This window comes from Sus scrofa, chromosome 7 (genome assembly GCF_000003025.6).
Source record: "Sus scrofa isolate TJ Tabasco breed Duroc chromosome 7, Sscrofa11.1, whole genome shotgun sequence".
Lineage (NCBI taxonomy): Eukaryota > Metazoa > Chordata > Mammalia > Artiodactyla > Suidae > Sus > Sus scrofa.
In genome coordinates, this window is record NC_010449.5 from 117,434,070 (window position 1) to 117,495,017 (window position 60,948).

The 60,948-nt window shown below is 51.8% G+C and overlaps 2 protein-coding genes across 3 annotated transcripts; both read left to right on the forward strand.

Moving 5' to 3' along the window:
- Positions 4,553-37,936, forward strand: BDKRB2 (bradykinin receptor B2). 2 transcript variants are annotated; one of them, XM_021099674.1, is made up of 3 exons: positions 4,553-4,790; positions 31,338-31,447; positions 34,520-37,936. In XM_021099674.1, exons 1-3 carry the CDS (start codon positions 4,668-4,670, stop codon positions 35,607-35,609), a joined length of 1,323 nt encoding a protein of 440 aa, XP_020955333.1. In that variant the 5' UTR covers positions 4,553-4,667; the 3' UTR covers positions 35,610-37,936. The 2 variants fall into 2 exon arrangements, with proteins under 2 accessions (XP_020955333.1, XP_005666484.1); XM_005666427.3 differs by lacking the exon at positions 4,553-4,790 and adding an exon at positions 4,803-4,922.
- Positions 57,281-58,341, forward strand: BDKRB1 (bradykinin receptor B2). The gene is given in 2 exon segments (NM_001113064.1): positions 57,281-57,975; positions 57,978-58,341. Coding segments are annotated over 2 exon segments (1,059 nt in total).

Below are 60,948 nucleotides of genomic sequence, written 5' to 3' on the forward strand. Positions count from 1 at the left end.
GTTTTGGAAAGAACAAAATACATAGGCACGGACAACCTATAAAACATAAATGGTGTTATTTCGGTGATTTTGCTTGGAGCTAAATGGGCTGATGTTTGCACTTAAAGCAGCCTGGGTTATATAAAGGTGAGCAGCAAAACACCTGCTAATAATTTAAATTTTTAATTTTCCTTTACTCTGAAGGACATCAAATAGCCAGTAATTTACCCCTGGGCAGCAGGTCACCTGGGGGCCAGAGCTGAGGAATGAGGAGAAGCTGTGCCCCAGGATGGTCTCCTGTAGGCCCGTGGAGGCCCCTGGGGGAGGGGACAGAGGCAGAACGGAGGGGGTCACACGTCAGCTGGGGAGTGTTCCGCAGGGCCCCTGGGTGCGGGCATCAGTGCCAACCAGTCAGCAGTACAGGCTTAGTGTGTGTTTTGCTCTGAAGCAACAAATCAGTGCTGGCCCAGATTTTCAGGACTGGCCTGTCTGGGGTGTGCACAGCACAGCAGCCATTCGCCAGGCACCTGCTGAGTGACAGAGAACAGGGGTTGTTTTCTGATCCAGACTGTAGAGTTCTGGACAAAAGCACAACCCCCCAGGAGCCCCCTGGAAAGTGACCTTCCCGGGGGGGAAATTCTGGGGCCTCAGCCTCACACACAGACCTTTGGAGAGAATGTTCTAGAACGTGAGGATGGAGGGGCAGACCTACGTAAAAATAAGTAAATAAATAAACAAACAAACAAAAAACCCACATGTGCCCACAGGCCTAGCCTGTTTTTTTGCTGTTTAGTTTTGTGGGGGCTTTTCCCCACCACCACGGGGCTGGACTTGGGACTTTTCTTCCCATAGACTGAGTTGTGTCTTCATTCCATCGGCAGGAGCTCTCAGGGGGCCTGCTGTGTGCTGGAGGCTAAGCAGACAGTGATGAATAAGACAAGAGTCCCTGCCCGTGGGGTTCACATCCAGGGGCACAGAGGAAAAGCCCAGAGCTGTGGAGAGAGATGGCCTGGGTGCTGAGTGCAGAGGGGGTGCAGCCCCCGCCAGGCACAGCAAAAAAAGGCCCCTCAGAGAAGGGCGGGAATTACTAACTGAGGGCCCAGGAAGGGCGCTCCCGGCAGAGGTCACTGCACATGCAAAGGTCCGGGGGCAGGTTCGAGCCGCTGCATTCGGTGGTGCCTTAAGTGGCTCGTGATGATAAAGCGTGGGGTTGGATGGGAGATGGAGAGGCCCAGCCACAGAGGGGCCCTGGCTTAGTGGGGAGGTCATCGGTATTATGCAAGAGTGACTTGGTCCCTCCTCTGGTTCTCCCTGAAAAGAGCCGGGCTGGCCAGAGCCGGAGGCCTGGCAGGACCGAGTCTGCTTGTGCCCCAGCCAAGCCGATGAATGGAAAGGCGTGTGAAAGATCAGTAGTGTCAGATTTTGCAGGAAGGGTTTAGCCAGATTTTCTCACAGCCGCAATGAAGTACAAAAGACCTGCTGATCCAGGTATCAACGAATGCGGGTTGTTACTGAATCCAAGAGAAGCTCCTTTTGAAATGGTTCCCCACCCAGGCTCTGCCCCCGGGCAGGGGACTGGCCTCCGGTAGGCTTCTCCCAGGCACGGGTGCATCTGATTCATTCACTTCCACCTAACAATGCACAGCCCAGCTACGGGGACCTTATAAACAAGTGGGTGGGTGGGTGGAAGGATGGATGGATGGATGGATGGATGGATGAACAGGAAGGTGGTAGATGGTGGATGGGTAGAGGGAGGGATGGCTGGATGGGAGGATGGATGAGTGGGTTGGAGGATGGATGGATGGATGGATGGATCGATGGATGGATGGATGGATGGATAGATGAGTGAGTGGGTAGATACAAGTGTAGGTGAGTGGGAGAGTAGGTGAGATGGATGGATAGATGAGTGAGTGGGTAGATACAAGTGTAGGTTATTTTATAAGATTTATAAAGTTTCTTTGATGGAGAGTCACAACCCAGTGACACTCAGAGGAAAGCCGGCTCCAAAGGGGAAAAGCCTTCTAGGCAGGGCTGCACAGCAGCTGCCCCAGAGGAAAGGTGACAGCAAGCTGGCGCTGTAGGAGAGCTTAGGTCCAGCGAGCAGGGTGGGCTAGGCAGCTTTCTCAGGCCCCCTGTGGGTTGCCGAATTTGAATAATTTTGCAAGTTCCAGTGTAAGGGCGCTGTCCCTTGTTGTTGGTACCTGGCCCTAGGCAGCTACCTAGTGGCCCAGAGTGTGAGAGCCTGATAGGGAAGAGATGGGAGTGTGAACTTAGCTGGTGAAGAAGAACTGACCGGCCCCGAGGACCTCAAAACTGCCTCAAGACAGCATCTCCCCTTCCCCCCCAAGACCATATTACAGGAGGTCCTGTTGCAGTCAGTGGAACAAATCCACCTACTACCCATGTGATGCGGGTTCGATCCCTGGCCTCGCTCAGTGGGTTAAGGATCCAGCATTGCCATGAGCTATGGTTTAGGGTCACAGACACAGCTCAGATCTGGCGTGGCTATGGCTGTGGTGTAGGCCTGCAGCTGCAGCTCTGAATCCACCCCTAGCCTGGGAATTTCCAGATGCTGCAGGTGCCGCCCTAAAAAGCAAAAAACAAAACAAAACCAAAAACCAACCATATTAGAACCACATTAGAGTAATGCATGGGGAAGTCACAGATGGCGCCTTTTGGAACCCTCTCAGTCCATCGTGTTTACAGAGCAGCAGCACTGCATTCAGATCTTTGAGGATTTTCATCTCATACATCCCTAGAGTATGTGAGCTGGAGGGGACGTCACAAGGTCCCTGCCCATCTGACTTCTGAGGGTCTCAAGATGCTTGGGATCGTGAAGAGCCTTTCAATAATTTAATGAAGGCTCTAGATCCTCTCTCCTGGAAAAAGCATGTAGCTCAGTACTATATACCCTTTTGAGGGTGATGGACCCCAGGCAGCCTATCCACAGGACACCGCCCCCATGTGGGAAGTCAGAAGCCTCTGATTATGGGGTCCCAGGGGGGTAGAACTGGCCACTGTATGAGGAGTCACTGGTGATGATGATGGAGTTGGACTTGATCTCTGGTTTGTGGGCTTAGTTCAGAGAAGTTACAGAAGTGGAGACAGCAGGTGGGCTCAATCCTCCTGTCCATTTCCCAGGCCCCCCAGCCCACATTATCTGCTCTCTTTTGAAAGAAAAGCCCTAAGCCTCTTACCAAAAGATGTTTGAAGGCCCCTGAACTTTCCAGCTTCTAAGTGTCTGAGACTGTTAAGCGCTGGGGATTGTCGGTAAGTTTCCAGAATGAAGCCAGGAAAGCCAATCAGTGTTGAAATGGGAGGAAACAGATCCAAAAGTCCCCAAAGGAACGGCTGAGTCGCAGGGGCACAAACCCTGTGTCACCAGAAAAAAAGGACAGGGAGCGATGTTCTATCTCTGAAGATGTTTCTGAGTTTCTGCCACTGTCATCCCTTGAGAGATGGAACCCGCGCCACAGCAGCGACCCAAGCCCCTGCAGTGACATCGCCAGATCCTTAACTTGCTGTGCCACCAGGGAACTCCAATATCCTCTATTTACTGAAGTAAGTCAGACAGAAAAAGACAAATATTATATGATATCGCTTATACCTGTGATCTAAAAAAGAATACAAATGAATGTGTCTACAAAAGAAAACAGACTCACGCACAGAGAAAAAAAACCTATAGTGACCGAAGGGGAGGAGGGGAGAGAGACAAACTAGGATTTTGGGATTAGCAGATATAAACTCCTGTATATAAAATACAAAGCTGCCTGTGCATGGAATTGTAGTCAATACCATTAATAACCTATAAAGGAAAATAATCCCCTCAAATATGTAACTGACAATAACACAATTATTGCCCATCAACTGTAATTTTTAAAAAATCAGACTTTCCCTACCACCTGGCCACGCTTTGTGTACACCGTCTATGCCAAAACCCCACTGTTTACACCTCAACTCCAACAGAAAACGAGCACCCAGGGAAAACAAATCATGACAGGCATCAAATGTGCTATGAGACAAAGGTATGCACTGGGCGAGTGTGTCCGTGCCAGAGAGGAGCAAACGAGGGTTTAGGGGTCGCCTGCTCCGCATCCCCCATTCACACCCTTCCCTGCCGTTTAATTGAGAAAAGAGGAGAGCGACGTGGTTAAGGACAGACTTTGGAGCCAGGATGCCTGGGTTCCCGCGAGGATTCGCTGAGGTACCGCACAGCTGTGGTTTACAAAGTGCCAGCCACAGTAAGACGGGGACGTTGGCCAGGGCTGGTCCTCACCACGCCCGCTCTGAGATTTGTCCCTATAGCTCCATCTCAGGGTTCAGAGAGGTTAAGTCACTGGCCTGAGGCTTTTTGCCGGGGAAACGGCAACCCCGGGACTGAAATCCAGGCTGACTTGGAGCCCAGACCGCGTGTGCCACTCCAGGGCTCTAAGGGGCAGCCTGTCTACAGCGCAGAACCCTCTGCGGGCTAACCTGGAAAGCTTCCACGGGGCTCAGGGTAGGCGGTGGGGCTGTGGAGCCCTGGACGGCCGCGGCCACCCCACCTGGGCTCCGCGGGTCTGGGTTCCAGAAACTCCAGCCCGCCTGCCCGGGGCAGACAGGCGCGGGGCAGGAGCGCGGAGCAAGGCTGGAGGTGGAGGGAGGAAGTGCCCGCGAGGGTGATGACATCACCGCCCAGCCCTTGAAAGATGAGCTGTTCCCGCCGCCACTCCAGCTCGGCGCTGGAGGCTCCGAAGACGACAGGGGACTTCAGGCGCCCCGCTGGACCGGGGGGCCACGGAGGTGCCCGCCGCGCCCGTGCGCCAGACAGGGTAGGTGCCCGGGCAGAGGCTGGTCCGGCCGCCTCCACCTTCGCCGAGAGCACAGGCGGACCCAGCGCAGAGGGAGGCGGGCAGATGGAAGAGGCGGTTGGGAAAGTTTCCTTCCTTCCCTAGTCCTGCCAGGTAACAAGAAGGGCTCCCAGCAGGAGGAAATGGGCTGGTTTTTTCTAGGTTTGTCTTCTCCCTGAGTCGAGGGGACAGACCGGCAGGCTTGTATTTATATGAACAATTTAGCGATCTGACTTTTATAGACTTTGGGTGGATTCCTGGACGAAAGCAGCCAGCGTAGTGCAGCAGGGGAGGTGTGGGGTTAAGGCTCCAGAATCTGGCTTTTCGCTCATAACCGTGCCGTTCATCAGTCCTCGGTGACCCTGGACACGTTACTGAACCTCTCTGAGCCTCAGTTTCTCCTCTGCAAAGTAGCCTGCTTGCCGGCTTCCTGGGGTGGCTGGAGTTAATCAGACCACAGACTGCAGAAGGGTCGTAAACGCTGGCTGATGTGCGTGGAGGTGGTTGTGATGAGAACTCAGACAAGCTTCTTGCCCCTCTGTCCGGTTCTGGCTGTTGAGGATGGAGGCATAAAACAATGCATTGGTCCAGAGCAGAGACTTTGCATCCACTTGCGCACCCCTCTCCCATCGCCTGGGTAACTTCTGAGTCCGTTTTTTCCCACTTTCCTGCGCCCTAAAGCTGACCTGGTAGGGTGGTGGCAAAGATGGAGAGATGGGCTGAGACAGAGATGGGCTGATGAAGTGAGTATACAGTAGGTTCTCAATAAATGATAGCCATTATTAGAGCCGCTGAGGGCAGGTAGTTTCCCCTGCCAGGGGTCAGGATGGGAGATGGGCGTTGCTCTCTGGGCAGGTTAGAATGTGCCTCCCTGACTCAGAGGCTGCCTTGGGCTACTGCCAGCTGCGGGAAGTGGGAGGTTTGGCCAGGAGTGGGCAGGGGATCCCATGGCAGACCCCGCTCCTTATTCCTTCTCTCAGCAAGAGGAGGGCTCAGGTGGCTTGGGGCAGGGAGCAGGACCCCAGAGGACACTGCCCACCCTCCTTCTCTGGAGGAGAAGGCTTTGGCAGCAGCGGGGGGAAGGGGACATTCATCATAGGAACCCCACAAGCTTGAAGGAAGAATTGACTCTTCTCCTGCTGGGACAGGAGTCAAATGGGGGGGGGGGGGGTAGGTGCAGGGAACAGCCTGGAGAAGGGGTTTTGGAAAATACTGCAACTGAAGGCCCCCTTGCTGGCCCCCCTAGGCAGGACCCCAGGGTCTCCTCCCAGCTCTGCCCGGAACTCACCAGACCCTGCAGTCACGTGTGCCAAGGCCCTCACAGAGCAGATGGGGAAACCAGGTCTCAGCCGGGACCTGACCCAGCAAAACCCTCTGCTCAGTGTCCTGGAAAGGCCTCAAGCTCTCTGGGTTTCAGGTGTGTCTCTTGTAAACAGGGAAAGGTTCTAATGATTGGCTGATGGTGAGACCAAGGACTTGGGATTAGACTGAACTTGAGAGATGCTGGCCGATGACCCCCAAGCAGAGAAAATGGCCAGGCCACGTGGTCTCTGTTGACACAGTGACTGTGTCTGGATAGAACGTTCAGAGGGGGTCTGGGCATAACACTAAGGGCTGCCCTTGTGACTACTGCAGCCTTGGGGTCAGAGAGGGCGCACCCTGGGCACACAGATGCCCTGCAGACCCACCAGGGGATTCTGGTTTGCAGAGTGAAAGCAGGATCGTGTCTGTCCATTCACAGTAGCTTTCCCCGCCCTGAGAACTGTGTGGAGCATCAAGGGGGCACTGATCAGGATTTGCTGAATGATGGAATGATGGCTGGCTGGCTGGCTGGATGGATAGATGGGTAGGTGGGTCTTTGGATGGATGGGTGAGTGGGTGGGTGGGTGGGTGGATGGATGGATGGATGGATGGATGGATAAATGAATACTGGTCACCTGGCAGGCAGTACAATCATACAGAGCATATTACTAAGTGAAAGAAGCCAATCTGAAAAGTCTACATCCTGTAGGATTCCTGTTATAGGACGTTCTGGAAAAAGCAACGCTATAGAGACAATACAAACATCAGTAGTTGCCAGAGTCTGGAGAGGGAAGGATGAACACACCGGAGCTCAGAGGATTTTCAGGACAGTGAGCCTCTTCTGTATGAAACTATATTGGTGGACACATGTCATCCTCCAATTGCCCAAACCCACACAGTGCACAACAAGCGTGAGACCTAATGTAAACCGCGCGCTGCGGGCGATGGGACGTGTCTCTAGGTTGTAAGCACGCGACACTCTGGCGCAGGATGTTATAAGGGGGAAGACTGCGCTGTGCGGGGCAGGAGCTCGGTGGGAATGCACTGTGCTTTCCGCTCCGTTTCTCTGTGAACCTGAAACTGCTCTAAAAATAAAGTCTACTTAAATTTTTTTTCAACACACACAGAGCAGGACTGTGCTTTGAGGCTTCGGAAGACTCAGGCTATCCCAGGGCCCTGAGTCAAATGATCAGAACTTCCTAAGACCTAAGACTGAGCTCACCTCTTCCAATAACTACCCAGGCCGGGGGTCCTGAGCCCTGAGTAACCTTCTTAGTGAGCATGCTTCCAGGAACGGGGAGCTCACTACTTTACAAGGCAGCCTCCTCCATCTCGGGAGAGTTTGCATGGTTAAAAAGTCGTTCCTGTTATGGCTCAGCGGTAATGAAACCGACTAGTATCCATGCGGATGTAGGTTCGATCCCTGGCCTCGCTCAGTGGGTTAAAGATCCGGCATTTCCCTGAGCTGTGGTGTAGGTCACAGGCACGGCTTGGATCTGGCGTTGCTGTGGCGTAGGCCGGCGGCTACAGCTCTGATTCGATCCCTAAGTCCTTCTTTAGACTGGAGCTAAATCCCTCTCCCACTGAGCGCTGGTCCACTCTCTATCTCTTGGGGTTGGACTGTATAATTCTCATTCTCATGGGTCCTCCCTGAGCTAAATATCTGCTGCACCTTAATCAAAGCACACTTTCCAGAAGAAACCCAAGGAGTGAGTTATTTCCTTGACTCGGGGCTCTGTAGGGTTCTGGAGGCTAGAAAAATGTCAACCCCCTCTAAAAAAAACACATACAACACAGAGCAGGGTGGAACCAGCACGGGCTCTGGTTCGGATTCTATTTTCTGCTGGAGAAGCTCTCTGAGCCTGGGTTTACCCACTGCCCATGTCCTTCCCCATTTAGACACACCCTCTACTTTACAGGTCCAGGACCCCGGTGGGAGAGATCCTGAACCCTGCCCACAGTGACAGTTCCAAAGTATAGACACAGTGCAGACCTGCAAGATGACCGTGGGGACATGCATGTAGCCCAGAGGCAATTGGGGCCCAGCATCCCAGGGTTTTTGCAGGCAGGCTGTGGAGGGAGCTCCTGCCTGGTCTGGGGTTTCGATCAGCCCCAGGGAAGTGCCTCTCCAGCTGGCCCCCTATTCCCTGGGAGGGTCCCCTGTGCTGAAGGCCCTGCCCCACGCTGTGGCCCGTGCCTGGGGTCCCATGGCCTCTGCCTCATCCTTTCATACATGAGTCTCCATTGGAGCCCACAAACCAACAGGCTCACAGATGCACTAAGCATTTAGCCACCAGTATTTTTTAAAAGAGTCGATATTTTGCAGTTCCCATTGTGGTTCAGCGTATTAAGGACTCACACTGTCTTTGTATCCCAAGAAGTAGGTTTGATCTCTGGCCTTGTTCAGTGGGTTGCCACAAGCTGCGGTGTAGGTCGCAGATGTGGCTTGATCTTATGTGGCTGTGGCATAGGACGGGAGCTGCAGCTCACATTCAACCCCTAGCCCTGGAACTTGCATATGCCACAGGTGCAGCTGTGAAAAAAAAAAAAAAAGAAAAGAAAGAGTTGCCATTATGGCTCAGCAGAAATGAATCTGACTAGTATACATGAGGATGCAGGTTTGATCCCCAGCCTCGTTCAGTGGGTTAAGGATTCGGGGTTGCCTTGAGCTCTGGTGAAGGTCACAGACATGGCTTGGATCTGGCGTTTCTGTGGCTGTGGTGCAGGCCAGCAACTGCAGCTCCAATTTGCCCCCTAGCCTGGGAACTTTCATATGCCTCGAGTGCAGCCCTAAAAAGACAAAAAAGAAAGAGAGAGAGAAAGAGAGAGAGAAAGAAAGAGCCAATATTTTAAAATTTGGATAGTTCACGTAAAAATTCAGATTCCCAGTTTCTCTCGAAATGCAGATAGTTCTGGCAAGGCTGAACTTGAACCTGGTCACACGCAGCACTTGAAGTGAGGCCTGGGTTCTCCAAGTGCCTACCCCTCAGCCACCGAAGCAAAACCGAGCTGGCCACACACCTGGGAGAAAGATCTTTCAGAGTAGTAATTACAAAGGCATGCACTCCCCTCCACACACCACTCCCCACAAGCTCACCCAGGAGAGCAAAGACAGCTCCCTCCCCACACCTGACTCTGGCATTGAACTATAAAATGGGCCTGCAACAATGCTACAGAGTGCCTTAGAGGTGGCACACTTCCCAGGCCTCAAGCAGGAACATCCAACAGTGCCGTAGAAACCATCTTGGAGGGACTGACTCTTCCAAATGGAGAGGGGAGAAAAGCTGGTGTGGAACTGAGGAAAATCTCAACTACCCAGGATCCTGAGCACACTGGGCTCTCCAATGCCTCTGAGCCACCGTTCATGCTGTTCCCATGCCTGCAATGCTTTTCCACACTTTCCTCACGCTTCTTCACCCACCGAATATCCAACTTATCCTTTAAGATGAAGGGGTTCCCCTTCCAGGAAGCTTCCACATCCCTTCCCAGGGGCTGGGTCCCTCCTCAGTGCCCCCACAACTGCCTTTGGCCCTTCAGTGACAGTATAAGTCACCATGTGTTGGAATTGGATGGTTTCTGTCTCTCCTACAGCCTGTGAGTGCCCTCAAAGGCTAGGACCTCATCTTACGCATCTGTCCACCTCGGCCCCCATCTCAGGGCCCAGTGCAGCGTCAGGCTGAAGCGTGCAAGGGGATCCAGAGCCAGACTCTGCAGCGCCTCCTGGCTGCTAGGAGCACCTTGGTGGGCTCGGCAGGCCTCCCGGGAGGTCGGACTCTGCAGGGACAGCAAGAAGGCATCTGGCCGTCCACAGCCAGGGCGTTAAGCACTAGAGCTCCCTGAGTGCGGAGACCACTCAGCAGGTGAGGGCTGAAGAATGGGTGCTATGAAACTTAAGGAAAAAGTTAAAACAAGACACAGAGACATTTATCTTAATTAAAGGTGGGAACCTGGGACTCAAGGTCTCAGGAACCAAGAGCCCCGCCTCAAGAAACCACACTGCTTTTATTGTGTCCTTGGGAATGATGTCAAGTGAGGAAGGGGTTGCAGGTGCAGGATATAGGGGTTTTTTTATTATTATTATTTTAAAAGTCACCTAGCTGGTAGCTGGTTAAGCTTTTACTCTGACCTTTAGGCATTTAACCATCATCAGCAGTGAGGATGCTTGGTGTCAGCTATCTATGCCCAGCCGCTAGAGAATCACCATGGAGCTTCTGCAGACAGTGTGCCTAGGTTTGCACCTCAGTTCTCCCTGCTAATTGCGCATCCTGCTAACGACCCCTCATAAACCCCTTGGGGCCATGAGGCTCCCCTTCCTCTTACTCTTTCGAGGACATATCATGCTGTGCAAAGGTGAGCCTAACCAAGGCATTCTGTCCTCATTCAGCTGCCCCTGTGAATAACTCATGCGTTTAGGTCTTTGTTCTTAACCTTAAGCCATTTGCCAGCAGCGCGACTTTTTCAAGAAGAAATGCAGGGCAAAGTAAAGCAGGACAAGATGGAGTTTTCAGCATAGAAAATAGAAGCAAAGAGGCTCAGAAAAGATGGTAGAAACGTGTCTCCCGACACCTGAGGGAGGCGCTCCAAGGAGGCCTCTCTGTCACTGCAGACTCACACTTGGGGGGCGGGTCTCCAGGCCTCTCCCCTTGCAGGTCTTGTCATGCGATCCCACGTCCTAAGGGCTCTGGGGCACAGACGAGACTTCTGAGCCCCTAGCCCTTTGCCTGGGTGCCTTTCCCAGGGGGTGGGTCCACCCCCGGGGGGTCCCATGGCGGCCCCTTGTAGGCTGCGACACTGCAAAGCCCCCCTTTGGACCCTCAGCCAGTCCCAGTCCCTGGGCAGAGGACGTAGCTAGGGGAACGCCAGCCTCGACGTCCGACAGCCCCGCGTTCTGATCCAGGCTTGGCCAAGTGCGTGCGGAGCAATGCAGGGCGGGGCGGTGGCCCCTCTGAGCCTCTCCCCCACCCCCGCGTCAGGGGGTCAAGACCACCGTCAGGGCCTTTGTGTAGGTGACACAGCAGCTCTGTGCGTGAACGTGCCTGCTCCCTGCTTCCTTCCCAACCCCTTGGGTGAGGCCCTCTGGGCTCCCAGGCTGGCAGGCCCCTGCCCACATCAGGCACGGGGCCTGTGGGAGAGACAGGCCAGGGCTGAGGGACTCGAACCCAGCACTTTGCACCTGTGGCCCCAGGGGCCATCCTGGAGGACCTGGGACAGTCACCGCCAGCGCTTGTCCCAAGCCACCTGGATCCAGGGGCGAAGGTCGGGATCTCCAATCCTCCCTTCCTGGGCCTCTGTGTGCCACGCCGTCCCACGCACTCACACATCCCACACTCGCCACATACGCAAATATACGCACTACACACACCGCACGACATACACACACACACAAATACACAGCACACCACACACATACCACATACACACATACAAAAACACACATGCCACACACACACAACACTCACACAAATACAGCACATGCATATACGCATAGAAATGCATAAACACTGTACACACACACCACACCGCACACACACACACACACACACACAAATATATACACCACACCCATACACACAAAGCACACACACACCACATCACACACACACACACACACACACACCACGGCCTCTGTGCCATGTGCAAGTCCCACAACCATCTCGTAGCATCTGCGCTGTTGGAACTGTCATAATGGGCAGGGTTCAAGTCCTCTCCCACGAGGTCCTGAACCTGTCAAGCAGAGGGTGTGTCTAAATTGGGGAGGACACGCAGTGGGATAAGCTGGACGCAGGACCCAGCCCAGTGCCCCGTGGGTGTCTCTCTCAGCCCCACCCCTGGGTGCCCTTGCACCCAGAACTTTCTGAAGCTGCTAGCAGGGATGACTCCTCACCCAGAAGTGGAGGCAGTGCCCTCAGAGGTGACAGAGCACTGGGCAGAGAGCAGATGGGGGAAGAGGAACCAGGGCTGGAGATGCTGGGGGCAGCCTGGGCCCCCGTCTGGGCACTTCCTACTCGGGGCATCATCCTGAAGCCCCAGCTGGGTGCTGGCTGCCCCCATTGGGATGCCTCCCATGTCCCCAGCAGGAAACACATGTTTACTGCGAGGATAAACCTCAGCCACAGGCACCCTCCTTGCAAGTGGCCTGGGGAACTTCTTCCAAGAGTGTTGGCGCTGTGGCAGCTTTGGCTGAGGGGGCGGAGGGGGCACCGGGGCAGTCACGGCACGGGACACTCCCGGACCTGGGGGACAGAGGAGGCAGCTGGGATCTTGACAGCCAGGGGCGACCCCGCTGGGTCCTCACCACAGCTGCAGATGGAGGTTATGTTCCTGGTCCCACAGTGGAGGGTCCCCGACCCAGAGAGGAGGCCGCGTGCTTGGTCGGAGCTGGGGTCTGGATGCCTCCAGAGGAGCTGTTGTTCTTTCATGAGTTAAGGCAGCGGAAAAACGTGCTCAGATGTGCAAGGGCTCTCAGAGGACGAGCCATGCCTGCCACTGTCATGAAAAAGTCAACTATGAACCCCAGCGACAGAGACATGAGTCAGAGTGAGGAACAGAGGCTGGGCACCCATGTACTTCTGTCCTTTCCCCTGGGTTCATTAAGACCCCACATTCAGGCAGGCAGGCTGAGTACTGGGATACCAGTGGCTTCTGAGCCCAGAAGGAAATCCCAGCCTTCCCAGAGCTTCCCTCAGGGGCTCTCCATCAGGTGCCTTTCACCCAGTTCTTAGAAGCCCGCTGAATCCACCTGCTCAGGGCTGGTGGTTGGGCAGACAGGAAATCATTGAAGAAACAGCTCATAAGTACGCAAACATTTCATTTTACCGGAAAACATCAATGCGCATTGATTTGCCAGGTTTACGTAAGCAAGTTCTTTTCTTTGAGCTTGAGCTGGCTGATTGGCTTTCGTACACAAGCTGAACCCTTCATTCACTCTCTATTTTGAAAAAAAACAGAAGAGAACCCTTGGCGTCTTTAAACAGTTTCATTCCAAAAGCAGTCAGTGTTCTTCATAGAAAATATAAGGCTACTACAAAGAGTAAAGAAAACACAAAAGCAACCCAGGATCCCACAGCTCAAAGGCAAACACCACCAGTAATAATGTGGTAGTTTGCTGTCCAGAGTTTTCTCCCATTGTGTAATATATACAATTTAATGCCTCACTTTTCCCTCCTCCTGATGTGATATCAGATGTATTCTGTCTCTTTTTGGTGAACGCTTCAAAATGTCGTTTTTACGTATTGAATCAGTCCCCTAATCTGAAAACTTTAGGTTACTTCCCTAATCTAAAGACAAGAGGCTTTTTCTGTCCTTTTGATTGTTTGCAGAAATACCCAGCAAAAAGTAAAGGGTATTTTTTGTTAGGTTCTTGGTTTGCTTCACCAAAATATCCACAAAGTGAATTTTCTAGAGACAGGTTTCTGTCTGACCCTATTCAGAGAAGACCAAGAAGCTGCCTGCCTCCCTCAGTTCGTCACTGGCCCATTAAAATTTTGCAAACCAGATTGTTTTAATGTTGTCTTGGCTCCAAGGGTTCCTGAGGAATCCCAGCCAGGCAGCCAGGGGCTGAAGACAGTGGACTTAGCATCTTAACAGATGCAAACTCCTATTAATAGTAAATCTTAAATGACCAATCCTATTGCTTATCCATCTACTAAACCCAAACTCCAGTCCATCCCCTCTCTCCCCCTCAGCAACCACAAGTCTCATCTCCAAGTCCATGAGTTTGTTTCTTTTCTGTAGATAGATTCATTTGTGCCATATGTTAGATTCCAGATATGTGATATTATGTGGTATTCGTCCTTCTCTTTCTGAATTACTTCACTTATCATGAGAGTCTCTAATTCCATCCATGTTGAGGCAAATGGCATTATCTTGTTCTTTTTCATGGCTGAGTAGTATTCCATTGTGTATATGTACCACATCTTCTTAATCCATTCATCTGTTGATGGACATTTAGGTTGTTTCCATGTCTTGGCTATTGTGAATACTGCTGCAATGTACATAGGGTACATGTATCTTTTTCAATGAAAGTTTTGTCTGGATATATTCCCAGGAGTGGGATTTCTGCATCATACGGTAATTCTATATTTAGTTTTCTGAGGTATCTCCATACTGTTTTCCATAGTGGTTGTACCAATTCACATTCCCACCAAGAAGGAGGGTTCCCTTTTTTCCACACCCTCTCCAGCATTTGTTATTTGTTGACTTGTTAATGATGGCCATTCTGACTGGTGAGAGGTGGTACCTCATTATAGTTTTGATTTGCATTTCTCTAATTGATGTTGAGCATTTTTTCCTGTGCCTGTTGGCCATCTGTATATCTTCTTTAGAGAAATGTCTATTCATGTCTCCTGCCCATTTTTCAATTGGGTTGTTGGGTTTTTTTTTTTTGCTGTTGAGTTGTATAAGCATTGAGATGATCCTGCTGTATAGCACAGGGAACTCTATCCAGTCACTTGTGATGAAACATGATAGAGGTAATGGAAGAAAAAGAATATATATATATATAGGAGTTCCCATCATGGCTCAGTGGTTAATGAATCCAACTAGGAACCAGGAGGTTGCAGATTCAATCCCTGGCCTTGCTCAGTGCGTTAAGGATCTGGCATTGCCATGAACTGTGGTGTAGGTTGCAGATGTGGCTCAGATCCTGCATTGCTATGCTGTGGCATAGGGTGGCAGCTACAGCTCTGATTAGACCCCTAGCCTGGAAACCTCCATGTGCCACGAGTGTGGCCCCAAAAAGACAAAAAAAAAAAAAGAAAGAAAGAAATTTCTCCGCCATCCCAACTCAAAAAGTTGGAATTTTCCACCTGCTTTAGCACTAGATATGATGAAGCCTGGGGCCCTGCACCCGCAAGCAGGGTCCTTGAAAGTCCCAGAGGCCAGGACCAGGCCACACGGCCTCTCATGCAAACCACATGAGCTGCAAACCACACGAGCTGCAAACCACATAAGCTGCAAACCACACTTCCTCTGCTGGGTTTCAAAAGCGAGGTGACAGCACTCTGTCCCCCTGCTACTTCTGTCCCCCTCCCAAAGGAGAAGGCAGCCTGGTGGGCCAAACCCTGCTTCACAGTTGGGTGGCCTTTGGGGGCTCAGTGACCTCTCTGAAGTTAATTTCTCACTCTGAAATCAGATGGTGTCACCCTCAATACACCTCCTGTTCCCATTGTGGCTCAGTGGGTTACCAACCAGAATAGTACCCATGAGGATGTGGGTTTGATCCCTGGCCTCGCTCAGTGGGTTAAGGATCCGGCATTGCCGTGAGCTGTGGTGTAGGTCACAGACTGGCTCAGATCCCGCGTTGCTGTGGCTGTGGCGTAGGCCAGGGCTACAGCTCCAATTGGACCCCTAGCCTGGGAACTTCCATATGCTGCAGGTGCGGCCCTAAAAAGACAAAAAACAAAAACTAAAAACCCCACCAACCAGACAAACGAAAATCTCTTAGAGGGTTCTTGGAGAATTGAGGGAGGCCAGGTTTGTGAATCTACTGACACATAGTGAGCAAGTCCAGTACCTTCCTAGCATACAAATTTAATGTCTGTGTCTCAGACCAGAGAGGCTGAGGGCCGGAGGAGCTGTGGCATTAGATGGGTCAGCCACATACAGTCCTAAGGCTAAATCCATAGCATTTAAAGAATTTTGGTCCAAATGCACCAGAAACACTGCCCAGACTTTACTTGAATACTTCCAGTGACAGGAAACTCACTACTACCAGTAGCAATGCAATTCAGCCAACATTCAACAAGCAGTTACACTTGCCAGGACTGCAGATTCCAGGAAGCAAAGCCTGGACTGTGCTTGAGCGACAGACAGTGTGGCAGTCGGGATGGGTGTAAAGAGAAAGAAAAGTGTGTGTGTGTGTGTGTGTGTGTGTGTGTGTGCGCGCATGCACACGCATGGGGACACCAATGCCTGGAATATGTATTAATAGGAAGTCACTACAGTGGGGAGGCCCACTCTGGCAGCAGAATGAACAGATTTAGCTGTCAATCACAGACCATCAAAGCTGGAAAGATCCTTCAAAATAACCTGTGTCATCACCCCATCCTTGTCCCACAGATGAGGAAACTGAGGCCCAAAGAGGGAAAGCCACCTGAGCACCTGCTCCAAGGTACCTGCCTCCAGCAGGTCATTGGCGCAAAGCAGCTACTGCGCAGGGGCCAGGGCTCCGCCTCTTGTGGGAGGGGCTGAGGGCGGGGCGGGCAGTGATGGGCGGGGCAGGGGGCAGGTACCAGGTGTCAGGCCAGAAGAAGCTGGACCAAGCATCGTTGGCCAGAGGCTTTATGGACAGCCTTGGCCCCAAGCCCTAGGACCTCTGGGAGATTTGTTTCTTCTTTCTCTGTGGGTGTGCAGCCTGCTTCCTGTGGCCGGCCCACAAAGAGATAAGGAGAATGCACCACCCAGGCGCCAACAATTGCTTAGAGTCGAGGCAGGGAGGGGCGCTCCATAGCCCTGGAGTTCGGGAGCTACAGAGGGTAATGTAGGCAGCGCCGGGGAAGCACCCACTTGTTCAATAAATGGGTGGTTTGGGGCAGGCGCTCCCTGGAGGATAGCACCTATAGGCCAGGCAGATTAGATGACAAAGAACCCATAAATCCCAAGCAATCCTGCCCTGGATTTTAAAAGAGAAAGCGTCCGAGTTGCCACTGTGATGCAGCGTTGTCACTGCACCTGCTCAGGTTGCAGCTGCGGCTGGGATTCAGTCCCTGGCCTGAGAACTTCCATATGTCATGGGTGCAGCCAAAAAAAAAGAGAGAAAGGGTCAAAAATGATCTCCTCTCCATCCCAGCCTTTTTTCCCCCTGCCAATCATCTTCTGCCCCAGTGAATATACACACTTGTAGCTGGAGAAAGAAAACAGGTGAAATAAGAAGTAAGAACGATTTAGTATTAGAATGAAGTTAAACCATGAACATATGGGGGGGGCACTGGGCTTTGGAGTGTGTGACACTCTTTCATCAGCAGGTGTGCATGATCTGAGAGTCTCCTGTGGGCAGAGCCGCATCACAGCCCTGGGCTCTCAGTGGTCATTTAGGGTCTGTGTGTCGTCTAAGGGGCAGCCTGTCCGTGGAAGAGGAGTTGCCCCTTGGGTTGTGCTGATTCCGTGATGAAGAATGTCTGGTGGGAATATTTACAATATGGAAACTTGCAGGTGCTACCAGCTGGGACCCCCACCCCCACCCCGTGAGATCCAGCTGTTACCATGTGCCAGCACACCACACTGCTGCCTGCTTCTCTGTTGGCCCAAAGCAGCCCATCCTTGCCCAGAGGTCCCCCAGGGCAGGCAGCAGGGACCTCTTCCTGAAACTGCCGGTCCTGGGCCAGGCAGAGGGACACCGGCCGTGTTTGTTTAAACATGTCCACCCCATGGTCCCAAAGGCGAATGAGGCTTGAGTGTGTCCCTCTAGAAGCTCAGGATAAGCGAGGCGAGATTCCTCCGGGACGCGCTTTCCACACCAGGACGGACGGGACCGAGGGCTGTAGATGAGCCGCAAGAGGCAGAGCCGCGAGGAAGCAGACAGACCTTTGCTTCAGGAGGAGCAGAGGCCTGGGGACGAGAGAAACCATTCAGGTCTTTCTGTCTGCCTTCCGAAGCATCAGGGATCACCTGAGACCCCGCAGGCAGAGGTGCCAGCTTGAACCCCAGAGTGCCCCCTCCACTCCACCCTCCCTCGCCCCACCCCCTTCAAGGCCACTGACCAACTCTGATCAGTCCACGCTTCACCGGCTCTGGAATCCATCTCCCCCCCCCGCCTCCACCCCCCCACCTCCATCCCCCTCCCTTCCACCCTTCCCCCAACCCCATCTCCGGGGCCATCCTCCTTCCCACCTGGCTGCCACAGCCCCTGGCTCCCTGCCTGCCTCCCGATTTAGCCACCCCCTCATCCCGGCCAGAGAGGTGGTGCCAGTCGCCATCAACAACACGCGTCAGGTGTCCCGGTGGGGAAGCCACGTGTGAGCGCTGCACAGTTGCACTCACCTGGCGTGCGTGCTCCAGGCCAAGATCTTCCCCGGGAAACCTGCCCTCCAGTCACTTTGCTGCACACCCGAAACTAACACAATGTTGTAACTCAATTATTCTTCAGTTAAAAAAAAAGACATCCTGAGTGAAAATATATCATTCAAACGAATTTAGCTTGATTTTTCTTTTTTTCCAGTCTTTTTAGGGGCCGCACCTGCCGTATATGAAGGTTCCCAGGCGAGGGGTCGAATTGGAGCTACAGCCGCTGGCCTATGCCACAGTCACAGCAACACGGGATCCAGGTCACGTCTGCGACCTACACCACAGCTCATGGCAACACCAGATCCTTAACCCACTGAGTGAGGCCAGGGATCAAACCTGTGTCCTCACGGATACTAGTCAGATTCATTTCTGCTAAGCCACGACCGGAACTCCTAGCTCGATGTTTTAATATGGCTACTTGAGAAGTTTAATTACTTCGCAGCTCATATTATATTTCTGTCGCACGACACTGCTCTAGACTGTGGGAAACTCTGTAGAACAACCAGGATTCATTGACAGGTAAATTCAATGAACTTAATAAGGAAGAACAGACAGAAGGAAAGACAGCAGGAAAACCTATACATTAAAAGAAACGAGTGGCCTATCAACTAACCCAATGCGTGAAGTAATTTGGATCCTGATTCAAGAAAATAACTAGAAAAAAAAAAAGATGAAATGTATGAGACAGTAGGACATTGGAACACTGCCTGGATAGTTGAAGCTACTCAGCATATCTCACTCTGAGCGTGGCAAGCATATGGGGACTAGAAGTTTGTTGAATGACTGAATGACTGAATAGGCAGGGAGGCCACTTCTGGGAGACGAACGGGTACCAGTCCCTTCGGAGCCGAGGGCATCTTGTGACCCAAACCACTTCGTGCCACAAAGAATTGTTGTTTCTGTGTGGTTGGCTCAAAGTCTCCATTTATTGTGTCTTCCTCCCCGGGTTTTATAAACCGCGCTGGCTGAGAAGACAGGTCACGGCACACACTTGCACGTGGTGGAAGCCCCAGGCCAGTTGTCCTCTCCTCCTGCCCTGGCAGGGCCAGGGCCACCCACGGAGCTACCAGGAGCTTCAGGGAGCTGGAGAGTCAACGGGGAAATAAGCATCTTCAGCTCACCAAGCCTGAGCCACTCCTGAGCAAAGGCTTTTCTCAAACACATGCTCCCTCTGGGCCCTGTGTGGGTTTTGCTTTTGCTCTCTTGCAAAATTTGTTTCCTCCCGTTATAAATTATTTGCATGCTCTTGACAAAACCCCCTGAATATACAGGAAAGTGGGAATTTAAAAATTTTTTAGTTGAAGTATAGTTGATTTACAATACTGTGTTAATTTCTGGTGTACAGCAAAGTGATTCCGTTTTTTACATATATATAATATACATATAATATACTTTTTTGTTATGATTTTTATTTTTTTCCTTTATAGCTGGTTTACAGTGTTCTATTTTCTACTGTACAGCAAGGTGACCCAGTTACACATACATGTACACATTCTATTTTCACACATTATCATGCTCCGTCATGCGTGACCAGACATAGTTTCCAGCGCTACACAGCAGGATCTCGTGGCTAATCCACTCCAAAGGCAATAGTTTGCATCTATGAACCCCAAGCTCCCCATCCACCCCACTCCCCCTCCCTCCCCTTGGCAACCACAAGTCTATTCTCCAGGTCTGTGATTTTCTTTTCTGCAGAAAGGTTCATTTGTGCCATATATTAGATTCCAGATATAAGTGATATCATATATATACTTTTTAAAGATTCTTTCCCATTGTAGTTTATTCTAAGATATTGAATATCTGTGCTAAACAGTAAGACCTTATTGTTTATCTCTTTTATAGATGGTAGTTTGTACCCGTTAATCCTGCATTCTTAATTTATCTGTCTCCCCTCATTCCCATTTGGTAAAAGCCTAAGAGTGTTTTCTATGTCTGTGCATTTCTTTCTGTTTTGTGCCATATTTTAGATTCCACATATAAGTGATATCATATGGTATTTGTCTTTGTCTACTGACTTACTTCACATAGTATGAGAGTCTCTGGGTCCGTCCATGTTGCTGCAAATGGCACTCTTTCATTCTTTTTCATGGCTGAGTAGTATTCCATTGTATATATGTACCATGTCTTCTTTTTCCCTTCATCTGTCAGTGGACACTTGGGTAGTTTCCATGTCTTGGCTGTTGTGAATAGTGCTGCTGTCAACATAGGGGTGCCTGTATTGTTTTGAATTTTAGTTTTTTCCAGATAGATGCCTAGGAGTAGGATTCCTGGATCCTGTGGCAACTCTATTTTTAGTTTTTTGAGGAACCTCCATAATGTTCTCCATAGTGGCTGTGCCAACTTACAGTCCCACCGACACTGTAGGAGGGGCCCCTTCTCTGCACCCCCTCTCCGGCATTTGGTATTTGTAGATATGTTACTGATGGCCATTCTGACTGGTGTGAGGTGGTACCTCGTTGCTGTTTAGATTTGCACTTCTCTAATAACTAGCGTTGTTGAGCATCTTTTCATGTACCTGTTGGCTATCTGTATGTCTTCTTTGGAGAAATGTGTGCCTAGGTCTTCTGACCATATTTTGATTGGAGTGTTTGTTTTTTGTTATTGAGTCATATGAGTCGTTTGTGTATTTGGGAAATGAAGCCCTTGTTGGTCCCATCATTTGCAAATATTTTCTCCCAGAGGGACCTCTTTGTAATCACGCAAAGGCAGCTGCTCTTAAGGTTTAGGTGTGTGTCCCGCCACACCTTTGCGTGGGCTGGGAGTATAAGGTTTGGGGTTTTTTTTTCTTTTGTCTTTGAGGGCCGCACCCACGGCATATGGAGGTTCCCAGGCTAGGGGTCGAATCGGAGCTGTAGCCACCAGCCTACACCACGGCCACAGCAACGCGGGATCTGAGCCGTGTCTGTGACCTACACCACAGCTCACGGCAATGCCAGATCCTTAACCCACTGAGCGAGGCCAGGGATCGAACCCGCAATCTCGTGGTTCCTAGTCGGATTCGTTTCAATCTCATGGTTCCCAGTCGGATTCGTCAACCACTGCGCCACGACGGGAACTCCAAGGTTTGGGTATTGAACATGTTCACAGTCAGATATTAGCACGCAGCCCTGCCTTCTACGTGGAATGGGGGTAGCTGGGGGATGATTAAAAAAAACAAACAGGCCTAGGTATCTATCAGATTCCAGGACTTGGGTTCAAGGTTGAGCTCTGCCACCAAAGGGCTGTGTGTCCTGGGAGAAGGCCCACCATCTCTGGGTGTCCGTGTCCACCTTTTTGTAACTTTACTTTGAGAGAGGACATGGCATATTTTATCCGACATGGATTTCTATTTGCTGCCCTTTCTACACTGAGGCTGATTAGTAGGGAGCAGGCACCGAACAGACTAACTTACCTCTAGATCTGTATCTGCCTATCTCTGTGAGCATCTAGAACTAATTGGGGTATCAATGAGTTATATAAATATAACTGTTTCCAAGTGGGCTAGAAGGACGAAATCCATGTTTCAATTAAGACGACCCCTGGGCCAGAGAACATACTTGTGGGTGCCAAGGGGGAGGGGGTTGAGGGAGGGATGGGGTGGGAGATTGGGGTTAGCAGATGCCAACTGTTGCATATTTAAGATGGATAATCCGTAAGTCCTATTGTATAGCCCAGAGAACTATATTCAATGTCTCATGATAAATAATGAAAAAGAATATTTTTAAAAGAGTGTGTGTGTGTATATATATATATATATATATGCATATATATGATTCATTTCGCTGTATAGGAGAAATTAACACAGCATTATATAGCAACTATACTTCAGTTTTTAAAATGTTAATACTCAGAGTTCCCGTTGTGGCTCAGCAGGTTAAGAACCTGACTAGTATCCATGAGGATGTGGGTTCCATCCCTGGCCCCGCTCAGCAGGTGAAGGATCCGGCATTGCTGTGGCTGTGGTGTAGGCTGGCAGCTGCAGCTCTGATTCAGCCCCTGCCTGGGAACCTCCATATGCACAGGTGAGGCCTTAAAAAAAAAAAAGAACCCCAAAAAAAATTTAAACATAAAATTAAAACATTAATATTCAAAAATAAAACAAAAGACATCCCCTCAGCCTGTGAGTGTGTCCAGGCCTCTGGTCACTTCTGCCTGGACAGACCCCTAAAAGGACTACAGCAGGAGACAGGCCAGGCCACGGCTCTGCAGGCCAGCATTTACTCGTTATATGGCTTTAGGCATTTTCTCCCCTCTCCTGGTTTCAGTTTCCCCCTCTGTCATGAGGAGCTGGGGGTCAGTTGAACATTTTCTTGTTTTTGTACATACAATGCCGTGTTAGTTTCAGGTGTATGGCACAGTAATTCAGTTACACGTGTACAAATGTGTGCATTCTTTTTCCGATTCTTTTCCCTTATAGGTTATTACAAAATGTTGACTATTATACAGCAGGTCCTTGTTGGTTATCTACTCTATGTAACAGTGGTGTGTATGGAATGTTTTCTTAAGCAGAAGTCCAATCAAACTGTTTGCAGAAACCCGATATAGAGCAGAAAGGAAGGAAACCCTGCCGTGTCTAGAACATCGAAAGTGTGTCAAGGGAGGTTCAACCGTAACGAACCCAACTAGTATCCACGAGGATGTGGGTTCAATCCCTGGCCTTGCTCAGTGGGTTAAGGATCCAGGGTTTCCGTGACTGTGGTGTAGGTCACAGACACGGCTCAGATTTGGGGTTTCTGTGGCTGTGGTGTAGGCCAGCAGGTGTAGCTCTGATTTGACCCCTAGCTACAAAGTGGGTGCTATTAGTTCCCCATTTGACAGATGAAGAAACTGAGGTCCTGAGGGGGTCGCCAGCCTGTCCAGGGTCATACAGCTGGTAAGTGTTAGAGCTGGAATTCTGACCTGGTTGGACCTCAGTCATGAAGCCCCAGGTCCCCTGTCTTTCCAACTCCTTGGCGACATCTCCGGGCACCCAACCCATGCTCTTACACACACACACCACACCCCACCCACCCATGCTCACACACACACACACACACACCACCCAACCCATGCTCTTACACACAACGCGCTGCGCACCACACACACACACACACACAGTGGCTTGCCCCTCTAAGCTCCACTAAACAAACCACAAGCTACTGGCAAGATTGAGACACTGAGGTTTCCTGTCCCCCAAACCTGCATCCTCAAAAGGCTTCAGTGACCAAGGCCCTCGGGCTGCCAATTCCAGCCCCGTGCTGATGCCCCAGCCACCCCATAGGGCCAGCTGAGCCCTGGTCTAAACTGCCAGCTTGCAGCCGCCTGCACAGAACTTCTTCCCTTGAAGGATGAAGTCACTGCGCCCCCTCCTGGCCAGAGACAGCCAGACCTGCAAGCCCACTGAATCCCTCCCCTAGTCCACAGGGATGCCTCGTAGCAGAATTCTGAGGGAGGGGAAGCCCTCTGATGCAAGAGAAGTGCCTTGGGGTTTGGACTCAGGCAGACCTGGGTTTGAATCCTGGCCCTGCCTCTAGCTAGCTGTGTGAGCTTGAACCATCTCAGGCTACCTTGTCAAGCCTCTGCCCTCTTGTCTGGTATATGGGAATGATGATATGTCAACCACACAGTGCGGTCTTGAGGACGTGGCAGCCAGGACGCCCAGTAAGCTCTTCTGTTTTCCTTTGCCTCTACCCTGCAGATGTGTCTGCTGGGGACAAAAAGAGAAGTAAGGATCACCTTGCTGTCTACCAGTCAGTCAACAATCGTTTATTGAGCACCTAATAGATGTCAGGCACGCCACAGAGAAAGCAAGAAGCCATGCAAGCATCTCTAAGAGACCTGCTCTAAATATATATTACAGAGAAGGGGGAGGGGGAAAGGAGGGAGGGACCCCCACTGCTCGAGTGCATTCAACAGAGGAAAGGAGGAGTTGCTGTTGTGGCGCAGTGGTTAACGAATCTGACTAAGAACCATGAAGTTGCAGGTTCGATCCCTGGCTTGCTCAGTGGGTTAAGGATCTGGCGTTGCCATGAGCTGTGGTGTAGGTCGCAGACATGGCTCAGATCCCACATTGCTGTGGCTCTGGTGTAGCCAGGGGCTACAGCTCCGATTCGACCCTTGGCCTGGGAACCTCCATATGCCGCAGGAGCGGCCCAAAGAAATAGCAAAAAGACAAAAAAAAAAAAAAAAAAAAAAAAAAAAAAAAAAAAACAGAGGAAAGGAGCCCGTAGGAAATCCGTGTTAACAGATTTATTGCAAGGGATTGGCTAGGGCTGGCTGGGCAAGTCCAGAAGCCATATAAGGCCAGGAGAGGCAAGCCAGAACACGGGCGTGGATTGAAGCTGTTCTTCCCAAGTGGAATTTCTGCTGCTGCTGCTGGGAAACCCCAGTTCAGCTCTTAAGGTGCACCCGGATAACGGCAGATAATTTCCCTTACGTAAAGTCTTAAAGTCCCTGATTAGGGACGTCAGTGGCATCAACCACGTGCCTTTACAGCAACGCCCAGATCAGTATTAGACTGAAAAAGCGGGGGCTGGACCTGGACAGGCTGACACATAAAATCAACCATCACAGGGCATCTGGGAGGCTCCGTGGAAGGGCTGGTGCCTGAGCTGGTCTCAACTGCAGCAGGCAGAAGAGGGGACGGGCATTCAGAGGGGGCAGCCCCAGCCAAGGCAGAGGTGGTGGGAACGCGAGAAATATTCCTCGGGAGTGGATGGGGCTCACTGTAGCTGGGGACCTCGTGAGATACATTACATAGAAAGGGATCGAGTCAAGGAACGGCTTGATAAATGACAATAAACAAATACCATGCCTTCTTTAAAGGCATTCTTATGACAGCCATGGAACCACAGAGAAAAAAATCCCTTGATATGATATTCTGTGTGAAACCACAGGCGATGAACGGCTGGTTGAACGTGAATATGAAGGGAGCTGTGGGGGGATAAAACTCTGGGAGAGTCTAGTATTTTTCAAGGCTCTTTACTTGCCTATATGATCTTTTAAAAACAAAAGGGAGTTGTTGCTTTTTTTTAAGGGGAAAGAGTGGTACGAGGATTTCAGATGAAGGTGCTCCTTCGTAAAACTACAGAATCCGGAGTTCCCGCTGTGGTTCAGGGGTGAAGAACCTGACTAGTATCCATGAGGAAAGCAGGTTTGATCCCTGGCCTCGCTCAGTGATTAAGAATCCACTGTTGCTGTGGCTGTGGTGTAAGGTCACAGATGTAGCTCTGATTCGACCCCTAGCCTGGGAACTTCCATATGACTTGGGTGTGGCCCTCAAAAGACACACACACACACACACACACACACACACACACCAAAAAAACCCCTACGGAACCCAGTGGGAGAAGAGAGAAACAAAGCAGTGTGCTGAACAGATAACCTAACCACAGAAACAGGAACTAACTTGAGCCCCGGGGCTGTGCGGGTGGCAGTGCATGCCCTGTCCTGGGCTGCAGAAAACGGGGTGGAGGAGGGGCCCCTCTTCTCAAGCCTTCCCCCCCGACACCCAACTCCAGCCCCCGCTTCCCGCCACCTCACCCCAGCCCTGTAAATCTTTCCAGAACATTCCAGGCCCATAAAGTGTCCAGATGCCAGAAGGGGCCACACGCATGTCTAAGACCGAATGGGTCTGATTCAGCTCTCTCGAGGTGTTCCCGGAACAGAGGTTGACTTCCCAGAACCTCATCCTTTTCCTAAGACAGCGCTGGCCTTTCCTCAGGAAAAAGCCCCTCGGAAACTGTGCTCAGGCCACACTTCTTCCTGGTATTGCGGCTGGTTGGATGCGTGAGGTCCCATCACCTCCCCGGCCCCCCAGTATTGACTGTGCCCCGAAGTGACCTTTATGACTGTCTGCAGCTCGCATCCTTACCCAGCCGTCATGTGAAATGGATTGTAGAGCAACATGTCTATTCCAGGGAGGTTTCCGGGAAAGGGGCCTGAGCTGGGATTCAGGACCCTTGGTTCTGTCCTTCTCTGATTTGACCTTTGCTGGGTGGTCCGAGAGATTTTAACTTAGGGAGTAAATGTTCTCTACCAGTTGGAGATGTGCAAAGCACCGCAGCAGGGATGGCGGAGCGTGGGAAGGTGAGCAAGGCAAGTGTATCTAATAGAATGGGACAGACAGCTGCGCAGTCTCATGCACGTGTGATTACACACACACACACACACACGCACACACACACACGCACATACACATGTGCATGGCTGTCCTGGCAAGAGGGGATGTGAAAGGTAAAAGGGGGAGTTCCCGTGGTGGCACAGTGGAAACAAATCTGACTAGGAACTATGAGGTTGTGGGTTCGATCCCTGGCCTCGCTCGGCAGGTCAAGGATCCAGCGTTGCCATGAGCTGTAGGTCACAGACACGGCTCAGATCTGGTGTTGCTGTGGCTGTGGTGAAGCTGGCAGCTAAAGCTCCGATTCAACCCCTAGCCCCTTGCTCAGTGGGTTAAGGACCCCGAGTTGATGTGAGCTGTGGTACAGGTCACAGATGCAGCTTGGATCCTGCACTGCTGTGGCTGTGGCGTAGGCGGGCAACTACAGCTCCGATTAGACCCTAGCCTGGGAACCTCCATGTGCCCCAGGTGCAGCCCTAAAATGAAAAGAAAAAAAAAAGGTAAAAGGGAAAAGCCACCCCCCCCAAACAGAAGCTAGAACTGTGCAATCGCAAGGGGTCCCCTGGACCAACAGGTGACATGCTGGTCTCTCTATCCAGCTGTGGACAGTCTGCGAACCTCAGCTGAGACCGTGGGTGGGAGAGCAGCCCGCGAAGGGGCTGTCCCATCTTCACCCCCTCATCCCCCAGTGTGGCTGAAGCAGATGAGGAGGGAGGATTGCAGGGGGCACAGAGGTAGCGAGGGCAACATCCATCCCAGCCACACTCACTGCGCACTTCGTGCATTTGACACTCCCCCCTTTTTATAGTTGAGAAAAAGGCCCCACGAGGTTAAATAACCCCCTGATGGAAGGGGACCCAATTCCAGGTCTGGCTCCAGAGCCCATAAGCTGGAGCACCAGGCTGGGCCTCCCGTGTGTGACCGGAGTTCCCAGCAGGCCCTCAGGCTGTGTTTCCTTCTCTGGTCATTCCCCACGCGTGAGCCTTGACCTCAGTGTCACCCGTACAGCCAGTGAATAGCACCTCCATAGCACCAGCTTAAAAGAAAACAGCATTATTTGTCAGGCACACACAAAAACTCTGTAAAAATAAATACAATGGACTATAAACAAAGCTGTTTAGGGCTGGCTAGATTTAGGCGGCCAGCCCAGGCCCTGGACCTGCTGTCTTTGTTGAAAGCCGGGGTGGGGGGTGGGGGGTGTGTTTACAAACACCAGAGAGGTTTGAGGACACACAGCCCCACCAGAGACTTTTTCCCTGGTTCCCCCAGAGGAGTGACTCAGTGGTTCAGGGTTATTCACATCCAGTGCCCAACCCTGGCTTTGGGAAGTACCTCCTGGCTCCAGCACCAGCCACAACATCCTGGATACGGGTTGGCCGCCGGGCCAGGGGCTCCATACAAGGCATACTTGTCCCTTGAGAAAGTGATGCTGTGTGTCCTGGGATGGCCACAGCCTGAGAGCCCTTCAGACACGAATTCTTGGGGAACCAAAGCAGACTCCCTCGGAGACTAAAGTGAAATTGATCCTGACAGCCCAGAGAGCCAGGGTTTATGTGAATCAGCAAAAGGAAATACTTTCAAAGTAAGTCTTCTTGGACCATATTCGGAGGGAGATAGATTCCCAGTGAATCAGGATGTTTCAGAATGTTGGATGTTTCTCCTAAAGCTTCAGTTTCAAGAATTCAGGGAAAGCCCAGCTGCAGAGTCATCGCCTCATCACCCGCACCCCAGCCATGAGGATCTGAGTCGGGGTGGGAAGTGGGGGGCTGGGTCACCCCCCACTCCCAAGAGGACCCCCTCGCCCCCCCACGCCCCCCCACAGTCCCTTAAATAGTTCTCTGACATCCGAATTTATAATCTCAAGAGGAGTTCCCGTTGTGGCGCAGGGGTTAACGAATCTGACTGGGAACCATGAGGTCGCAGGTTCCATCCCTGGCCGTGCTCAGTGGGTTAAGGATCTGGTGTTGCCATGAGCTGTGGTGTAGGTCGCAGACGCGGCTCGGGATCTGGCGTGGCTGTGATGTGGGCCGGCAGCTACAGCTCTGATTCGACCCCTAGCCTGGGAACCTCCATATGCCGCGCCCTAAAAAGGCAAAAAAAAAAAAAAAGCAATTAAGGAAGAGATCGTTTGTGAAAAGCTGGCCTCTAGGTGCAACAGACCTCCAACTAGAAAGTAAGCACTAGTAATCGTTAGTGGGCCGAGGCAGGACAGCGCATCGTGGAGACTGTTCTAACGCGTTGTATTTTTGTCTGTAACAAAATTTCGTAGTCACTAACTCTGGACTCAGCCTTTTGAGATGGAGGGAAGGCCTGGGAGACAATGGAGAAGCCTTTGGCTTCAAAACACCAGGACTTGGCGTCTCGCACACGGTCTCTGTCCCAGCAGGAAAGAGGAGGCACTGTCACACTGGCTAAACTGAGGACACTTTCACCAGAGGATCTCTTGCCAGAGAGTGGACAGCATGTGGGGACCCTGCTGGTCGGGGCTCCACAGGGGCCTCAGATGACTCCTACCCCTGAGATTAGAGCCAGCAAGAGGAGGGGGCAGTTTCCAGAAGCTCCGGCCTTCAAGCTGGAGAGATTCCCTGGCAGGAGCTGTGCGTGGGCCCCACAGACGTGGAGCTGGGAGCCAGGGCCCTTCCTCAGCCTCCTGCGGGCAGCCCAGGGCCAAAGCCCATGGGAAGCCAGAGGGCAGTGACCTCAAGCCATGGTCCCCACAGTCCCGAGCTGGTGGTGGTGGTTGGGGGGCCTCCCCATACACACGCCCCGTCTCACCCAACGCAGGAAACTGGAGTCCGTTGCTGCAGGCTCCCAGCTTCTCTGGATCCTCAACCCTCCTGCTCTCTGCACATCTGAGGGAGAAAAGCCCTCAACTATGTTTTGAAAACGAGCAGAGTTTACCGCCATTAGCAAATAATTCGGATCCACCAGATCTGGGGACCCCCAGGTAGGCCTTGAGGGAAGGCCGCCCCTTCTCCAGGGGGAGCCAGCAGAGAGCGACCTGTGTGCTGTTACTGTCTGGGTGGAAGTGGCAGGCCCTGCGGGCAGCCTGAGGTCCCTACACTGGACAGGACCCCACGGGGACAGGGGATGCCCACTTCATTCTTCCACCGAGTTCCCAGCACTGGAAAAACACTCAATAATCCCTGTTGAGAAATGAATGCTTTGAACACATGACATGACCTCTGACCCCCAGTAGAATTTTCTTTCTGGCAGAAACCCTCAGAAAAGCATTCTAGGAGTTCCCTGGTGGCCTCATGGGTTAAGGACCCGGCATTGTCATTGCTGCAGCTCAGGTCACTGCTGTAGCGTGGGTTCATTCCCGGCTTGGGAACTTCTGCTGGCCAAGGGTGAGGCCAAAAAAAAACCTAACCAAACAAAAACCATTCTACTAGGTCTTTCTTCACTTCCTGCAACCCACCTCTTGGAAGAATCAAAAGGATTTGCTGTGCATTGCATCTCTTACGAGTTCACAATCCTGACCTCAACTCAGCTCGGGGTTTAGAGAAAGCTCTTCTGGGTGTTAATGGAATACCTTCTGCTTACTGTCCTACTGACTAGCCCAGGGTTTTTTTTTTGTTTGTTTCCCTAATGTATTCAAATCCCCAGAACTTTGGCTAATTTATCTCAAGCTGCATTAGGAGCGTGGAGCTGCATTAGGTGCTGGGGTTTGCATAGACTCCTCTAGCTGAGGAGCAGCTGCATGCTAGGTTTGGGCACTCAAGACACACACCCGCACACACACACACACTCACATAGGAGTTCCCTGGTGGCTCAGTAGTTAAGGATCTGGCATTGTTACTGCTGTGTCTCAAATTACTGCTGTGGTTCAGGTTCAGTCCCTAGCCTGGGAACTTCTGCATGCTGCAGGCATGGTCTAAACAAATAAAGACACAAGCGTGCACGTGCACACACTCACACACACACGTGCCCAGCTCTCACATCTTGCCCAGACAGCAGTGAGACACTGGCCAGAGCTCAAGGTCTGGCACCAGAAAGGTTGAAGCCCCACTTCCAGGTCTTGCCAGCAGTGGCACTTGGACAAGTCACCCCATCTCTCTGCACCTTGTTTCCTCTCCTGCAAGGCAAGCGTCCAGCCACTGCCCACCTCTCCACATGCGAGGCAGCTGAACTTGAAGAAGGAGAGAGAGGCTGTGTCAGGGCGAGCCCCCCTGGGCAGAAAGCATTCCACCTTTCCCCGGGGTTCAGGTGTGGGCTCAGCTCAGAACTGGAGGGCACGCTGTAGCCGTGACCCTGCCAGCGGCTTGGAAACCTTCTGGAGATCCTGTGTCTAATGCGCCTCCACTGCGTCAGGCTGGACCTGTCCTCCAGCCCGGCCCCCTCCCCAGAGCTCCTGCGGGTGTCTAAAGCTCCTCAGCCTTACAGGTTCAAGTCTAAACACGTGACCCTCTCTCTCCAAGTCAGCCCTCCCTCTTCAACCCCTTCGTAGGAGATGGCAGCACTGGGAGCAGATGGCAGCATCCTTGGTCCCTTCCCCACCCTCATCCCCAAACTCTGCATGTCCAGTCTTGCACCGGACCCATCAGTCTGCTTTCCTAAGCACCTCTGCAGTTCATCCTCCCCAGGCTCCATCACTCTGTGCCTAAATAGTGAGCAGCACCTGCGAACAGTCTCCCTGCTTCCACTCCACCCCCACCCCCACCCCCACCCCAGTCCCGTCCCTCAGCAGCCCCCAGGGCCCAACACGCATGCGCCTCGAGCTTCTTCCTGCCCCAGGGCCTTTGCACTTTCTGCTCCCTCTCCCAGACATCCTCTCTGCTGCCATCCTTTCACTCAGCTGACCCCTGCTCACTCTTGGGTCTCATAATAGATATCCCCTCAGCCCGCGCCTCATGCGGGTTTAGAACCCCGCCTTCCTGTGTCACAGGACTGTGCATTTTATTTCAGAGCACCCATGTCAGTTTTCTCTAATTTAGTGTTTCAGTAATGTCTGGCTTCTCCACAAAACTCCAGGAGGGCAGACACTGTGCCTGTTCTCACCTCCCGTCCTGGCACCCAGTGTGTGGTGGAAGCTTAATAAATATTCGTCAGTTCAGTGAAGGCCTCTGCGTCCCTTCCCTAGTGGAGAAGGCGTCTGTTTTACGGTCCCCAGACCCACCATCTAACAGCTTTTCTCCTCCCATCAGCCCGGCGGGGCCCCCGCTCACGTCCTCTGCGTCCAGATGTTCTCTGCCTGGAAGGAACCGATGTTCCTGTCGGTTCATAAGGACGCCGTGCCCACCGCTGCCTCTCTTGGGTGAGTCCGAGGGATTCCTCAATTTATTATTTATTGGGCGGGGCGGGCGGGCGGGGGCGATCAGTCTGGGGACCACCTAGGAGAGCGCCACCCTTCTCTCCGGGACCACAGTGGAAACAACAGGCAATGTTAGGTCCGAAGACAAAAATGCTTCAGGGCTGGCGAGGCCGGGGTTCACATCCCCGGAGGCCTGTCAGGGCCAGAGGGGGCGGATGGTGCTGTTTGGGGGGTGGGCGTGCAGGAGGAGAAGGACACATTCCTGGTGGCCAAGGCTGAGCGACCCCGGATGAACGTGGAAAGGAAGAGAGGAAACTCTAAAGGCAACACAAGAAATCGGACAGAGATGTGCCACGTCTCCATGGAGACGCAATGTCGCTGACCTTTGGGGACGGTCAGGACACTCTAAAGAGAGAAGGGGGTGGGGGAGGGGTGGAAACAGAGGAAAGGAGGGAAGTCCCAAGGGGGGCAGGGGGCAGTGACAGGAGGACAAAGGGGCGTGGGGCTCGGCCTGGGCCCCTCAGCCCCCCGGGAAGGTATGGGCCATCATGGAAATGATCAGATGGCCCCGTCAGCCGGGGCCATGAACCCGGGTCCTGTAACTCCTCATCAGGTCCCCACCCAGGCACCTTCTGATGGTTCTGTGGCTTCTCAGAGCCAGCTCTGAGCCATGTGCCATCCATTAGCTAGGACTACCTTGCCAGGGAATGAAGTAGCGTCTGCTGTGACCCTTGAGTGTCCAGAGAGCGAGACCATGAGAGACCACTCCCCAAGTCTGGGGCACTGAGGAAAGAGGTAATGGGGCCAAATGAGACCAAAGGCTGGACCAAGAGGACCAGTAAGGCAGGGCTGGGAGGGGGGTCTTACCTTCAGAGCCTCTGAGAGAAGCCCACCAGTTTCCATGGGTCAGGATTAGGGCGCCAGTGGGGATGGCTTGCCTCTGTTCCGTGACGTCTGGGGCCTCGGTGGGAAGACTCAAAGGCTGGGGGACTAGAAACAACCAAAGGCTTCCCTGGGGCCGGGGCATCCACATCCAAAGCGGCCGGTGGGCTGCTCTCCACGGAGCCTCTCCACGTGGTAGCTCAAGGGTCCTCCCAACCTGGCAGCTGGCCTCCCCCAGAGCCAGCAACCTTCTGTGCCAGCATCTCGGAACTTGCACACTGTCACGGCCACCCTGGGTGAGAAGCGAGTCACTCAGTCTGGCCACATTCCCTGGAAGAGGAATTAGAATCCACCTTTTTAGGGAGTTTCTAACTCAGCGGTCATGAACCTGACTAGTATCCCTGAGGATGCAGGTTCGATCCCTGGCCTTGTTCAGTGGGTTAAGGGTCCAGCATTGCCATGAGTGGTGGCGTAGGTCACAGATGCGGCTCGGGTCTGGCGTTGCTATGGCTCTGGTGTAGGCTGGCAGCTGCAGCCCTGATTGGACCCCTGGCCTGGGAACCTCCATATGCCACAGGTGCGTCTCTAAAAAGGGAAAAAAAAAAAAAGCTAGAGCCTTCCAGGACGTATAGGGGCTTTTCCTGGGAAATCCCAGAGGCAGTCAGCAGATTTTTTCCCAAAATCTGTTGCTCAGCTCCTCCCGCATGAGCCCATCCAACAATCAACTCCCCAGGAAGAGCCCCTGTACCTCACCTCCCTCATCCCCTCATGGGCCAGGAAAGGGCCCAGTTAATCCTGCCCCCTCTGCATCATGCTTTTGGCTTTTTGATGTGTCTTCATACCTGCTCTTTGATTTGAACCTTGCCGTGGCCATGAAAGGCAAGTCAAGAGAGAGCGATGCTCTACTCCAGAAAAAAACCAAATATAGAAGCTCAGAAAGGTCAAGCAATTTACCCAAGACCACACAGCTAGGATTGGAGCTGGTGTCTGTCCAACACCGAAGCCTCTCTGCCGAAGGTGGAGATGAATTAGCCTGAAGAGCAACGCTTCCAGGATTTCCCGTTGTGGCGCAGGGAAAACGAATCCAACAAGCATCACGACATTTCGGGTTGATCCCTGGCCTCTTTCAATGGGTTAAGGATCCAGCGTTGCTGTGGCTGTGGTGTAGGCCGGCAGCTGTAGCTCCGATTTGACCCTTAGCCTGGGAACCTCCATAGGCCACGGGTGCAGCCCTAAAAAGCAAAAAAAAAAAAAGAAAAGAAAAGAAAACAGCCAGACTTCCAGAAAGCGAGCTGCCCCCTGGCCTAAGTCTCATCCCAGAATGAAAGAGGAGCCAGTAGGTCAAAGATCAAGTCACCAACATAAGAGCAAGAACCTGCAAACCGTGGTGCTGGAGTTTGACATTGGTTATTTTAATAAGGTCACCAAAAATAGGTAATTATTCACATTTATGGAACCGTGTCCAGTGCGTACACAGTCTCAGATCCCCACCACAACCCTGAGAAGTGCATTTTGTTCTTCTCATTTTACAAGGTAGGACATTAAGTTTCAGGGGGGTTAGTTAATTTACCCAAGTCACACAGCTAATGAATGAGCCAGGATTTGAACCCAGAGGACTGTCTGAATCCCAGACTCCTGCCCTCCCTTTCCATCCAGCAACCTCTGACCATCCTCAATGCCACGCTGATAGAAGGTACCAAAACCTTCTTCGAGGAGTCAGAGTGTGGGCAGATGGGCTGCGGTTTTAGAGCCAGGCCAGAATCTCCCTGTCTGGCCTGATAGCATTCTGCTCCTCTAATAAATTACTCACCCACAGCCAGGCCAGGACAAGGAGAAAGAGAGCAGCTCCCTTGGGAGGGGCCCAGGCGATAAGGAAGGAATGTGCTAAGGATCCTCCCAGCATGGAGGCTTCCAAAGGTCCAGGGTCCAAGAAGACCCAGGCTTGTTAGTGTGGGAGAAGGATGCTGGCCAAGGACACACCCCAGTGGAGCCTGGAGGCGGAGACCACGAGCTCTCAGTTTAAGCCCGAGGAGCAGAGGCACCTTTGCAAGACCCGAGGACTCGGGTGCGCCAGTCCTGTTCCTGAACACGGCACAGCAGAGACCTGAGTTCCAACCCCTCCTCCTCCTGCATCCGTAGTTTCTCCTTCCCGCAACCTTGAGGTGTCACGGCCTCTTTTCCGCTTTCTTTCAGCGTCGACATGCTCAACCTCACCTCGCAAGTCCCGGAGCCCGCTCTCAACGGGACCCTTCCCCAGAGCAGCAGCTGCTTCCACTCGGACTGGTGGAACTGGCTCAACACCATCCAGGCCCCCTTCCTCTGGGTCCTCTTCCTCCTGGCAGCTCTCGAGAACATCTTTGTCCTCAGCGTCTTCTGCCTGCACAAGAACAGCTGCACGGTGGCAGAGATCTACCTGGGCAACCTGGCCATGGCGGACCTGATCTTGGCCTTGGGACTGCCCTTCTGGGCCATCACCATCGCCAACCACTTCGACTGGCTCTTCGGGGAGGTCCTCTGCCGCGTGGTGAACACCATGATCTACATGAACCTCTACAGCAGCATCTGCTTCCTCATGCTGGTCAGCATCGACCGCTACCTGGCCCTGGTGAAGACCATGTCCATGGGCCGGATGCGCGGGGTGCGCTGGGCCAAGCTCTACAGCCTGGTGATCTGGGGCTGCACGCTGCTCCTGAGCTCGCCCATGCTGGCCTTCCGGACCATGCACGAGTACGCGGCCGAGGGCCACAACGTCACCGCCTGCATCATCAAGTACCCCTCGCGCAGCTGGATGGTGTTCACCAACATCCTCCTCAACTCCGTGGGCTTCCTGCTGCCCCTGAGCATCATCACCTACTGCACCGTGCAGATCCTGCAGGTGCTGCGCAACAACGAGATGCAGAAGTTCAAGGAGATCCAGACGGAGAGGAAGGCCACGGTGCTGGTCCTGGCCGTGCTGCTGCTGTTCGTCGTCTGCTGGCTGCCCTTCCAGATCAGCACCTTCCTGGACACGCTGCTGCGCCTCGACGTCCTCTCGGGCTGCTGGGACGAGCACGTGGTCGACGTCCTCACGCAGATCGCCTCCTACGTGGCCTACAGCAACAGCTGCCTCAACCCGCTGGTGTACGTGATCGTGGGCAAGCACTTCCGCAAGAAGTCGCGGGAGGTGTACTGGCGGCTGTGCGGGAAAGTGGGCTGCGGGCCCGAGCCCAGCCAGACGGAGAATTCCCTGGGCACGCTGCGCACCTCCATCTCCGTGGAGCGCCAGATCCACAAACTGACCTAGGCGACGCGGAGCAGCCGGGGAGCGGAAGCCGCCAGGGCTGCTAGTGCGCATGACCATTGGTGGACAGCAAATCCCGTGCGTGGCCTTGGGCGGTGCGTCTGGGGTCTCCCGTAAAACTCAGGAGCTGAATCCCCACCGGCCCAAGTTGCAGGGAGCAGTGTCGGGAGGTTGGCGTGATCTGGTACACAGCCAACAGCCCATAACATGCCAGTGTTATTGGTCAGGTTCGCTGCCACCCCTGGGCCAGTCCGCCCCTTCCCAGGAGTGGAGGGAGCCTGGGGGCAGGGACGGAGCGACTGAGCTTCCTTCCCACGGGATGTCCCACCCCGCCCCAGCATGACAGCTCAGATCTCCAGCAATGCCACCCAGCTTTGGTGCCACGGCTGAGTGTCCCACGCATGGGCCCGGCTGCCATCTCGCCTCGGGTTTCTTCAAACCGCTCAGCTAGGACTTTGGAGGCTGAGTCTCAGGTTAATGAAAGTGAAACCCTGAGGTCCCCGGTAAGAACCCGGAGACCAGGATTTTTTGTTCCCCGCGTGGAAAGACAAGGTGCCAAAGAAGCCAATAAGCACTTATGCAGCACTTGCTGTGTACACAGCATCGAGTTCCGTGGGTAAGAAAAGAAAAAGAAAATACAGCCTCCATCTTGAAGGAACCTGCGGACTCGTGGTAATTCAGGGTCTGCAACCGCCAGAAGGCGGTTCAAGACGCGGTCAGGCAAGGCACCGTGGGCGACGCGGGCTGGCGGGGCGAGAAGCAGACGCCCCCAGCTCAGCCGATAACTAGTTGCACGCGGCTGCGTCTCGGCCTGGGTTTGCTCCTCTGTAAGACGAGGTTGTTGTGGGGAATAAAGGAGGTAACAAGCAGGGAAGTGCTTTGACACATGAAAGGTGCTATCTAAATGTGAGGCGTCACTGTGCCCACAGAACGGAAGTAAGTTCATCTCGAAGAGAAAGACACAGGTTCAGCCAAAGGCCTGTAGAATCGGTCTTGTAGCTAATGGTTGTGTAAAGCACCCGTTAGTGTCTGACACATAATAGGTGTTCAATAATGTTAGCTCCCTTCCACCACCTGTCCTTCCCATCAACCTGCCCCACCCCCACCCCCGCCCCCGACACACACACACACACACACACACAAGCATTTTCGGTAAGGTCACCTGTTCGGTGGAGATGGGAGAAGGCCCTCCCCAACCCGCCTCCAGTAAGTTATTGGCGCAAAGCAGCTACTGCGCAGGGGCCAGGGCTCCGCCTCTTGTGGGAGGGGCTGAGGGCGGGGCGGGCAGTGATGGGCGGGGCAGGGAGCAGGTACCAGGTGTCAGGCCAGAAGAAGCTGGACCAAGCATCGTTGGCCAGAGGCTTTATGGACAGCCTTGGCCCCAAGCCCTAGGACCTCTGGGAGATTTGTTTCTTCTTTCTCTATGGGTGTGCAGCCTGCTTCCTGTGGCCGGCCCACAAAGAGATAAGGAGAATGCACCACCCAGGCGCCAACAACAATTGCTTAGAGTCGAGGCAGGGAGGGGCGCTCCATAGCCCTGGAGTTCGGGAGCTACAGAGGGTAATGTAGGCAGCGCCGGGGAAGCACCCACTTGTTCTAAATGGGTGGTTTGGGGCAGGCTCTCCCTGGAGGATAGCACCTATAGGACCAGGCAGATTAGATGACAAAGATCCCACAAATCCCAAGCAATCCTGCTCTGGATTTTAAAAGAGAAAGCGTCCAAGTTGCCACTGTGATGTAGCATTGTCGCTGCACCTGCTCAGGTTGCAGCTGCGGCTGGGATTCAGTCCCTGGCCTGAGAACTTCCATATGCCATGGGTGCAGCCAAAAAAAAAGAGAGAAAGGGTCAAAAATGATCTCCTCTCCATCCCAGCCTTTTTTTCCCCCCCTGCCAATCATCTTCTGCCCCAATGAATATACACACTTGTAGCTGGAGAAAGAAAACAGGTGAAATAAGAAGTAAGAACGATTTAGTATTAGAATGAAGTTAAACCATGAACATATGGGGGGGGGACTGGGCTTTGGAGTGTGTGACACTCTTTCATCAGCAGGTGTGCATGATCTGAGAGTCTCCTGTGGGCAGAGCCGCATCACAGCCCTGGGCTCTCAGTGGTCATTTAGGGTCTGTGTGTGGTCTAAGGGGCAGCCTGTCCGTGGAAGAGGAGTTGCCCCTTGGGTTGTGCTGATTCCGTGATGAAGAATGTCTGTCCTGTGAAAGACCCAAAAAGCTCTTCCTTTGTAAAGAGGGAGCATTTCGCAAATGAGGAGAAATGGCTGAACCCCGTACACATGTGTCTTTTCTGTCCAGCATAATAAATGGATGAGGCCTTTTTGCGTCATTCTCTCATTTGTTACAACTCACCAAACCCTGAATCTTGTCAGGGGCCCTGACATGAGCAGTTAGAAGCCGTGGCTGTCAGGAGGGCAGTGGGCCCATTTATTTCCAGTCAGCCTACTACAGCGTTTCTGCCATGTGTATCAGTGGTGTCGAAGCTACTGTGGTTGTGTTTCCCTAAAAGTAAAAGAATTTTGCTTATATATACCCAGGATGGACACTTATTAACATGTATTACAATGTACATTCTAGGGAGTTCCTATTGCAGGCTCAGTGGGTTAAGAACCTGACTAGCATCCATGAGGATGAGGGTTCGATCCCTGGCTTTGCTCAGTGGGTTAAGGATCCAGCGTCGCCCCAAGTCGCAGTGTGGGACTCAGATGTGACTCAGATCTGGTGGTGCCGTGGCTGTGGCCATGGGCCGGCAGTTGGGGCTCCAATTCAAACCTAGCCTGGGAACTTCCATATGCTGCAGGTGTGGCTATGAAATTAATAAATAAATTTTTAAATTTTTTAAAAACTAAAAAAAAAAATTAAAATAAAAAAATAAAATGTACAGTCTAAAATATACTCCGGTAGAAATTTAAGAAATTTTACCAAGATTTGAGTATTTCCTCCCATCCTACATTCCTACCTTGGTAACTCATTACAAATCTCCCACTGGGTGCCCGTAAACCCCCCATGAGGCCCTAGAATCTCAAGGATGGCAACAATTTAATCATTCATGCACATGATGTATATCTATTGAGTGCCTTCCTTTTGATTTCCATTTGGCAAGGTCTAAATCAAACAGCTGTCTAACCACTGCTTGCATACTCCCAGTGATGGGGATCTCATTACCGACTCCATTTGGGGACCCCTTCAGTACTCACATATTCATTCATTCACTCATTCATTCAATAAAACTTGCATTCTGTGGCTACAGAAATGGCACTGCTTTGTCTACCCGTCTCTCCATCCCTGCAGGAAGCCTGGGCTCATGAGGAAGGGCACCCTGTCTCCCTCCCACCTAGTGAATCAGCACCTCCTTTAGATTCCACCTAACGTCTCTGAGATTTGGGAGGATTTTTGCCTACAGAGTAAGAATCTGGGGATGGTGGAGATTAAGTGAGATAAGGGTGTTCTAGTGGATTGAATAGTGTCCCCCCAAATTCACATCCACATGGAACCTCAGGATGTGCCCTTGTTGGGAATAAATCTTTGTGGACGTAATTAAGATGAGGTCGGGACTTCCCATTGTGGCTCAGCAGTAATGAATCCAATGAATATCCATGAGGATGCGGGTTCGATCCCTGGCCATGCTCAGTGGGTTAGGGATCTGGCGTTGCCATGAGCTACAGTGTAGGTCACAGACGTGGCTTGGATCCCTCATTTCTGTGGCTGTGGTGTAGGCCGGTAGCTGCGGCTCCAGTTTGACCCCTAGTCTGGGAACCTCCATGTACAGTGGGTGTGGCCCTAAAAAGACAAAAAAAAAAAAGTTAAGATGAGGTCCTCCTGGATGAAGATGGACCTACCCTCAATGATGAGCATCCTGATAGGAAGAGGCGAGGATGCACAGAGACGTGGAGACCAGGACGTGAGAAGATGGAGACAGAGATGGGGGTGATGCTTCTATAAGCCAAGGGCCTCCAGAGGTTGCCTGGAACCACGGGAAGCCGGGCAGAGGCCAGGGCCCAGGTTCTCCCCCGGAGCTTCCAGAGGAAACAACACGGCTGACACCTTGATTTTGGACTCCTGGCCTCCTGGGCTGTGAGAGAATGAAGTTCTGCTCCTTTAAGCCTCTCCCTTTGTGGTACCTTGAACCAGCTGCTCTGGGAGACGAATGCAGGTGCCTTAATGGTTCTGAGCTCATCCCTGAGGTCGCCTGTCACAGTCCACACATGGCCCTTCCCCCAACAGCAGAGAGGGAACCAGACCCAGACACCACCTTCCAGTCTCCTGGGGGTTAGAGATGCCAGTCGGTGATGGAGGGTTTCTAAGAAAGAATATACTGCCTTATAGAATTTTAGAGATTTCTTCAAAGGGGGGATCCTGAGCCCTTTCTCAAGGTCATGTAGCCCATTAGGGGCTGGCTCAGGCTCCCAGCGTGTGTGTGCCTTTGGCCTCAACACCCCATCTCTGCTAACCCAGGACTGGGGGCCACCCTGCTTCTCTCCTCCTTCCCCCAAAGGCAGGCGGATTCCCAGAGTCTCAAACTACAATAAGAAGAGGCCACAGGACCCAGCTCCCAGTTTCCCGACTGCCCAGCCACCATGCCCACCTTGGCAGGAGGCTGTATAAAAAACTCTGAAAGATGGCCCAAGATGGGGCTCCGAGGCCCCCCGGACACCTCCCTCCACACTGAGTCACGGCACGGCCCACTCAGTGGGCCCGCCTGTCCACCTCCCCTGTCCTGGCTGAGATGAAGCACAGCCCACGTCACCCCTCCTGTGCGGACACCCCACTGTCCAGCGCAACAGCCAAGTGATAAAACCAGAACCGCCCCCAGTTGGCTGCTGACCAAGGACCAGCTACGTCGCATCCTCACACGTGATCCCCAAACTCAGAGAAGAGGCCCACTTCACAGATGAAGGCACTGAGGCGCCAGGAAGCAGTGTAGAAAATGACCCATGTCCACCCAGCTCAGCCGTGACGGGGCTGGGATTTAGACCCACGGCCAGGCCCGCCCACCCTGACTTCCACGTCGGCCCTCAAGGACCAGGGTCTTTGCTTTGGAATCAGATGCTTGCACAAAATGCCTGTCCCCCTGGAGGAAGACAAAGCAGTGAGACCCCCCCCACACCTTGACAGCTGGGTGGCCTTCTGGGGACGTCTACCCCTCACCCTTAGGCTCTGTCGCGGAAGAAGAGAACCTCTCCTGCAGCACCCCCGCTCCATTAGTTGCCCGAATTCTTTCTCTCCAGCTCAATCCTGACATCGTTTTCTTCCAGAAGTGCAGGGCCCCCTTCCAATATGGCAGCTGTTTTGGTGCCAGCTTTGTTTGTTGCCACAACAACAAAGCCTGGTTCCTGATTGGTCAAATGAGACTGAGGAATGCAATCACTACAGGCTGCAGAGATATGTATTAAAGGTCCTGAGAAGGCCTGCAGTCAAGAGGCCTGTCCACTCTGCTCTGTCGCACGTGGGGCTTTGTCTAACCCGGGGCTCCCAGACTTGATGGGTGCAGAATCTGCTCTCCATCGCCTGCAACTTCCTACTCTGCTCGCCAGTGTCTCCTTCTCTACCTGTTTAAATGTTGGAAATCCAGAGTTCCCTGGTGGCTCAGAGGGTTAAGGATCCAGTGTTGTCACTGCTGCAGTGTAGGTTCAATTCCTTGCCTGGGAACTTCCACATGTTTGGAAGTTCCCCTGTGGCGCAGCAAGTTAAAGATCCAGCCTTGCCCCTGATGTGGCACAACTGCTGCTTGGGTTCAATCCCTGGCCCAGGAACTTCCACATGCCACGGCGGTGGGGAATAAAAGTTGGAATTCCTCAGCCTTCCATCTGACTCTCTCTCTCTCTTTTTTTTTTTTTTTTTTTTTTTTTTTGGCTTTTTGCCATTTCTTGGGCTACTCCCACGGCATATGGAGGTTCCTAGGCTAGAGGTCCAATGGGACCTGTAACCGCCCACCTATACCAGAGCTGTAACAACGCTGGATCCAAGCCATGTCTGCAACCTACACCACAGCTCATGGCAACACCGGATCCTTAGCCCACTGAGCAAGGCCAGGGATCGAACCTGCAAACTCATGGTTCCTAGTCGGGTTTGTTAACCACTGAGCCATGGCGGGAACTCCATGAATCTCTCTTGACATCTCTCGACCCGGCCCACTTAACTAATCCCAGCCAGGATCACGGCTCTAAATACCTTCTGTGATGCTGAGTCTTACAGGTCAGCAGGGCTGGGTTCTGGCACCCAGTTATTTAATCAAATACAAATCGAGGTGCTTCTGCGAAGTATTTTGTGGATGTGGTGAGCATCTCCAATCAGCTGACTTGAAGAAAAGGGAGATTATTCTCAGTTGGGTGGGTGGGGCTCCTCCCAGCAGTGGGAAGGCCCTCAGAGCCCAAACGGTGGTTTACTGAAAAAGGGAAAATTCTGAGAGTTCCCATCATGGCTCAACAGAAATGGATCCTACTAGTATCCATGGGGATGCAGGTTCGATCCCTGGTCTTGCTCTGTGGGTTAAGGATCCGGCGTTGCTGTGAGCTGTGATACAGTCTGCAGAAGCAGCTCGGATCTGCTGTGGCTGTGGCATAGGCCAGTGGGTGCCGCTGCAATACCCCTAGCCTGGGAACTTGCATATGCCACAAAAAGCAAAAAAAAAAAAAAAAAAAAAAAAAAAGAGAGAGAGAGAAAAATTCTGCTCCAAGACTACAGCTTCAGCTCCTGCCAGGCAGATGTGGGGCTTGTCAGGGACCCCTTACAATGATGTGAGCCAATTTTTTGAAATAAATCCCTAGATAGATAGATGGATGGATAGGGAAACAGAGAGAGAGAGAGAGAGACCCTCTTGGTTCCGTTTCTCTGGAGAGCCCTGACTGATACACACCCATGCTAAAAAGTCTCTTGGGATGAATCTTCTGAGCCGAATGCCTGCTGGAGACCCACGTGTAGACATTGCCCACACGCACCTCCAATCCAGATCCACAGCCGGGCTTTTGGGTTCTCCTTTGGGAAAACACGTTCCTCCCTCCATCTTCCTCCTCTCAGTAAATAGTACCGCCTCGTTTCCCCCAGAAAAATCTTTAACCCCTCCTCTTTCCCACACACCACCAGCTACTCCTCGTTCTACCTCCAAATGACATCTCAGACCCCTCCCCACCGTCAGCTCTTCTTCCAGCCTTGAATCTTCCAGCCCACCTGCCACACAAGAGCTAGGAGGTTCTTTTCAAAACTTGGAAACCCAGAGTTCCCGTGGGGGCGCAGTGGGTTAAAGATCTGGCTTGTCTCTGTGGAGGCACGGGTTCGATCCCTGGCCTGGCATAGGGGGTTAAGGATCAGTGTTGCTGCAGCCATGGCGTAAGCCGCAGCTCCAGCTCGGATTTGATCCCTGGGCTGGGAACTTCCACATGCCACGAGTATGGCATTCCTATATCTCTGTCCCTCCAGGGCCCACACAGGGCCTGGCACCTGCAAGTGGTTTGGGACCTGCACGTGGGTACAGAGACAAGCTGTTGATATTCCTCTATGTAAATAAATAGGGTTCTAAAGTCATTCAGTGAATATTTACTCAGCACGTCAGCCCTGTTGGGGGAGTTGGGAACACGACTCGAACCCAAAGAGAGAAATACTTTGCCTGGGGCCGCTCACATTCTGGAAGGAGAGACAGGAAGGAAAAGATAAACAGAGGGAAGTCACCAGGTGATGATGGCTAGGACACACTGGGAGGCCGGGCAAGCGGAGGAGAGGCTGTTTCAGGGAAGAGCTCTCTGATAATGCGGTGGTTGTGGGGCCCAGAAGGACCGGGAGAGTAAGCACGGAGGTCCCTATGGGAAGGGTGCTCCGGGCAGAGGGAATGGCCAGTGCAAAGGCCCTGAGGTCGGAGAGGATGTGGCTTGTTCAAAACAGAGCAGGGAGGAGTTCCCAGAATGCCTCAGTGTGTTAAGAACACAACTGGTATCCATGAGGATGTGGGTTTGATCCCTGGCCTTGCTCTGACGGTCAAGGATGTGGCGGTGCCGCGAGCTGCAGCGTAGCTGGAAGACTCCAGCGTTGCTGTGGCTGTGGCTGCAGCTCTGATGTGACCCCTAGCCTGGGAACTTCCGTATGCCACAGGAGTGGCCCTGAGAAAAAACCAACAAACAAAAAAACAGAGCAGGGAGGCCAAGGGGAGTAGGCAGAGAGAGACACACACACACTCAGAAAGGCAGCAGGAGGCAGGGCACTGTCTTTTCAGGCCCCTGTTAGACCTTAGTGTCCTCCTGGGCCTGGACAGGGCAGCGGAGGGCTTCAGGCAGAGACACACCGTGGTCTGGCTTAGGCTTTAGAACACCAAGGAATCAGCCGATGGTCCCGGCTCCAGGCCCCATCTGAGTGTTGTCCCTGGGGGTTGCCCGAGCCCCAGTGTGCCAGGCCCCAGGCTGTGTTCCCTCAAGGAATTCTCCAGCTCCCCCAGAGGAGGATCTGATGGCCCAGGTGATGGAGAATTTTCCATGGATTTCCTTAAACTTTCCTGGCCCATGGAACCACTGTCCCAGTGGAGCTTTCTCTGCCAAGAGGCTGGTGCCCAGAGCCCTTGGCTTCTAAATGGCTGTGAACTCAGGCCAGGGCTGCAGCTGCAGCTGCCTGAATATCCAGGACACACTCAGGTCTGCAGCTGTGTCCCTGCAGATTCCAGGCCTTTGCGCCTTGTTAGACCTACAGTGAGGCTTTTATATTTTTATCCCCCTGACATCACAGCCCCATCCACCCTGCAGGCTGCAGTCCCCTGTTCTCTACCGTGGCATCTCCTGCACTTGGCTGCCCACTCACCCGCCTCGTCCAGTGGAGCATGAGTGGCCCAGGGCAGACACTGAGCCGTCCTCTCTGCTCCCAGGGGCCGAGCTCACACCCAGCCCCCCACAGCTGCTCCCCACATGTTTGCAGAACAGCGGGGAAAACATTGCTCAGACCTGTGCTCACAAAGGAGCAGAGGTGGAGTTCCCTGGTGGCTCAGTGGGCTAAGGACCCGAGTTGTCTCTGCTGTGGCTCTGGTTATAGCTGTGGTGCAGGTTCGATCCCTGGCCCGGAAACTTGCACATGCCATGGGAATGGGCACAAAAACAAAAAGGAGCAGAGGTTACAACAGGGCTTGAATGATGATGGATGGGCATTTAGCAGAGAGGACCAGGACTGCGGTTTCCTCCAAACGCTCACAGGCGGGCAAGTCCAGATGCTTGCAGCCCGTGAGATGCCCCTCGCGCCAAAACAGGAGGACAGGGGAGAGGGTGGCTCCCGGTGATAGAGCAGGACCACAGAGGGGGTCTGTGAATTCCCAGGAGGTGGGCCCTTGAAGTGACAAAATGCGAGCGCTTCTTCTAGCCCGAAGTCAACATCAGAAAGCGAGGAGACTGGTTTGGGGTTCTTTGCTGCAGACTTACTTGTTGCAGCACTGTCTAAAACTAAGACCGGAAGGAAAGCTTGGGCCGAGATGAAAGAGCATGAGCAGGATCGTCACAAGAGCGCCGCCTCTCTCCTTGGCGGGAAATTGCCCGCAGTGGTTTCCTTCCTTTATCACAGAGGAGATGCCACATATTACTGTAACAATACATGGTAATAGATGCCATGTGCCATATGTTGTCATGGACACCATGCGCTAAGGACAGAGTGGGACCCCTGAAGACACCTGGCATGTAGACGTCCTCTGTAGAGACGTTCTGAGCTAAATATGTCTGAGTCTTTAACGTGAAGCAGCTGCTACATGTGCGTAGAAAAGAGAAGAGGCAAAGGGACCCCAGGGCCTAGCAAATGGAGAGCTGGAAAGTGACCCTGAAGGTCACGGTGGGGATGTGACCTCTGTGTTCCCAAGATCCTCAAATTCCAGCTCGTCCTTCCCTTGCCTCTGCGCTGAGCAGAGTCTAAGCCCACATGTATCTGCACGAGGTCCCCCTCTGTTATGTTAAGGTCAACCCCAGGAGGTTTGGCCTGTCCCACCCTGCTGGCTAAGGCACTTGTTTGTGCCTTATAATGGTATCTGTCATAACAATTGTAAATCAGTTAAAATAATCATTTTAAATCTGTTCAAATAACTTTTTACACATTAAAAGCCATTCTGGTTTGTTTTTTGTTGTTGTTGTTGTTGTTGTTTTGTTGGGGTTTTTTTGTCTTCTCTAGGCCGCACCTGTGGCATATGGAGGTTCCCAGGTAGGGGTCTAATCAGAGCTGTAGCCACCAGCCTACACCAGCGCCACAGCAATGCCAGATATGAGCCACATCTGCAACCTACACCACAGCTCAGGGCAACACTGGATCCTTAACCCACTGAGCAAGGCCAGGGATCGAACCCACAACCTCGTGGTTCCTAGTCGGATTCGTTAACCACTGAGCCACAACGGGAACTCCCATTCTGTTTCATTAACATGTAATCCGTTTGCACATAATCTAAGCAAAGCCTTTCATAATCCACTGTAGGACCCTCCATCAGAATTCCGATTGAAGGAATCAGAAGCATTCTTGTTCTGATAAAATGACTTGAGAATTGTGATTTCTATGGCTTATGAGACAGGGGCTAATTATTTGGTGGACATGGATGTACATTAATTCCACGTACTGCTCGGGGATGGGTGGCCTATTCTTTTCTTGATATCTGTGAAGATGTCTTTACGTCGACCCTATCAACTAGAATTCACGGCATCCAGCTATTGCTTTTATCAATACCTACACTGCCCACCCCAGCCAAGTGTCCCAGGACCCAGGCGACTTCCATCCGGCACAGCTCACACCACTCTCAGCCTCGGCCCCTCTTCTCCACTTGCCAGAGGCCCGAGGTCCCTTCTAGACGTGAGGGCTCCCTCCTCCCGCCCTCAGCCCCCAGAATTCAGGTTCCCACAGCCCCAAGGCAAAGGGAGACCCTCTCTCCCTGGACCAAGGCCCACTTCCCATTCCCAACCCGAGTGAGCAGCAGCGGGAACATCCACTTTCTTTGCAGAACTTTCCATTGCCCCGCCCCCCGCAGGGTCCCCACGGCCTGGCAAGGCGGCCTCGGGGTCATTTCCCAAAACACCGCTTACTCAGCCCTCACTCGTGGCAGCGTTTGGGGTCCCAACCATCCAGGGCGGGGGGGGGGGGGCTGCCACACACTGGGCACTCCTCACAGCCCCCGAGGCCAAGCTGAGACGGGAGCTGTGTGCCCTCTCCGGGCAGGACTGGTGTCAGGATCCCCTGTGGGGAACACGTGCTGGAGCAGGAAGACAGCGCCTGAGAACAGATCCTTCCAGACCAGTCCCGTCTCCACTCCCATCGAAAAGAGGAAAGCCAGGAGTTCCCCGCGTGGCGCAGTGGAAACAGTCCGACCAGGAACCAAGACCAGTATCCATGGGGCTTTGGGTTCGATCCCTGGCCTCGCTCAGTGGGTTAAGGATCTGGCATGGCTGTGGCTGAGGTGTAGGCTGGCAGTGTAGCTCCAATTTGACCTCTAGCCTGGGCACCTTCATATGTCATAGGTGTGGCTCTAAAAAGAGAAAAAGATGAAAGAAAGAAAGAAAGAAAGAAAGAACGAAAGAAAGAAAGAAAGAAAGGAGAGAGAGAGAGAGAGAGAGAGAGAGAAGGAAGGAAGGAAGGGAAGGAAGAAAGAAAGATGGACAGAGAGACAGACGACTTTCCAGGAGGCAGGACTAGCGTGTAGGGAGGGGATTACGTTCCAGAAGCGGAATCAAGCCCCAGGGTGGACGCCTTCTCCTGCATGTATGGAGGAAGTTGGAAATGTCTTAATATGCAGGAGCTGAGATGGAAAGCAGGCAGCACTCAGTCAAAGGCTCTTGAGGTCTGACTTTTTTTTTTTTTTTTTTTTGGCTATTTAGGGCCACACCCGTGGCATACGGAAGTTCCCAGGCTAGGGGTTAAATTGGAGCTGCAGTGCTGGCCTACCCCACAGCCACAGCAACCTGGGATCCAAGCTGCACCTGTGACCTACACCACAGCTCGCGTAACGCCAGATCCTTAACCCACTGAGCGAGTCCAGGGATGGAACCCATGTCCTCATGGATCCTAGTTGGGTTCATTACTGCTGAGACAGAAGGAACTCCTCCAGCTGACTCTTAAAAGCCAGACATTTCTAACTGTCTGAACATGAGCTCCTGAGTGGTTCAACTTGATAAATGCAGACTTACATCAAAACTAAACTTCAGAACTGCCAGGGAAGATTAGGGGAAGGCGCATCTGATCTTACTCAACACTGCACATGGCATGACTCAAGCTCTTCCTGGCTCAGTTTATTTCATGGGGTCCGTACTGATGGATTCTTGGCAATGTACCCTTCAGGACCAAAATTCCAAAGGGGACATTCAAGTCCGCTCCCACGAAAGCTGCTGCCCAACCCCAGACAGTTAGGTCCCCAGACTGGGCAAAGTCATCACTCAGTGTCCGCCGACGCAAGGCGAGGCTCATGGGGACTCAGAGATGCCAAAATGTGTTTTGAGGGCATGCTGGCTGCAGTACCCCTCTTGGCGGGAGCTCAAAAGCCTCCCCAGATATTACCCAAAGAAAGAAGGAGGTGGTGGCTGGATAATGCTTGCCAGCCCCGAAGTGCAAAGTGGTTTTCTTTCAAAATCCCAGCTTGCTTCCTCTGTCTGGAAGGCTCACTTGGGGGCAGTCCCGCCAATGACATCACTGGAGGGGGGGTTATGTAATTTAAGGCCGCCAACTTCTACCGTGCTTCCCAGAACAGCGAACACCTCCGAAGGCAGCTCCCAGCATCAGAAAACCCAGCTGAAGTCTGAGTTCTTTCATTTTGTCTGAGTAAGTAAAGGATCTTTTTTTTTTCTTTTCTCTTGTAAAAGGATTAGCAGAGGCAAATTATCACCCATAAGATTAATTATAGAATAATTACCTTAGAGGCAAATTCTTACCTATAAGCAACAAGGTTTTACTGTCTAGCACAGGGACCTATAATCAATATTCTCTGATAAACCATAATGGAAAAGAATATGAAAAAGAACATATATATATGTGTGTGGTGTGTATAACTGTGTTACTCTGTTGTTTATATATCTTTAAGTATATAAAGCAAAAACTTAAAAAAAGAATAAAAGAAAAATCATCTCAGGAGGAAAAAAAAAACAGTTTCCTTTTACACCTAATATTGGCAGAAGTTTTAACTTTCTGTGAGTGTATTTTTAAAAGAACACAATCCATTGAAGAGACTTGTCGCCCACGCTTCTTAGGGTTTTAGCTGCTTTTCCAGAAGAGGAGGAGGAGGAAGAGTTTGGAACAGGGTATTTCCAGCAGTGCTTTAGGTCAAGGTCTGAAACATGTGAGGCTGAACACAGGCACCAGAGCTCCATGTGGGCTCTGACCCCTTAGAAGTTACAAATTCGATTTATAAAAATCAAACTGGTCTCTCCAGGATTGCTTACACAACTTCATAAGGCCGGTAACTGGTTGGGTTATTTGTGGTTTGAAAACATCTCATTATGTGACTGGGTTGACATTCTTATTATCTGCATCTGTATTCCAAATGCCTGGATCATCACCTCACTGCAGAAATGGAATGAATTTGAAGAAGGCTGATTTGTTGAAGGAAGGCCCGTTGTTTTCCAAGTAGCATCTAGGAGTAGATGCTAAAATGTGCAGAGCTCAGAAACGATCACACAGAAATGGAAGAATCTGAGTTCCCGCTGTGGCACAGTGGGTGAAGAATCTGATTGCAGCGGCTCAGGTTGTTGTGGAGGCAAGGGTTCAACCCAGCACAGTGGGTTAAAAGATCTGGCATTTCCAAAGTTGTGGCATAAGTTTCAGCCGCAGCTCAGATTCAGTCCCTGGCTTGGGAACGTCTACATGCTGCAAGTGTGGCCAGAAGAAAAGAGAAAAAAAAGAAAGAAAAAGAAAAAAGAAAGAAATGACAGAATCATCACCTGTAGTAGACTTGCCCAATGTCACTTGAGTTTTTCAAATGATATCAAATATTACTACTAATATCAATAGCTGCTGGATTTTGCCCACATATTATCTGCCAGGGAAATATTGAGCTAAAACTAGGAACAAAGGAAGATTTTCTTCTCTCTGGCCAACTTTACATAAACACAGGCAGCAGCTGATAAAGACCCCCCCCCTGCCCCCAGTAACCCTGCCTTAAGCAGATGCATGTCCTGGCTGCAGTGGCCACGGACACAGCCGGGTCTTGTGGGAGGGAGAGCAGTGTCTGCTGAGCCAATCGGATTTGAGCTGAAGTAAGGGGGTCTCTGCCAGTGGCATGGGTTACAGTCCCCGGTTTCCTGGGCAGAGTGAAGCTTTGATCCCTCTCAGTTTCCTCTGGTTGTTGTAATAAATTAGCACACAATTTGTGGCTTAAAACACGCAATGTATTATCTTATAGTTGTGAGGTCAGAAGTTTAAAATCAGCCACCTTAGGGGAGTTCCCATTGTGGCCCAGCAATAACAAACCGGACTAGTATCCATGAGGATGAAGGTTTCATCCCTGGCCTCGCTCAGAGGGTTAAAGATCCTGCATAGCTGTGAGCCGTGGTGTAGGCTGCAGATGCGGCTCAGATCCTGTGTTGCTGTGGTTGTAGCGTAGGCCGGCAGCTGCAGCTCCAATTCAGTTCCCTAGCTGGGAACTTCCTTATGCCATGAGTGCAGCCCAAAAGGGGAGGGAAAAAAAAAAAAATCAGCCTCCTTGGGCTCCAGTCAAGGCGTCGGCAGAGCTGTGCTCCTTCTGGAAGCCCTAAGGGAGAAGCCGTTCCTGGCCTTTCCCAGCTTCTAGAGGCTGCCTGTGTTCCTTAGCTTGAGACCCCGTCTCCATTTTCAAAGCCAAAGGCATAGTGTCCTCTAATTCTTTCTGAATCTAACTCCCTCCCTCTCCTACACATGAAATCATTTCCACTCACGATGACATCAAGCCACCCCCACCACCCAGCGTCCTCTCATCTCAAGATTCTTAATCACATCCGCAGTGTCCCTCTTGCCATGTAAGGGAGCGTGTTTGCAGAGCCCAGGGACTAGGACGTGGACATCTTTGGGGGCCATTACTCTGCTGACCCCATGACCCTGGGGGGGTGGGGCCGGTGCTTTGGTCTGGTGGTGCCCAGGCAGCTCCTGCCTCTCGCTGACCTTGTGGACATTCAGGACACGGAAGCCAGGCCCCTTCCACTGCCCCCCAAGAGCCACCCCTTCTTGCCCAGGCATCCACACTTCTGAGTGTGTTCAAGGTGACCTGGAAGAGGAAAGGGAGAAAAGCCAAGCAGATCACATCTGGGGCTCTCTCCACACCCACCGTGAACCCCTTTCTAAGCCTCCTGGGGGTGAAAGCTCAGAGGCTGGAGACCCGTGAGAATCCCGCTGCAGGAACCCAGTCCCTCTGGGCCCTCAGCTGTCCAGAGCCTTAGTTTTCTCCTGTGCTGGGTGCTAGGTACTCCCTGAACTGCCCCACAGCTCGGGAGAGAAGGAAACTGGTCTCTTGGGATTTCCGACATCACGTTACGACCCCAGGGCAGCCTACGTGAAGGAGAGGGACTCAGAGGGACCTTGTCGGCATCAGCGTCAGTGCCACTGTAGTTCTTGCCGTTAGGATTGTGCTGGGGGTTATCCTCATTCAAGCCTCGTATCTGATGCTTTAAAACCTACAAGGGGATTTTACAGGCAGCATCTTATCCAAGCCTCACAATAGGCTCGGATGCTGCTCTGTTGCCATTATTCCCATTCTGCAGAAAAGGAAACTGAGGCTCAGGACACTTACTCAACTTGCCCAGAATCACAGTTGGGTCACCCCAGGCCCCAAGCCCAGGCCCCCTGACTCCAGGCCCACTGTCTTTGGGGACACTGAGCTGGGCCTGGAAGAAGAGCTGTGTATCGCCAGACTGGTTCCTTTCACCGTGTGACTGTGGGCAAGTCACTCCAGCCCTCTTCGCCTCTGTTTGCTCATCTGTATAATGGGCACAAAGACAGCCATCCTTCCTCCAGGTGTGTTGTCACTCAGTCCAGACCCTCAGCAGATCACAGGTGTGGCTGAGAGTGAAGGATCAGATCTGACATCAGGGTCTGATGCTGCGGCCAAGCGCGGAGGCACACTGGGCTCAGATGAAGGCCTACGGGCTTTCCGTGGCACATGGAGCTTCCTCAGCAGGCGCAGAGAAGGGCCCAGGAAGGACCAGCTCAACGTCAGCCTTAGGAAACAGCTCCCACCCTTGCGTGTAGTACAGGGGGCTGCTGCGGTGACCTGCCAGGCACCTGAGAAATCAGGTTTGCTGGTGTGTTGGTTTCCTGTGGCTGCTGAAACAACTCACCATAAACTGGGTGACTTCAAATGGATTATACTATATTCATGGAGTTATGAAGTCGGTTTTTTGGGGGCCACACCTGGGGCATGCTGAAGTTCCTAGGCTAGGGATTGAATGGCGCCACAGCAGTGACAATGCCATACTCTTAACTTGCTGCACCACCAGGGAACTCCTCTAAAGTAGTTCTAATCACAACAATTTTTTAAAAACTATATATATATATATATATATATATATATATGTAGACATACACACACACTCACAAATTCGTTATATTATATTGTAGTTATAAAGTAGCTCTAGTTAAAAACATTTTTCCCCAAATAAGTCTAAATATATACATACATTTACATATATTAAAACAAAATGAATCACTTTCTTTATGTTAATTAACTGAACACTGAAAAATAACATGAGCAAAATAACTGGTTTGGGTACATATCCAGGTGCTACAATTAGTTTCAGCTTGTACCTGACTCCAGTATGTCATTAGCATTTTCCTGAAGGATGCATTTTTCTTTCAAAAATATGATCTTATTATTTTTTAATTATTCCAGTAATTGCCTGAAATCTTTTTCTTCAAAGGTTCGGGTTAATAAATTTATATTAGCACCTGCAATTGACTCTTCTCTTGGACCAGAATGTATTTAATTAAGGAACTGTTCTCTCTGTAGCTGCTGAGGTACCTGACAAACTCTGAGCAAATTCTGCCTGGCAGAGGCCGTTTTCAAGTCTAATTCTTTGCATATGGAATTATGCAAATATTTCAGCCCAGATATTTTCACAGGTGCTCTCTTTATGCCTTAGTTTGAGTTCCTTTCTTCAACAAAGATTTTCACCAGATTAAACTCTTCAAATAAGCTGTAGCTATTTATAATTTTTGAATACTTTGTCAAATTTAGATGCTGCATATCAGAGGCTTTCTCAATTTCATCTCATTTTTGTAGAGACTAGAACTTATCCACTTGAAAAGATTCTTTTCACAAATTCTTCCCAAAGTTCATTACAGAATTTGAAAATTAAATCACGTCACCTTTTGACCACTTAGCTTGATCATTTCTCCCTTGCTCTTTCAGCAATAACTTTCAATTATTTTCTGCCTAAAAATTTGTTTTCAATCATCACAATCTGCTAAAAGCTCTAATAGCCGATGTTCTGGTGCTCTGTTCATTGAACACTTGATCAAAGATTCCTCATCGATTTGGAACAAAATTCAACAAAAATTTACAACTCTGCCTTAACAAATAGCTTAATAACATTTTAGGGCACTTAGACTCAAGGTCTTCTAAAATTGATTGATGATGGGCAGCAGAGAAAGAAAGTGCATACCCTCAAGTGGTTTTTTTGTATTATTTTTTAAATTACTCAATGAATTTAATTACATTTAGAGTTGTACAAGGATCATCACAACCCAATTTTCTTATAGCATTTCCATCCCAAACCCCCAGCGCATCCCCCTACCCCAACAACATGTCTCATTTGGAAAACAAAAGTTTTTCAAAGTCTGAGTCAGAAATCTGTTCTGCAAAGAAGTTCGTTGTGTCCTTTTTTTAGATGCATACAGGTGATAGCACATGACATTGGTGTCTCAGGGTCCAACTGACTTCACTTAGCATGATAATTTCTAGGTCCATCCATGTTGCTGCAAGTGCTGTTATTTCTTTCCTTTTAATAGCTGGTGATATTCCATTGTGTGTACATACCACATCTTCTTGATCCACTCCTCTGTCAATGGACATGTAGGTTGTTTCCATGTCTTGGCTATTGTAAATAGTGCTGCAATGAACACTGGAGTACATGTATCTTTGCGAGTCATGGTTTTCTCTCAATAGATGCCCAGGAGTGGTCAAGTGGTTTTTATTTCAATTCCTCATCAACTTCCTCACGGAAATTTCATAGTTTAGTCATTCTGAACTACCAAATGGATGTAAAATCTTACCAACTAAAACCTCCATTTCAATTGGCAAAATATTGAAACATTTATATGCAGTTAAAAATTGTGTGTGTGGAGTTCCCATCGTGGCTCAGCGGTAACGAACCCAACTAGTACCCATGAGGATGAGGGTTTGATCCCTGGCCTTGTTCAGTGGGTTTAGGATCCAATGTTCCATGAGCCATGGTATAGTTGCAGACATGGCTTGGATCCCACGATGCTGTGGCTTTGGTGCAGACCAGCAGCTACAGCTCTGATTCAATCCCTAGCCTGGCCTGGGAACCTCCATATGCTGCAGGTGCCGCCCTAAAGACAAAAAACAAAACAAAACAAAATTGCATGTGCACCACGACCTCTTCAAAGTACATTTCTGCTCCACTGGCCTCTTGTTTTAGCAAGAGCATTCTTGTTACCACGGCCCTGGGCCCACCACAATGTGTGTGTATTATCATCAGAAAAATACAACTTTCTTTCCAATGTGAACAGTGTAAACGGAATTTAGAATAACATTCACACAGCGTCCATGGTTTCACTTCACCAGCCCGAACTTCCAAAAGTTACGCTTTGATTCCATGAACCAATGAAAAATAGAAACATGATTGGAATTGACGGATGTTTCCATTTAAGGAATCCGAGGATACTGGTATCAAACAGGCACTGTTTCACTGTCTGTGGATTTCTTACGGTGCTGTCACATTGATGAGCCAGAGCCCTGGATGCGTGCACAAGATCACTTGGAGCTAATAACGAGCTGAATTAACTTGAAGACCAGCTGTTTGTTTTAAGTGAAAAGTCACCCTTCCAGAGTGACCTGTACCAGCATCTTCTGCAGTGATGTGGGTGAAATTGATGTGTCAAGGCACCATCTCTGCAAAACACAAACTTCTGAAGGAGCAGCTTCATGTCAGGTTTCCTTGTGGTTGGTGAAATTGTCACGGCCCCCATCATGATGTAAACATCAACATTCTGTGCAAGTTACACGATTGTCGTCAATTTCCCGGAGAGACAGAAAGAAGTTAGGGACTTAAGTCTTTGTTTGCTCATTGTTGCCAGAAGGGTTTTTCTTGAAATTGAAAAGTCTTGCTAAGTAACAACATAAATATTTAGTTATGGATGAAGCCCTGGAATGATCGACAAAATGAGAGCATCCCTGCTCTTTCACATACTCTGGGTCAGAACTCCGTAAGCCATGGATGCTTCACAGCCTCCCAACCCATCATTTCCCATGATTCCAGCAGACCTGTCAGCCAGCAGCCTAGCAGCTTCTTCTCTGTGCTCTCCCTTGGTGATTTCCTCCAGTCCTGTGGTTTTAAACACCAGACACCATCCAGGTGTTACAATTCCCAAATATGCACCACTGTCTCTCAACACAGGTCTAGTACAGCTAACGGCCCGACAGCCCCACCTGAGGGCTACCAGATAGCCCAGCCTCCCCATGTCCAAAAGGCACTTCCAGTCTCCCCCCAAACCTGTTCCATCTCCACTCTGTCATCTCCATTTCAGTTGATGGCAACTTCATATTTCCAGATGCTCGGGCCAAATATCTAGACACCATGCAACTCCTCCTTTCTCAGGACCTATATCTGGTTGAAAATCGTGCTGAGCCCACCTTCGGAATATATCTAGAGCCTGGTCACAGCTCACCGCCTCCACGGCTGCCCCTCCTCTGCCAACAGGTTTTTTTTTTTTTAAGTTTTATTGAAGTATAGTTAATTTAATTTAGTATAAATTAAATTAGTATAGTTTACTAAAATTGTGTACTAATTTAGTATAATTTAAATTAGGATAGTGTACTAAAATAAATTAGTATAGTATAGTTAATTTACAAGGTTGTGATAATTTCTGCTGCACGACAAAGTGGCCCAGCCATATATATATACACATATCCATTCTCTCTCAGATTCTCTTCCCACATAGATGGTCAGAGAATGCTGTGTAGACTTCTCTGTGCTATATAGCAGTCCCCATTGGCCAATCATTCCATATAACAGGGCTATTCTTTATGCTTATTGTCATTGCCTCTCTCCTCCCTCAAAGCTTGAAGAACCTCCTGGGCAGTGGGTTTGGCCTGCTTGATTCACTGCTGTGTCCCAAATACCTAGAACAGTGCCTGGCACCGAGGGGGTGCTTAATAGATACTCGTCCAGTGACGAATGAATGGGGGAACCCATTCATTTCACCTGATGTGAATGTCGCCATGTGTGGGTTACAGTGTCACAGCCAAAAGATCATTATGTCCTCGGATGGGGCAAGTCGGGCTCAGAGACACAAAGGGGCTGCCTAAGACTGCACAGCCAAAGCGACCCTGCCGAGAGGAGCTCTCTTACACTGTCTCTGGTGCTGGCCACTCTGAGTTTGCCCCAGTTGAAGAACTCCTAAGCATCACCAAGGCTGATGACAAAGACAACAAGCTAATGGGTAGCAAGTGCCTCTGCAGAGTCAGGAACTTTTGAAGCACTTTGCATATATATTCATTCATCCAGGTGGGGGGAGGACTATTAGGGGTGGAGCCCCAGAAACACCTTCAACTGTTGCCCTGCCCCACCCACCCTCCTGGTCCAGCCCCAGGGGTCGGCCTCCCCGTCGGCCGGGCCTCCTCCTTGCTTGACTCCACCTTCGATCATGGACCACTGTCTCCGTATCTGCCTCCCTCTAGAGCATCTTCAGGGGGCCGAGCCCTGTTCCCTGTGCTGCCAGCACCTGGCAGAGAGCTGGCACAAAGTAGGTGCTCATGAAATGTTGGTTAAACAGCTAATAACAACGGTGTGGTTGTAAATAAGACTTACCACGTCCTTGCGCTGAGTGCTTCCGCTAAGCCAGGTCACCAGGCCGAGCTCGCCATAGATTCTGCGGTCCTCGCCACAAGCCCACAAGAGGGATCCGATGAGCTCCCGTTTTCAAAAAGGAAAATCAAAATCCGTGGATCTAAGTGGCACCCAAGTGTGTCAGGATTTGAACTCAGGTTTCAAAGCCCTGGTCCTTGCCTCTATACCCAGGGTCGGGAAAATTTTCCTCTCAGGGAACAGGGGGTAAATGTTTTCAGTTTCGCAGGCCACACAGCCACTGCGGCAACCACTCAACTCCGCTGCCATGGTAACACAAAATGTAAATGAATGCAGGTGGCCCTGTGCCAACGAAATTTATGTTCCAATACCAGTGGCAAGGAGTTCGGTTGTGGCTCAGCAGGTTAAGAACCCGACTAATATCCGTGAGGATGCAGGTTCCATCCGTGGCCTCGCTCAGGACGTTAAAGGCCCCGGCATTGCTGCAAGCTGTGGCGCAGGTGACAAATGTGGCTCGGATCTGGCGTGGCTGTGGCTGTGGGGTAGCCGGCAGCTGCAGCTCCAACTCAACCCCTCGCCTGGGGACCTCTGGATGCCAGGGGTACAGCCCTAAAAAGACAAAAACAAAAACAAAAAAAAAACCCCACCTGGAGGCAGGCCGGTCGGGCCGAGGGCTGGAGTGGGCTGCCTCCCAAGTGATGCTACGTGTTGTTCCCCGCAGGTCCCCGTGGATGGCCTCCCAGACCCTCGTGGGGTTCCAGGCCTCCAACCAGAGCCAGCTCCCACCTCCAAATGCCACGCTGTGTGACGGTGCTCAGGAAGCCTGGCACCTGCTGCACAAGGTGCTACCGACTTGCGTCGTGGCCATCTGCTCGGGCGGCCTGCTGGGAAACCTCTTCGTGCTGTCGGTCTTCCTCGTGCCTCGACGGCGTCTGAACGCGGCGGAAATCTACCTGGCCCACCTGGCCGCTTCTGACCTGGTGTTCGCCTTGGGCTTGCCCTTCTGGGCCGAGACCATCCGGAACGGATTCCACTGGCCTTTCGGAGCCCCCCTCTGCCGCGTGGTCAACGGCGTCATCAAGGCCAACCTGTTCATCAGCATCTTCCTGGTGGTGGCCATCAGCCGGGACCGCTACCGCGCGCTGGTGCACCCCGTGGCCAGCTGGAGGCGGCGGCGGCGGCGCCACTGGGCCCAGGCCACCTGCGTGCTCATCTGGACGGCGGGGGGCCTCCTGAGCATCCCCACGTTCCTGCTGCGCTCCGTCCAAGCGGTCCCGGAGCTGAACGTCTCCGCCTGCGTGCTGCCCTTCCCCCACGAGGCCTGGGCCTTCGTCAGGACGGTGGAGTTGAACGTGCTGGGCTTTCTCCTCCCGCTGGCTGCCATCCTCTTCTTCAACTACCACATCCTGGCAGCCCTGCGGGGGCGGGGCAGCTCAGCAGGACAAGGTGCGGGGGCCCCAGGGATGGCAAGACCACGGCGCTGATCCTCACGCTTGTGGCCGTCTTCCTGCTCTGCTGGACCCCGTACCACGTCTGTGCCTTCCTGGAATTCCTGCTCCACGTGCGGGCCATCCGAGGCTGCTTCTGGGAGGATTTCACCGACCTGGGCTTGCAGTACACCAACTTCTTTGCTTTCATCAACAGCTGCCTAAATCCAGTCATCTACGTCTTTTGGGGCCAGCTTTTCAGAACCAAGATCTGGGAACTGTATCACCGATGCCTCCCCAGAAAGCTCACTGCCGTGTCCTCGTCCCGTAGGAAAGAAATCTTCCAAATTTTCTGGCGGCATTAAAACAGCCAGTGGGCCAAGAAGCGTGGCTTTCCTATCAATTATTCCTGACGTCATAAATACTATGTATGGGCTGAATCACGGGCCCCCAAGACAACCAGGACCTAATCCTTAGGACCTGTGAACGTTTCCAGGGGAAGGGGGACCCCACAGATGTGATTAAGCTAAGGATGGTGAGGTGGGAGATTATCCTGGATCATCAGGGCGAGCCCAGCGACATTACAAAGGTCTTTTTTGTTGTTGTGTTTAGGGCCGCACCTGCGGCGTATGGAAGCTCCCAAGTGAAGGATCGAATTGGAGCTGTAGCTGCTGGCCTACACCACAGCTCATGGCAACCCCAGATCCTTAACCCACTGCACAAGGCCAGGGATCGAACCCGCATCCTCATGGATACTAGTCGGGTTCATTAAGTGCTGAGCCACGAACTCCTACAAAGGTCTTTATACAGGGGAGGCGGAAGTGTCAGGGACAGAGAAGGCTGGAGGGATGCAAAGAAGGGGCCACAGGCCAAAGACTGCAGGCACCCCGAGGAGGCAAGAAGTGGCAGGAAATGGAGCCTCCAGAGGGAACCCGCCCTGCTGACATCTCACCTTCAGCCCAGGGACACTGATTCGGGTGCCTGGGCTCCAGATCCATGAGATAATAAACGCGTGTTGCTGCGAGTCACCAAGTTTGTGGTTCATTTATTCCTGCGACAGGAAACAATCTCCAGGGAGCATCTCCCTACACCCACTTGCCCACCCAGATGTCCCAGGTTAACTGCTGGAAACAGAGAGATGCTAGAGCCAGAGCGCCTGTCCAAAAGGAACTTAGGGAGATGGAAATAAGTCGAGTGTAAAAAGGGGAAATGAGAAATTGCAAGAGCGTGACACAGACCCGCTCCCTGGAGCATCCAGAGGGAGAGGGGACGGGCTCCTTCTGGGGGTTTCAAAAGGGAGGGCAGGAAGGGAGTAAAATGAGCTGAGTTTGACAAGGGGTGGAATCGGGCTACCCGGAGAGAGGGAGGAAGGGCTGGTGGAGGCAGAACCGAGACACACAGGTAGAAAGCGTGGGCTGTGGGTGAACAATATTTATTGAGCTCCTGCCTTCCAGGAGCTTATGACAACAGAGACAATAGTTAGGAAGCTGTCACAGGGCAGAAGGATCCATCACTGGGTGAGAGCAGGTGCTCTGAGAGCACAGAGAAGGGGTGTCCAGCCTGGATAGAGGATAGCTGGAGAGGCTCTCCCAGAGGAAGAGACGTGGAAGCTGAATCCCAGAGGATGAGCAAAATGGGGGAAAGAAGTGATCCAGATAAAAGAAACAGATCAGACCCGGAGGCAGCAGGTTCACAGGTTAGGCGGGAGGATGGAGGAGGCAGTTATGGAGGGATTTGAGGTCTGAGGAGAGCGGAGGTGTTGGGAGGGCCTGTAATGGTCAAGGGCACAGAGGGAAGCCGAAGGTGTTCCTGGGGCTCTGAGGGCCTGGCTGGAGCTCGGAGGCAGGCGCTTTTTTTTTTTTTTTTTTTTTTTTCTTTTCCACGTCTTTTTAGGGCCACACTCATGGCATGTGGAAGTTTCCAGCCGGGGGTGGAATTGGAGCTGTTGCTCTGGCCTACGCCACAGCCTCAGCAACGCGGGATCTCGGGATCTGAGCCACATCTGCAACCTACACCACGGCTCACGGCCACACGAAATCCTTACCCCACTGAGCGAGGCCAGGGATCGAACCCGCATCCTCATGGATGCTAGTCGGGTTTGTTAACCCCTGAGCCATGATGGGAACTCCGAGGCAGGCACTTCTTATGTGAATCCTCTAGCGGTGCTCAGCAGGCCCAGGAGAGGCGGATAGTGGATTGCTCCAGCGCCGGGGGTTTGTCAGATGGACAGGCACAGTTCAAGGGCGTTGAGGATGCTGGTCATACTGTGGGAAATGGCTAAATTAGAGAAGGAAGTGAATGCAGGAGATGAGGGAAGCAGGGCGATGATGCAGTTAAAGAACAGGGGTAGTGGGAGCATCCAGATGATAGAACAAGGATAACAGGAGGTTGTGGCCCCACTTCAGGGGTGGGGCCATCCTCCAGGATGACAAGGACTGAGTGGCGTGGCATTGGGAGGTTGGCATAAAGAGACCCCAAAGACTAGAGAGGTGGGGGGTGGGCTGCCAGGCAGGCAAGATGCTGGAAGGCCCTGGAAGGAGAGGCCAGGGGGCCAGGTGCCCAGGCCAGTCTCCATGGAGTGGCGGGGGAAGGGTGAGAGCCTCTGCTGCTGCCCAGGGAGGACCATTCCTCATGGGATAGCGGCAAAGACCCAGGTTCACTCAGGAAATGCCGAGGAGGAGTTCCCGTCGTGGCGCAGTGGAAATGAATCTGATTAGGAACCATGAGGTTGTGGGTTCAATCCCTGGCCTCGCTCAGTGGGTTAAGGATCCAGTGTGGCCATGAGCTGTGGTGTAGGTCGCAGATGTCGCTTGGATTTGGCATTGCTGTGGCTGTGGTGTAGGCTGGCGGCTGCAGCTCCGATTGGACCCCTAGCCTGAGAACTTCCGTATGCCACAGGTATGGCCCTAAAAAGCAAAAAAAAAAAAAAGAAGAAGAAGAGAGACAGAAAGAAAGAAAGAAATGCAAAGGAG

What these genes read in the sequence shown, in the direction of transcription:
- BDKRB2 (XM_021099674.1), top strand. Translation starts at nt 4,668, where the DNA reads ATGAGCTGTTCCCGCCGCCACTCCAGCTCGGCGCTGGAGGCTCCGAAG. An exon ending in GCGCCCGTGCGCCAGACAGG is followed by an intron (nt 4,791 to 31,337) that starts GTAGGTGCCCGG and finishes TCCTCCCATCAG; the next exon opens with CCCGGCGGGGCCCCCGCTCA. An exon ending in CCCACCGCTGCCTCTCTTGG is followed by an intron (nt 31,448 to 34,519) that starts GTGAGTCCGAGG and finishes GCTTTCTTTCAG; the next exon opens with CGTCGACATGCTCAACCTCA.